Genomic DNA, 60,410 nt, shown 5'->3' with positions numbered 1-60,410 from the left:
CGTGTTTTTTAAATTGTAGTTGAATTAGTGCTTTTCTTTCAAAATAAAAGCTTTGTATTTTATTCTCACTTCTGAAACTGGGCTAATTAGCCAAAGTTATTCTGAATATTTGGGTACTATGTGCTTTCTCACCGCACTGTTTTTGGCACTATGTTCAGTGGCCTTGGCTATTCGGCTACTGCTTATCAGTTGCTGTGTTTGCTATGAGAAAATATTGACAAAGCACATGCATCTCCAGGAGATAAGATCTCAGAATGCCTGTTCTGAGGCTTTGGCAGTTTGGTAACATCAGATAAAACACAACATTTGAGGCTTTTGTACAGTATTGTTAGAAGAGATGTTTTTATGTTGGGATTAATAAATTTTACACGATGAACTATTTTTGCAGATGCAAAACGGTTGATTGGACGTAGATTTGATGATTCTGTTGTCCAGTCTGATATGAAACACTGGCCTTTCACTGTGGTGAATGATGCTGGCAGGCCGAAAGTCCAGGTGGAATACAAAGGAGAGACGAAGAGCTTCTACCCAGAAGAAATTTCTTCCATGGTCCTAACCAAAATGAAGGAAATTGCAGAAGCATATCTTGGGAAGGTATGATCTGGATCTTCAGCCAAGTGTAATAAATAGCTGTAGGCCATTAACTTCAGATATGCACAGCTCAATCCTTTTCCTTGCTTTTTTGCAGACTGTAACTAATGCTGTAGTCACTGTACCAGCCTATTTTAATGACTCCCAGCGCCAGGCCACAAAAGATGCTGGAACCATTGCAGGGCTCAATGTACTGCGAATTATCAACGAGCCAACAGCTGCTGCTATAGCCTATGGTCTGGATAAGAAGGTATGTTATGGAGTGACAGTTATCTGATGTGGAACTAGTAAACCTGCCAGGTTAATCTTAACAATGGAATTGTGTTATGGAAATCAATGTGTGTTGGTTTTTATTTTCCAGGTTGGTGCTGAAAGGAACGTTCTTATTTTTGACCTTGGAGGTGGCACCTTTGATGTGTCAATTCTGACTATTGAAGATGGCATCTTTGAGGTGAAATCCACTGCAGGTGACACTCACTTGGGTGGAGAAGATTTTGACAACCGTATGGTCAACCACTTCATTGCTGAATTCAAGCGCAAGCACAAGAAAGACATCAGTGAGAACAAGAGAGCAGTTCGTCGCCTTCGTACTGCGTGTGAACGTGCAAAGCGTACCCTGTCATCAAGCACACAAGCCAGTATTGAAATCGATTCTCTCTATGAGGGTATTGACTTCTACACATCCATCACCAGAGCTCGTTTCGAGGAGCTGAATGCTGACCTGTTCCGTGGCACCCTGGATCCTGTGGAGAAGGCTCTGCGGGATGCCAAGCTGGACAAGTCACAGATCCATGACATCGTGCTGGTTGGGGGCTCTACTCGCATCCCAAAGATTCAGAAACTGCTGCAAGACTTCTTCAATGGCAAAGAGTTGAACAAGAGCATCAATCCTGATGAAGCCGTGGCTTATGGTGCAGGTAATTACAGCTGACAAAATGTGTTCTCTGTATTAGGGTGGGTTTCTCAGCGAGCAGGGCGCTGTCTGAACTGGTTTCAAAGCAGTGCAGGTCTGGTCTCTCCCACTTGGGTTGGTACTGCTTTTGAAAGCAATGAAACTTGGACTTGCAATGATGAATCAGATTCCAAAGCCATTCGTAGTTTCCACCAGAAGTCTACTGATGATGGCCAAAACCTTCCTTGGATGTCTGAGCGAGCTGTGAGGCCAGCTGTAGCACGTGGTCCCTCTGGTACAAGGTTCTTAATGTTCTGTTCTTCTTTCACAGCTGTTCAAGCTGCAATTCTGTCTGGAGACAAGTCTGAAAACGTCCAGGATCTGCTACTGTTGGATGTGACTCCTCTGTCTCTGGGTATTGAGACTGCTGGAGGTGTCATGACGGTCCTGATCAAGCGCAATACCACCATTCCCACCAAGCAGACTCAGACGTTCACTACTTACTCTGACAACCAGCCTGGTGTGCTGATTCAGGTAGGTGTGCAGCACTCGGATGATCTGACGGGGCATTTCACAATGATGCGTTGTACAATCTGCCAATAGCTGATACCTGACGTAAATTTTATGCAAGAGGTCTTGCAATTAGTTACCACTAATGAATATCTGGTTGCAGTGATGAAAGTGATTCCTAAGCCATTCGTAGTTTCCACCAGAAGTCGAAAGACTTGTGTTGGTCCAAGTACCTTCCTTGGATGTCTGAGCGACCAAAGCGCTTCAGTCTAATGGTGGTCTGTGATAACTGTGCATAGTCAAGGCTGATGCATTTGTTCCTGCTTGTACTGTAGGTGTATGAAGGAGAACGTGCTATGACTAAGGACAACAACTTGCTGGGCAAGTTTGAGCTGACTGGCATTCCCCCTGCTCCCAGAGGTGTACCTCAGATTGAAGTAACCTTTGATATTGATGCCAATGGCATCCTGAATGTGTCTGCTGTGGATAAGAGCACTGGCAAGGAGAACAAGATCACGATAACAAACGACAAAGGTAAATAACCGTGTGGTTCTGAGGGTGGAACTCTGGGCAAGGTCGCTTAAGGAAACTGAAGTGTCCAATTTGGTTTTGTACTGAGACTAGGTAATGATATATGTCCTCTGGTATATGGACGTGAGCCTTGGCTTTTAGTGAAGTAATCCTTAAGCTTATCAAAGCCTGTGAAGTCATTTCAGATAAAAGCACTTGAAAATCCTGAGTCTTGCATTCGTATCTTAAGTTAGTCTAGATAAATGTGTAATTCTGTACATATATAGCAGGTTAGTAATGCTCCACTAAAAATGGTTGACCAGGAAGTTGTAACATGAAATGTTCTGTGTTCTGCAGGCCGGCTGAGCAAGGAAGACATCGAGCGGATGGTTCAGGAAGCAGAGAAATACAAGGCAGAAGATGAGAAGCAGCGTGACAAAGTGTCTTCTAAGAACTCGCTGGAGTCCTATGCATTCAATATGAAAGCTACTGTTGAAGATGAGAAGCTCCAGGGCAAGATTTCTGATGAGGACAAACAGAAAATCCTGGACAAATGCAATGAAATCATCAACTGGCTGGACAAGAATCAGGTATGGTGCACTCTGTGTTTGGTCAGTGTTGGTCTCCAGCACTTCTTCCAAGTTGAAAGCCAGCTCCGAAGGAGGGATTGTTACTGGTTGCAGTGATGAAAGTGATTCCTAAGCCATTCGTAGTTTCCACCAGAAGTCGAAAGACTTGTGTTGGTCCAAGTACCTTCCTTGGATGTCTGAGCGACCACAGTTAGCAAGCACAGAGCTTTCTCCTCTCCTAATTGAGACTAGTAAGCAGAAAAGTCTCATCCTCTGTACTGCTTCATGAGTAGGCTGGCTTTATTGGGCAAAGTAGAAGGATTTTTGTTTTCATGCAAGTCTAGTTCAGGTCTAACTCTGGTTGTGTTGGGCAGCCTTGTTGCTGAGGCTGACTGGCACTAGATGGCTTTGTTTAGCTTGCAGTGTTCAGGCTGTGTCTGTCCACTTGCGGCAACAGCAGATGCTGAGCTCTCTGTCTCTTTCAGACTGCTGAGAAGGAAGAGTTCGAGCACCAGCAGAAAGAGCTGGAGAAGGTGTGCAACCCCATCATCACCAAGCTGTACCAGAGCGCAGGTGGGATGCCTGGAGGAATGCCTGGGGGCTTCCCTGGTGGTGGAGCTCCTCCCTCTGGTGGAGCTTCTTCTGGACCAACCATCGAGGAGGTGGATTAAAGATGCTGGGAAATGCATTCCACTAGCAGTTAGTGTTGGAGGACCCCTGCCTGGGGGTTAGATTGAAGGACCCAAACCTGTAGGCACATCTGGATATATTGCCAGATTAAAACTCCATAACTGAGCTGCTGTAAAGAAAAAAAATAAATAAAAATAAAATTAATTTTCTGGGCATTTTAGATACTTGAACATGTGCACAGGAGGGGAGGTGAATACCATTGCACTTTACAGTACTGTAAACAAGTGGAAATGCAATTCATGTCTTAAAGAATAAAAACTATTTAATGGGCATCACAATGTTTCTCTGTTGGATTCTTTGTATGTAAGGACTGAGGTGTCAAAACACTGCATAGAATTCTGTTCTTTGGGTCACTTTATTATAACTGAGTGAAAGCCTTCTCTGGCTCCAACAGCAAAGGCCAAATGTAAGCAGCCAGCTTTCTGAAGGAACTGGTTGTGCAGTAAATTGTAAATTACAAATTAGTAATTAGCAAAGGTGCTAAGTTGGTGATGAGGCATGTGAGAGCATCTCTACAAGTAAGCATAAGCTAAACTTCAGCTTCAAAGGCTCTAGGATCCCTCAGTATTGTTTTTAAAGCAAACCTTAAATACCTTTATGCAGTTGATCATTAATGCCTGATAGCAACTTTTCAGTATCTGAAGGGGGACTATGAGAAAGGAGCAGACTTTGGCAGGGTCTGTTGTGAATGGAGGAGAGGGGGTGGGTTTGAAGAAAAAAATAGTGTGGATTTGAGGGAGGTGTGGTTTTATCATTGCAAGATGTAAGGCAGTGAGACAGGTTCCCCATGGAGGTGGTGTTTGCAGGGACAGGGAGCCCAAGTCAGGCTGGGTGGGACTGCCAACCCGAAGATCAAATTGCCCAAAGCCTGATCTAACCTGGCCTTGGGTTACCTCCAGCCTTGGTCCCCCAGCGTGAGACAGGCACGGAGCAGATGTAGAGAAGGGCCACAAAGAGAAGCAGAGGTGTGGAGCACCTACATGAAGGGGAAGTGAGGGAGCTGTGCTTATTAGGCTTGGGGGAGGCTCTGAGGCTTGTAACAGCCTTCCAGTGCTCGAGGGAAAGCAGGAAATAGGCTGGCTTTACTCATCTGATAGCGATAGAACAAGGGTGAAGTGTTTAAACTAGAAGAGGTGAGGTTTAGGTTAGATGTTAGGTGGAAATTCTTACTCAGAAGGTGGCGAGGCCCTGGCAGTGCTGCCCAGAGAGCTGCAGTGCCCCATCCTGGAGGTGTTGAGGTGTGGGGCACCCAGCCTGTAGCATGAGGGTTGGAACTGGGTGGGCTTTAAGGTCCCTTCCAACCCAGTCATTCAGTGATTGCTTGACTTCTTTGTGTTAGGATTTGCTTAGTGATTGCAGATCAACTCCTGAAACTGCATGAGCTTCAGAATGAACTGCTCTTAGAGCTAGCTATGGTAAACCCACAGTAGCAAACATGCTTTTAAATATGGAGGGAAAAGTAAGCATTTACCAGCTCTAGGGTTCTGTACCCTGTGCTCCCTGGGGGAAGGTGAATTATCAGGGATTGCTTATCATCCATTGCTGAGCTGGGAGGTGGCTTTGTGCTGCCTACGAGTCACATCAGTGGGGAAGGGTGACGCACAGGCGCTGTGATAGGAAAATACGGTACTTAGTTACAGACTGCTATGCACCCTTGTATTAGAACTGCAGAGTTTGGGGCTGCACCCATTAGAACTGATCATTTTTTAACCTGGTTCTTGAGTGACAGCATTTTCCTCTCTTCCCTGGTCAACTTCTTTCTCAGTATGGGGAAAAGACTGAGCTCCTACAGCAGTGCTTAACCAAAGGGGGGAAAACGAAGGGCTGACAGCTTCACATTCCCACTCTGCCTCTGTAGGGCGTGCTCTCTGTCCAGGTGGATTTTCAGGGCTGCTGAAATGCTATGAGCTAAGAGCAGCAGAAGGCATTTCTAAAGGGTGCAAGTCTTCACTGGGCATCTCAGCAGGTGTTTAAATCCTGCACTTGTACGCACGTTAGATTCGAATTAGGGTTTCTGGTAGGAAAAGGCTGTGAAGGAGGCTGACAGCCCTGTTAGGGGTCCCAACACGAATCAGCTGTGGGGGAGGCTGCAGCCTGCCGACCCCCAGTGTCCTGCTGAGCTCCTGCCACCAGGGGCCACTCTCTGCCTGTGTAATCTCTGACAATCACTCATTTTCCAGGATTTCAAACCAAATCCCCCAAAAGTGTTCTTATTTAAGAGGTCTCAGCAGCATCTTTTTAAGGCATTCATGTCCTATTAAAAGCGTGCAATGCTTTCATTTCTGTAACAGAGGCTAAATGAAATCGGTCTGGGGAAAGTTTTATCTTTGCAAATGGTGGATGAGTAAAACCAGCACTGCTTTACGGTCAGAGCAGGGATTTACAACGAGCAATGTTGTCTGCTTGGGGAACGCTCACACCAATGACATGTAACCACAGGTAGATGCACGCAGGAGACACGAGGCAGGGAGAGAAAAAGGGCTGTGGGTGAAACTTGGGGTCACACCAACACTTGGACCAAAGTATGGGCAGACTGCATTAACACAAAGAGAGGCCAACCTGGGAACTTTTAGCACTCACAATAACAAGCTTAAGAACAAAGCTGCCCAAAGATTTTTTTTGTCTGCAAGATAGGGGAACTGTTTTTAGGTTAACGTATGGATAAACGAAGGAAACGCCACACAGGGCAATAAAGGCTATTTTTTCCCTTTTCTGTACAGGGTTTCTTAGGTGAATACTGAGGGATGGGTTTGAAGCCCTCCCAGGTGCAGCTGAGGAGCAGCAGAGCACCTGCAGGGCTGCTGCCTCGGGTGTGGGAGCTGAGGGAAGGAAAGCAGTGAGCTACATAGCTTTAATTTCTGCATTTCGTGAGAATTTGTGCTTCTTCAGAAGTGACAGCTTTATTTGCTGTATCAGTGAGGAAAATCTGTTGCTGTAGGTGAGAACAGAGGCAGCCGGAGCGTCTGTCGGTCACTGCAGGGCTCTGTGGAAGGCAGATCCCATGCTCACGTTCCAGCTTTCCTATCTAGAAAGTCTGGCAGCAGAGCTCCTATGGCAACAGCTGGATGTGTGCCCCTCAGCTCCTGTGCTCTGCAACACAGTGATTTCTCCTGGTAAGGTCAGAGCAGTTATTCCCCTGCCTTAAGGTCTGTGCCACGTGAGCCACCTCCTGTGATTGCTGCCTCATTGGAAAAGGCAAAATTAATTCCTGCTTTGCTCAGGGGGGGCTCAGGAAATGCTGGGTCTCATCTCCCTGGAAAGTCTGAAGGAACTGTTGTCTCCTAATGCTGCGAGGTTGCATTACACCCATGATGGTCTGTATCAAACTCTGGGCTCTGAGTGCTCTCTGCAAGCACCAGAGCACCTTTCAGCACACTTTGCTTTAATGCTGTAAAGGAATGGCCATTTGTTGTGCCTTTAGCACCGCAGTGCTGCTGGAACAGTGCTAAGTCTGTCTGCCTGGAACTGAAATGCTGAGGAAAGAGCTCTCCTACAGGTATGCAGGTTCTCAAATGCTTTAGAAAGAGACTTGCCAGTGCAGTAAAACGCAACTAAACTGACTCTTAGCACTAACCAGTGTTGGAGGCCTTAGAAAGCATAACAAACATTACAGTAAATGGACTGAGGGAAGTTTTTTGCTTGGTACTGCAGCAGTGGGGGCTGAATGTGGTTCTGCTGAGGAGAGGGAATCATAGAATCATAGAATCACCAAGGTTGGAAAAGACCTAAAAGCTCATCCAGTCCAACCGTTCACCTATTCCCAATAGCTCCCACTAAACCACGTCCCTCAACACAACATCCAGCCTTTCCTTGAACACCCCCAGGCTCGGTGACTCCACCACCTCCCTGGGCATCCATTGCAGTGCCTGACCACCCTTTCTGAAAAGTAATACTTCCTCATGTCCCCTGCACAGGGCAGGAGTTTGCTCCAGATTTGGGCTGCTGTGCTCTGAAAGCTGCTTGGACGCTGCTGAGGGCCTTCTGCATTCATTCCTTGGGGCAAATGAAATCTCTGCTCCTTGTCAAAGTGCTTAGCTGTTTGTGTAGGGGTTTGTTTTCTGAGATGCAGTGCTGTGGCTGCTTTGTAGAACAAGCAAGGAGGGCACTACTGTTTTTCCACTGAAAAATCTCCTATGTGTGGGGATTTTAACTCTTGAAAGCAACTGCACAGCAGCCAGCCTGAGATCTGGATCAAGGTACAGGCAAATCTGATGGGTAATCTCTGCCCCTTCGCTGGATATATTAATAACACTGCCTTTAATTAGAAAGAAATGGGTACTCGGCAGCCCTGCTGGCAGCTTTCCTCCTCCCCATGCACTTTCTCTGCTCTTCCTCCACCTTTCCACCTCACCATCACCATCCCTTTCCTGTTGACTTTCCAACAGCACCTAATTCTATTATTCGGAATGATTTCCCACCGGGCAGTAGTTTATTTCTGTCATCAAATCTCAGATGAAATCTTCAGACATGAAATATTTAGCCCGGTCCCAACAAATCGCACATAGTGTTAACGTGTCACAAGCTGCCTGGAGACAGCATTAGGCTGTAATTTGAAAGCGAGTGAAGTGATAATGCCATGCGCACTTCTTTTGTGAGCCTGCATTAATGTATCTCTTGCCAAGGCTGGCCATTGACAGCAAATCGACTCACACTAATAGTATGCAGGAGGGTGGCAAAATTGGGGGTGATGCAGAAAATAAAGCGTATTGACCAGCCAACTGCAGTGCCTCTGTAGCCTTTAATCTATTACTGCCCTTGATGGGGGTGTTTTAATGCAACTTTACCGTCAATCGCATTTATAGTCGCACGCTCTGCCTGCTGGGGAGCACTGTGAAAATGGCAGAACTTGGGTCATGCTGTTGCTTAGAGCTCATAGGTATCGATTGTGGCTGGGCTCAGGAGTTTGAGTTATAATTATTTCATTAAACCATTTAATGGTTATCAAATATGAACCCTTCTGCCGTTCCATTTAGCAAGTGCCGCGTGCTTTAAGTTTTATTGTTAATCCATGCTGATCTTATTTCTCTTAAATTGTCTGATGCTCCCAAGTGGTCCCCATCGCCCTGCCGAGGCTCTCGGCCATCGATCCCAGGAGAGCCGCACTCAGTGGCTGCTGCACGGCCCAGGCAGATGGAGCTGAGTGTGGGGCTGCAGTGAGCAAGCCTGGAGCATCACCCCAAATCACAGCCGGGCAGCCCAGGCCCCTCTCTGAGCTGGCTGTGTCGTGGTAGAGTCGTGCTTGCCCAGGGAGGTGGTGGAGTCTCCTTCTCTGGAGATGTTCAAGACCTGCCTGGATGCCTACCTGTGCAACCTGCTGTAGGGAACCTGCTTTGGCAGGGGGGTTGGACTCGATGATCTCTGGAGGTCCCTTCCAACCCCTACAATACAACCCCTACAATTCTGTGATTCTGTGATTCTGTGCTGTTTGGACAGGGCCTCAGTCTCCTACTTAATAGGGGATGAATTGTGCCTCAGTTTCCCCCTTTGCTTGAATGGACTTACCTGTTTTTCTTTTTTGCTCACTCATGTGAGGTTTGTGCAGATTCTGGGAACCAAAATCCTCCTGTTATTCAAAGTTCCTGTCTGTAACAGAAGGAGAATGTTCTCCTTCCAAAGCACTCCTGATTCTTTTAATGAGAGTGAGTACAATGCTGTTGTTTTCCTCACGTACCTGAAATGTGGCTGCATCGCACTTGTTCCCAAACACTTGAGGCAACCTTAACATCATGATGGGACAAACACAGCCCATTCCTGGCAGTGATATCCTCAGTTGTCTGTGCTGAAGGGAATTGGAAGTGGCTCAGGTTGCTGTGTTACTGCTGTAGGGCTGCAGGGCACCATAAGAACAGGCAGCTCTGGAGGAGGTTTGGTTCCTCCAAAAGCTCTGCAGGAACCACAAGAGCTGTAAAACTCCCAGAGATGCCATCACTGCTTTGGGTGCATCCTGTGCTCTCACACCCAAATGCCCTTATGGTTAAAGCATGGAAAAGCTGAGGGAAAGCTGCTCTATGGGGACAGGGAAGCATGGAGGCAATGTCTTGGTATGCATTTGTATTCCAGATCCATTGAGAGCCTGTGTTCGTTGGCACCTTGTCATTAAAACCTCTGGAAAAGCTATACCTTAATTTGAACAAACCGATTCCTTTTTTCTGCAGGCAGGAGATACAGTTCCTGCAGAGTCCTTTATCAGTATTCTGCGCTGCCTTCTGGCAGCTGCTCATTTTGTGTTGCCTCAACCTATGCTGACCTCATTTTCTATCACAGAGCAGTGAAGGATTTGGTAAAAATTAGTTATATTAGTAGCTCCCGATACAGCCAGTTTATTTGTGATATGACAAATATTTCAGCCATTAGGATCTTTCCGTCTCTTAGCAGCTTAAATGCACTCACTTATATTCCAAATCACTGCTTAATTTAAAAGCCTATTTGTTGAGATTGTTGCAGGCATGAAGGAAAATGCAGAATGCTCACCCCTGCAGATAGGACTGGAGCAGCACCGCGGCCGAGCTGGCGATTGGGTCCCCACTCTGTAACTTCACACCCAGCACAGTAATCACACAGCACCAGGCAGCAGCACAGCAATTCCACAGAGGAAGTAGGGATGTGAGATGCTGGGGGAGGCTGGGTGGCTTCTCCCTGCCATGGAGCTGTTTGCTGGCCCTGCCTCGGTTTCCCCGTTTGCCGCCATACGAGTTTATTTGGGGACAAACAGGCAGGAGGTGTTGTTTCGGTATGGGCAGGTGGTTCGTGTTTGCTGTGATCTGAGTATTTCTGAAAATCGAAGTCATGGTGATGCCTGATTTCTTCAGCCCTGTTTGCCTCTTCTTCATCCCAAGCTGAGGGAGGGAGGAGTTTGGGGCGCCCCATCAGCCAGGCTGATTCCTACAGTCAGAAGGCTTCATTTAGGGACTGCTCTCTTCTTGTTAGAGGTAACACTGGCAGGTAGCTCCAGGGTTGCTTTAGGAGACACCATTTTCCTTCCCAAGAGCCCAATTTGCTCTGCCCATCCATGTGTTCTCTGTGCCAGTGTCTCAGCTCTCCTCTGACTCACACCTCTCCCTAAAGGAGCAACACCTTCCTTTCTGGTGTCCCTGGGCCTGCAGAGCTGTAAGTGGAGCAGAGCTTTCTGTGCCTGGTGCCCCCCAGCTGCAGGAGCAGCTTTCTGCCCCTGTGATGCTGGTTCGCCAACAGATGTGCTCAAATTCACAGGCAGTAGCTGCTCAGATCTAGCAAAAGGGAGTGCCAACAGAGTCTGGGTTGGTTTTGTTAAGTATGAGTTTTCATGCAACCACTTTCACAGTGCCCCCCACCTAAAAGCTTCACCCTGATCCCATCAGGTGTATGGGCCATTTCCCTTGGACTTTTGGGAGGGGCAATCTGAGGCTGGAGCTCCCAGACAACGTGTGAGAAGGACCCACAGGTTGATGCGATTGCCTGCCTCACTCCACCAAAGGATCAATTCCTCACTCTGGGGCACCCAGAGTTTTGCAGGGCAGGTAGAGCACAAGCTTGTGAACTGCAGAGCAAAGAGAACTGGAGGAATTCACCAGCTCTTAAGATGCCATTGCAGGAGGTGCTGCTGCTCGGGAGGTTTTGCCCAGATTGCTGCTCCTATGGGCTCAGAGGCCATCGCCTCCTGCCAGCAGTTCTGCAGGGCAGGCTTTGTGGCTGTGAAGCAGAACCAAAAGGAGTCTATCAGCAAAATGCTGCAATCGCTGCTTCTGATCGTCTGCTGGGATGCGTGATATCTTCTCTGAAGGTGGGTTATCTCTAAGAATGTTTGCTACTTCTATAGCAGTTAACGGCAATGATTCTGACTGAAAATAATTACCCAAAGGCTATGCAGCCTTGAGAAACTCTCCTGCATATTTCACAATTAAGGAGCGATGATGGAAGTGTATTTAATAGCTAGAAAAACCCCGGCAAAGCAGGAGCAAACTGTAATTCCTGCTTAGTTTCACAGTTCAACTTGCAAGACTGTAGGAGTTCGAATGCTGATGGAAGTGGATCGATTTTCTCCTGTATTGAATGCATCCAAAAAAAAAAGAATCTCAACAAAAAGACCCAACCCACCTCCCATGATGCGAGTCCCATGGTTCCAATTAAAATCACCTGTTAACTTTAAAAGGTCTCTTTTTAAAAGGGGTTTCAAAGATTTTCATTTAATTGATTCAATGTAAAATGCCCTTTACAATTACCACTACAAACTACTCGTTTCCCACTGAGTAAGACCCAATTTGAGATGTTTATCAAGACTTTGCACTCTTTCCACTCTTCATACTGAGTTCTTAAGTTCCTTATTGACAGCCTGCATCTGTCAGCGATGGATATTTTTAGTTTGTTGCAAGAAAGCTTTTAAAAGGTTGGAATGGCTTGATTTTGTCTCGGTGGTCTCAAGCAATAAATCAGCTCTGAATGGCCTCGTGGGCAGTGCTGGCTGCCCTTTATTTCAGAACAGCAAAATGACAAGATTTAACACGTTTCTCTTTTTCCTCCTCTTAGTATCTCCACGAAGGCAGTGCTGTTTAGTGCAGAGATTACACCCTTCCTTATGGGGGGCTGTTTCATTTCCTTACGATGAACTTCACCACTCATAAACACTGTGGCATCGATTGGCTTCTCCTGAAGTCTCCACAGCTTAGTAACATAAATAAGGCTGAAAGAGCACAGAAATGACCCAGGAGGAAGAGAAAACGGTGGGGGAAAAGAGAAATGTCAGGGTAAGGGATGCAGAAATAGCAGCCCACCTCGCCGGGAAGTTTGAGGCAGCAAAGGAGCCTTACCCAGGAGAAGGCAGATCTGTCTGGGGGCAGCACTTGGGGCAACCCGAGAAGCGGAGTCACTCCGGAGCTCAGCGCAGCCCCAGCGCTACAGCCCTGCACCTTTCGCTGCGGGGCCGCCAGATGGAGCCCGGCCCGGCTGTGCCCCGCACACCGCATCTCTTCTGGGCTGGTGTTTGCTTGAGGAGGGCTGCTTCTCTGTTTGCTGTTCTCTTGTCAAAGAAAAGGAGCTGAAAGATCGCGTTGTCAGCTGCAGGGCAAACGCCACCGCAATGGTGATAGAGCTTTGAGGCAGGGCAGGCTGTAAGCAGGAGAAAAGTTGGAAAAGTGGCACCAGCCCTGCTGTGAGATGAGATGCTGTGCCCGTGTCCAGCTCACCCCACTGCAGTTCCTTTGGAGGATGCTGATGGCTTTGTGGCTCTCTTGGGTGCTCTCTTCCTTGACCCATCATGTTCATTCCCAGCCCAAGGATGAAGGGATGCAAGGGAGGACCTGGAGCAGCTGTAAGCTGAGCTTTTCCTTTCCTCCAGGTGGGCTGCGCTGGTTGATGTGGGCTCAGCACAGGCAGCAGGGGCTGGGGTGAGGAAGGGATGCTGTGGGAAATTCCTCAGCCTTGGAGCAGGCCAGGCAGGTGGGGAAACTGAGGCAGGAGGAGCTCTGCCTGTGGCTGCTTCAGGAATGCATCAACCTCAGGCCTGGGTCTGATTCTGCTCTGCCTCCTCAAACCCCTTTTGTTGGCATTGCTCAGAAGTTAATGCTGCACTTTCTCTTTATTAAAGTACACTTAGAGTCACTTTGTGTGCTAACACCCAGCCCAACTCACTAACCTGGCTTTGCTGTTAATAGGGTAGCCTCATAAATTACCCTAATTACAGTTTCACAAACAGAGAGTTTGTTTCCACACTTTCAATGAAAAATCTGGCCGGGCCAGAGAGATGTTAGCTTGCAGCCCCCGATGCAGACATGATGCTTACAAACCACAACAGGTTAAGGAGTCCAACACAAAGGTGATAAATATGGTGTAATTATGGGTTATTGTAGGAGCTTAATTAGGGTAGCTGTAATTAGCCTGTTTTTCCCTATCTTCATTTAGCAGCTAACAAAATCATACAGAAAATATTTTAATTTAAAAGGCCTCCTCAGCATAGAGTTACTAGAAGAGACTTAATTGCTCATTGATAACTATGAGGTGGAGAAATCACTCCTTTTGTGTCAGGAGCATTAAAAGGCGAGGATGTTAGCCAAAAAAAGTAATAATAATAACACCCAACAGATTTAACCATACGATACAGGCTTCAGTCCACACTAAAACCGAGGAGCCCTCACCTCTGGCTTGGTAAGGCTCCACTTGCCAGCTGGCACCTGAAGCTCTGGGCAGCTCTCCATCCCTCTCCTGGGCTCCAGGATCTCTGCAGTGGGGCTCTGAGTTGGGTTTTCCTCTTCCCTGAGGAGTTTTGAAGGAAGAAGAGAGAAACTTGGCAAGTTTCTGGCCATGGGTTTAGCAGCACGCAGGCATAAAAAGCAGTGGTTTTTAATTTGGGTGTTCAGGGTGCAATTAAGTCCTTCTGCTGTTTGTGTTTGAAATCTTGGTGCTGTTGGAACCTCCTAAAGGCCTTAAGAGCCCTGGCATGAGCAGCAGGCTGGCGGGAGAGTGAAAAGCTCCCTCGTGTGGGATCTGCAGCCTCTAACCAAGCAAAAAACACAGCATTACTGAGTTTCCTTCTGCTTAAACAAAATAACCAGCTCCCTGACTGCTGCTGGTTGGTAAAGGGTCATGGCTCACATTCAACATAGCAGGGTTTTGGGTTGGTACTGTTTTGAAAGAAGCCCCTCCTGCTAGCTTCTCTGTGGATTAGGTTGCTCATTTACTGGCTTGAAAACATTTTTCTGTTCACAAGCTGAACAGATGAGACTCGAAGATTCTTCTCTTTCTTGTTCACTTAGGGGTGAAAAATTGCCAACAAGAATTCAATTAGCATCATATCTGCTTAGCCTGGGCTGCACTGAGGATCTTCCTATCCCCATACTTTCGCCGCATCATCTTCACAATAGCAGCATCTGCTTTATTATGAGTTGCCTAATTGATTCTGACATGGCCAGTTATTATATGGTAACAATGTCCTCCAGGGTGAATAGTTGCAGGGAAAAGGAGGGGTGGTAACAAAGATGTTTTTCTTCTGTTTCTCGGTCCTCTTTTCAGAGTTAAAAGCTGGGGCTGACCTTGTTCACAGAAAGGCCTCTAACTTTTGGACCTAACTTACTTGCAAATGCAGGTGACAGATTTCCCTTGAAAAAGTATATGTATTTTATATATATATATATATATATATATATATATATATATATATTTAAACATTTATTTGAAAATGCATATTCAAGAATATCAGGAAGGCTTCCAATTGTTTGGAAAGGGATTGACATCGAGATAAAAACAAAATTTTCCTTTTTCATTTGTGGCAATCATGGAAGGGTTGGTAATGAAAGGCAGCAGGTTCATGAGCTGTATGTTGGTAATGAAAGGCAGCAGGTTCAGCAGCTGTAGCTCAGCTGGTACAGTTTGAAAACCTGAGTGCTCTTGGAAGCTCCTGAATCTTTTCTCAATAGCCACTGGCTCTTAAAGGGGGTGTGAGGTCAGAAGTAAGATGTTACTCTTCCATAGGAGTTGTAAAAATATCCTGGCTTTTCCTTCTAAGAAAACAGGGGTGCATTTAGGTGTGCAAAGCTTCTTATTGGGCTGGCATTGCTGCCTAGTTATGGAGCGCCTGTAAATCATGTTTGCTATGGGAGAGGGAACCAGAAGAAGTCAGGTGGCAGTCAGAGCTGTCAGGGGCAGGGAGGTGGTGAGATGAGCTCTGTAGCTGGCTGCCAGCCTGTCTTCATGCAGTGTTGTCTGCAAGGCTGGAGCATAATTTGGCTCCTAGCACTGAACAGTTTTACGAACTGGCTTGACTTCATTTGACTTTTCTGTGTGTAATATCAGCAGAAGCACTCTTGTTCTTGGTGTTTGTGGCTCTGAAAGCCTGTGTTGTGCTGGGTAACAGCAGACACATCCACAGGCCCTGTTTGCATTTCAGGCCATACCTGTCTATGCCCTGTGTTATTTCATATCGGTGCAAAGCAACAGGCAATGCACTGTGCCCTTATTTTTACTGCTGTAGAAAAGGGAGAAATCTTCCTGCTCCACATGCCTCCTTCTGCTTGCTGTTTCTCCTGTGTGATGCTGTAAGGGTCTCTATACTTTGTAAGCACCACCCAGGAAAAAAAAAGTGTCAGACAAGGAGAGAACTCATAGCAATGGAATGGCAGTTTCTTGCTGGGAAACACGATGTGTGTCGGTTATAGAAGCAGGTTGTTCCTGGAAGGCTGGTTCCTTACTGATGTGTGCCTGTGTTTCCTGTCTGCCATCACAGCAGCAGGTCCTCGCTCCAGAGCAGCATCCCTCATGGCCCTGCAATGGCTGTGGGTGAGCAGAGCCAATGCCAGACGGCTGCAGGCTGACGGCGAGGCCCAGCACAGCTCCAACTGCTTTCTGTCTCCATTGCTTCCCCAGGCTCACTGTGGGGCTGCACGTGGAGGCACTGAGAATTAACAGGGGCTCCAACCTCTCCAAGTTCACTTTGCTGACCTCCAGGCAATGACCTGTTACCGTGCACTGAATCTCCTGCACTAAGCTGCGTTCGGAGCCAAACCCTGAGCTGACACCGCAAAGCAGTGACACCACAACACCCAAAGCTGCAGCAGGATTTATCATGGCCCAAATCTGGGCCAGAATGCCCATCGAGGGCTGGCCTAGAGGCTCTTCACCACTGCTGGGGGTGAAAAGCAGAGGGAAGAAGCCAGCCTTGCTGTGTCTGCCCAACAGCAGAGCCAGGCGCAGCAGCGCCGCACGTCCCTCCAAGCCTTACTGACTGATGAGGGGGCATGAATAAAACTTGTTACCCTAATTGAAACAAATACTCCAATAAAAATCAAGGCTTCTGCCATCAACGATGTGCACACGGGTAACTCGGCCTCATGTCCTTTTCGGCTTGGATGGCAACAACCTCACAACGACGGCAGCTAAATTAGAGAAGATGGCTTTCCGTAATTTCTCCAAACAATCACTTAATGGGAGCGGTATAATTCCATGAAATAGGTGAATGGAGTACTGATCCATTTTATGGAACCATCAATAAAGTAAACCTTGCCTGCTTTTAAGATTAAACTGGGAAGAAAAAAAAAAACCACAAAAAAAAACTCCTACAAGCAGAGAAGGGAGAAAGAAAGAGTATTTATCTTTACACATAAAATTTATGTGCTAGTAAAGTGCAGGCAGTGACAGGAATTTCAATTATTTAATCAAAAAGAAAATGAAAGTGGCTTTAAGTGTTGTGATTTGAGCCAGTGAAATCTAATGTGGGCTCACATTGAATATGAGGAAAATGGGAAGAAAATTAAAGCTGCTCCTACTTAAATCATGTGGTTACAAATGGTAAATTAGTTTCTCGATGTTTTCATTTAAGTGTTTAAGTGGAAGGTTTTATTCTTAATGTAGTGTTGTGACACAGAATAAAAACCTTATCCATTTCTATAGCTTTTTTTCTTCCCCTCTCCGTGCTGCTGCCTTAGAAGGCAAAAGGGGAAAAAGCTGTAGCAATATTAGACTGCTTTTGTTAAAATTGGGAGGCAATATGCTTTCACCACAAGCTCATTAAGGTAATAGATGAATAATGTCTATTAAAAATGCACTAGGCTAAATGAATTTAATGTGTGTTGGGAGGGAAATTGCATTTGCCAGAGGATACAAACTGGAAAATTCTCCTTTTTGTACTTATTTTGAAACTCAAGCGCTGATCTCAGTTGGACAGAAATGCACAGAGATGCACACACAGCAGTGCACACACACAGCTCTTATTTGGGACCCTGTTAGGAAGACGTGCGTGCTTCCAACCTGCCGAAATGCCCCTCAGCTCTGAGGACGTTTTGTGTGAGATGCTGTTTCCCATAATCGTGCTGCTGTTTTCCTCCATTCAAGCTTATGGCTCTTGACCTGTTGGACTTTAAAGTTTAATTTTCCATGTATCATAACAAATGGTGAACTGGTTGGCCAAGGTGGCTGCATGCTGATGAATCCCCTTCAAGTCAACAGAAAACAAAAGCAGATTTTGGCAGAGAATGAATGCTTTGCATCTGTGCTGAGAATTTCTAACGTTAGCTTTGGAGAGTAGATGGTGTGTGTAAGACATAGGAGAGCCCATAACTCGTTATTCAAAACACCAAATGGGTGGAAGTTAAATCGACAACAAATCAAATTAATGCATCCTGATGTAAGCAGTCGTAGCACAGTTCTGTTTGTGCAGTTTTCCATTGCATTTCTCTTCTTAAAAAAAGGTCCTAACTCTGTTATTTAAGGATTTGTTCTTTTGCAAAATAGGAAAACCTTGAAAAACTCGTGGCATCCAAGCTGTGTGTTATCAGGAATGAGTTTAACCCCCCTTTGGGATTCTTCAGCATATGTGCAAGAAGCAAAACTGATCTCAGGACCCGGTGACATTTGTCAGAAAGCAACTGTTCCTCCTATAGGAGTACCTGTATGCTTTAAGGGCTGATGGAGGGGGATGCTCCAACACTGCCAGCATTCAGGAGACCCTGAGGTCAGCACTGAGGGCTGTGCTGGGTTAGGGAATGGAGCCCATGCAGCGCTAGCAATGTCACTCACCTCCATTCCACCACCTGGTTTGGAGACATTTTGGAAAAGTCTGTGTTAGAACTGCTGATTGTCCAACTAATCTGACTGAGCCTGGCTATTAAAACATCAGTGTGTTAAACTGAGAGAGGAGACACAGACGGGGATGTGCAACTCTTTTCTTTTAGAGGGAAATCATATTAAAATACCACAATGAGGAAGAGCTGAACTGAATCCAATGTTGCTAAACAAAATAAATGGAACACATTTTTGAAGTGTGGGAAAATGATGCAACTATTCACTTAGTAATGTATTACAAGACATCCATTTGCATCACTACTTGTTCTGGGTGATCAGGAGCATTTTAGTGTTTCCAGCTGAAAATAAGATCGACAAACATGGAAAGCATTTTTAACGTCAGGCAATGTTCTGTTCCATCCATCACCATTGGAATACTTCACCCTTGGAAACACAGAAAATGCCATTTCAAATGTAATTTTCGGTTTTAAAGCATTATTTGAAGATGCATTTGCAGGACGCTGGCTGGATTCTATCTTTTCTCCCCCAGACCTGTCATCCACTTCTGGAGTGCTTAAAATAAAGTGCACAGATACAGAGTAAGCTGAAACAGTCAAGAAGCAATATAATACAAAAATGTGGTGAGTAAAGTGTGTTACTCAGATCTCTCTAAAGTACATTTCTCCTTTATTCCGAAGGCCACAGCACGGACAGCTCTGACTAATGCAAGTAATGGAACCAATCTCTTCCTTTGAACATCAAAAAGGTTATCTTTTTTGTAAACCAGGTCCAACTAGTTTTGCAATCTGGTTGGAGCAAACATGAAAGAAAAAGGTTTAATTATCTTGCAAAGTGAAACGATTTCTTTTCTTTTAGTGAAATGATCTGCTGAGGCAGCATCAGTTTGTGGCCGTTACACAGTCTGTGGGTTACACACGCAGTGTGAGAGGTGTGTGTAGGATGTGGGGCTTGTCTGCATCTTGTTTATCCTGATGAACCGATACAACAGCAGGAAAAAAAAGCCATTATGCTGGGACTTGATCGAAATGATCTGCAAGATCTGCTGCCTAGAAGAGCTGGATCTTGCAAATGAAGTCTGCAAAAGCTTGGTGCTGCATGCAGATGCAGATTTTCATGGAGCTAGGCAGGATATAAAGACATAGGAGTGGAGATGCTTGCTGGAGATGTAGAGAAGAGAGAAAACTGCTTGTCCACTCTGTTTCCATGCAAGTATTTGCCATCTGCAGATCAAGATGGATCAAACATTGTTTTAAGAGTTAGACAACCGGTCTTTTTATCCCACCAGCTGTTGGGATGGAATGTGTTCCATGAGTGCCACAGGAGCTCCTGGATGAGGCTCTGGTGTGTGTGTGATTCAGGAGGTGTGTGCCAGGCTCCCTCTGACCTCACCATGCACCATTCGCGTGCTTCTTATTTGTAAGGCTTCAGAATGAGACGCTTTGCAGTTGGAAGTTGAAGAGTGGAATTGAAAAGCATTCAAGTATTTGCATCATTTCGCTTTATGTGCTGTTCCTTGCAGTTACTCCTGACTTACACAGGTCTGACGTCAGCCTCAGGATGACGTCCTTAAACAATTGCTTTAAGTAGAAAAAGCATTTGAGGTTTTTGTGAGGAACTTGGAGCTACAGAAACAGTATGGCAAATAATCATAGGAAAAAAACCATGAAGAACAGTGGGAACCTTTTTCTTTCATGTTACAAAGGGAGTAAAATAAAGGTTGAATGGAGAAGAAAGGGAAAAGAAGGATGAGGGTAAAAACAAGAAAGTGCACAGTTCATACACCATGAAATGAGAGAAACAAGGAGGGCTCTGAACCTTTAGTGCAAAAAAGTGAATCAAAACGTGGAGTTGTGCCCATGATTGTCACACAGCTGGAATGAAAGAAAACGAATGAGCATGAATGTGCTGAAGGCAACAGCGAAGCAGCAGCAACAGCGTCGAGAATGGATTGTTTAGAGAGCACAGGATTAGCTGAGATCCCAAAGTGCAGATGGTGCTGGATGAAATAATCACCTCGGTCTCGAGGGAGCGAGTGATGCCCGTGGGTTGGCCACACGATGAGGGAGAATTGCTGTGTAACCAAATGAAGAGAACACTAATTGAGAGCAGGTCCCAGGGAAACGTCCAAGCCTCTCTCCCAATTTCTGGCCAATAAAAGGAAAAGAGAAAGGGGGGGGGGGGGGGGGAAGAAACAAAAAGAAGAAAGAAAAGAATGGTCTTGCTGCGTTTTGGAGCAGTACAGATACGCAGCTGAAGTTGCATACGAGTTTGAGATAATTAAACAGGTTGCACAGATTCCAGCTCTTAGTAAGGGTCACAATTTTGGGCAAAGTGCTCAGATCTCTTCTGTCAATATTAATGTTTTCCTTCTCTTTATGGACGCTCTCTACATTCAGAAAATAGTCAGGTCCATCAGATGAGGCAGATTTTCAGAGTAAAGGCAAAATTCTGGATTTGGGAGCAGAATCCCTGAGCCCGTGCATTAATATTTGGGTTTGGGAGCTGCGTATGGGAGTCACGACCTGTAATTTAATGTCTAAAACAATTTCTTCCCGTGAGTGGCGTCATTTCTCTTCTTGTCCCTGCAATTCTGGGAGTTACTGGGGGTGACAGAAGCCTCAGCTGCTTCTCATCACTGTCACCTTGCACCAGCAGCCCTGTGCTGCTTTCCTAAAGCTGCAGCCCTGAAATCACCACGATGTTGGAGAGCTGCAGAGGAGAGCAGGCTGGGATGAAGGTGGGCTCTGTGTGGCTGCAGCCACATTGTCCCAAGGCCCGTGCAGAGGCTCTCAGGATGGGGAGGAACACCTTCCATTAAGCCACGCTTTGTGTTCAAAGCCCTCTCTGCATGTTATGTCTGTAGTTGCTCAAACTGAGCTCTTCAGACCTCTTCCCTGCAGCCAGGCTCCTGTTCTGAGCATATCAAGGCAGCCTGTTTTTAATTTAACCTTTCCTTTTTGAGTGGATTTGTCTTGAAAGTCATGAAAAGGCCGGGCTCCCAAGCTGCTCTGCCTCTTCAAGAGCTGCAGGAAGGTAAGTGTGTGTTTTTTTAAGCTGCACCAAATTTATCCCTAATGCAGCTTACCAAAATAAAGCCAACATCAGCGCTGCTACGGCAGCCTTTCCAATGACCCCTTAGGTCAAATAAATGTATGTTTCCTATGCAAAATTTCCCCACGACACCTTCAAATGATCTGAAGAGTTCAAATAATGGCAATTGACATTTGTGTAGGCACAGCCCTTGAGTGCAACATAATAAATCATGTGTGTTTGTATACATGTACTGGGGAGTGGAAGGGGGGGGGAGTATGTGTATCACCCACCACTGGAATGGCTTGAAACTCTTTAACCCTGCAGAAATAGTTTTATTTGATTGCAGAAACAACAAACCAGCTCCACAGCAGCACGGCTATTTGCTCTCGCAGAGCTGTGCCTCTGGAGGAGATGTGAATTATTTCAGGTTGCAGGCTGGGATGCTGCACACACCTCACGGTGCTTGGGGGGATGTGAGGATGCAGCACTGAGAAGCAGCTCTGGTCTGTACCCCCATGGAAAGGGAAGCAGGCAGTGAGCAAAGCAGGACTAAATGGGATTCTGGGGCTGCTCCCAGGGCTGGGGGTGTTGGTCTGGGAAAACCCTGCTGTGGGGAACTGTAAAAATGGATCCAAGTGGGGAAAAAACAGGAGCAAAGAGGCCACCTTGCCACCAGTGGCTGCTGAGGGTGTGAGGTGCCCGGCATGTACATCTGGCATAGAAAATCACAGAAGAGTTAATGTGAAAATCCCAGATGGTTGAGAATGCAGTGCAGAGAGGTTCTGTTCTGTGGGATCACTTTCTCTGGGGAGCTTTCCCACAGACAGAGCATTCCTGCCTCTGCTTTTGGTTTTGGAGTTAGGCCCAGAGGGAGGTGAAATCTGAGACCCGATCTGGCCCAAGTACCACACTTTAATCTTCCAGATCTTCTTTAGAAATAATAATAAATCCACACAAACATCACTGATGAGCAAAGCCCCAGCCATTGCAGAGAAGCAATCCCAGCTTATGAAACGGGCAGGCAAGCAGCTTACCCACCCCTGGCTGTGCTCCCTGCACCAACTTGGCCATGTGGCCCCTTTCCATCCTGCTACTAATGTATTTCCTTACTCATTTGCTCCTCAGAGAAACTTGTCAACCAGTTGTATTTTCAACTCTCCAGCTGAAACCCGGGCCTGATGTGAGGATTGGCAATGGAAGGGATGCTGCAGCACAATTTTGATTTTATCTCCCCACCCCGTGGTGGGAGGAGTTCAGCTTTCAGCTCAGCCCCCTCCCGGCACTGTTGCAGGCACCTATATATGTGTGTGTGTATATGCATATAAATGTGCATAAATATCTCACAAGTGTGTGATGAGAGCACTGTGCCTTCCGTGCACACATAGCACAACGTGTGCGTGTGGTTGGTGCGCGCACTGCCTGCCTGCACTGACCTTAAAGCAGAAATCCCACCTATAGGTGCAGCATGCAGCACGCAGACCCTCCGGCAGCCCCACGTGTGAGCTTTGACTAAACGCATCCAACCGATGCTGCATCCATACAGAATCACAGAACGATTCCGTTTACAAGGGACATTTAAATCAGATCCAGCTCAATTTTAACTGCTTTCACGGCATTCTAAGCGCTGTTTTCTTAAAGAAAAGCAGTGGGTCGGGGCCGGGGGCCGCCCGCACCCCGCACTGCCGTCCCTGCGCCCAGCCCCGCATCCTCGCACTTCCACCCAGCGGCCGCGGAGCGGAGACGGCAGAGCTGGAAAAGTCGGGCGCTCCGAACTGCAGCCTCGTTGTCACCCGACGGTCGCCTTTTCTATTCTTTTAAAGGTTTTTCTGGCTTTTTTTCTTTTTTCTTTTTTAGATTTTTTTTTCCCCCTCATCTATTTACCGTTTACCAGCTCATCCATATGGAAGACGTGGCTTACACTTCCTGGAGAACTGTACTTTTAGGACTAATTGATTCTGGTAATTAATTTGTTCTACCTGCTGGATCAGATGGAAACGCTGTCCGTGTGCCCAAGGATTAGCACTTGCCTTTCTAACATCTTTCTTAATTATCTAATAGCATGGGTTGTGCGAATTCTGGCTCTATTAGAACACTTTTACTATTAACGGTAGTGATTGGAATTGTGATGACAACTCGATTTCAACAAATTAGAGCTTAAAATCAGGAGATGAAGGAGAAGTGCCTTCTTTTAATTTCCCCGAGTTTAACATCAATAATTAGAGCAATTTTCTGAGATGCGAAGCGAAATTATCTCGGCTATGATGTGGTGTATCACCCTCATTTTAGCAAATTGACTCCGGGGAAATGAATGTTACAGATTAGGGGGGGTGGGGGGGAACACAAACAGAGGAAAGACCGAGGGGGGGTTGGGGGGGGGGGGTTGGATGTTGGCAGAACACGGAGTGGGGAATGGATGGGAACAAAACCCGCTGGGGTAACAAGTGGAACAACACACGTTGTGTGCGTGGGGACCGGTTAGGAGCGGAGCAGGGCACAGGTCGGGAAAGCGCAACTCATTTCTTATTATTTTTTTTTTTTTCCCCTTAAGTTTTGGCGCTTCAAGACAAACGGAGAACAAAACCAAAAGCTTTCGGAAGCCGCCCCCGGCCCGGCGCTGGGGAAGGGGCTGATGAGGGTGGGGGAAAACTGCTCGGAAGCGGAGCCGTTCCGCGTTTCCTCCGCGCCGCCCCCGCCCGCCCGTTTCGCCATTGGCTCTCGGAGCGCTGCCGGCCCCGCGCCTCAAAGCCGCGCATCGCCCCGCGCATCCCGCAGCTCCGCGTCCCCCGGCTCTCCCCGTTTTCCCTTCTGTCTGGGAGAATCGGGTTGTTTTTTTTTTTTTTAATGTCCCTTCTTATTGTTAATATCGCTTTGTTATTATTATTATTTATTAGCGCTCTTATTTATCGTTCCTCTTATTTCCCTTTCCATCTCCTCTCCCGGGACGCGCAGCCGGCCGTCCTTTCTCCTCCGGCCCCCAGCCCCGCTCTCTCCGTTCCCCGCAATCCGACGCGGGGCTCTCCGAGATGAACCTCAACTTCACCTCGCCGGTTCACCCGGTCCCCGCGCCCCGACCCACCTCCTTCTTCATCGAGGACATCCTGCTGCACAAGCCCAAGCCCCTGCGGGAGGTTCCAGCCGAGCACTTCGCCGGCTCCTTGGCCTCCCGCGTCCCGCTCTTGGACTATGGCTACCCCCTGATGCACGCCCCGACGCTGCTGGCTCCACACCCGCACCCGGCCCTGCACAAACCGGAGCACCATCACCACCACCACCCCTACTTCCTCACCACCTCGGGTAAGTGCGGGGCTTTGCGGGTGCAGCCCGAGATGGAGAAAGGCTCCTCAGCCTCGCGCAGGGTGTGGGTTTGCGTTTTGGAGCTTCGGGTCCCTGCCTTGCCGAGCCCTCGGCTTCGTCAGAGGGGATCGGAGATCTCAACCAGCCGAGATTTTGAGCCCAGCGACCCCAGGCTTTCCCTCTCCCCTTCTGCCCGTTTATTTCGTTTTGAACTCTTTTTATATTATGGTTCTGGAATGGGACCGGGTTTCACTTTTCCACGTCCATCAGCAGCGCTGGGGCCGTGCCGGACCGTCCCGGGGCGGGGGGAGACACCGCGCCCGTCCGTCCCCACGAACCCTTCCCAGGGCCGCTTCCTTCAAAGTTGCTCCTCGGGAGGCCGAAGTTTCTCTTCGTGTGGCCGCTCTCCCACTGCCTTCACTTCCCTCGGCTTTTCTCCCGTCTCTTGGGTGCATTTCGTTGGCTTTAATTGCTCTGAGGGTGATCGCTCCGTTTCCCCAGCACCTGCTGGGGAGGGTTCGGATGGGGTGTTTTCAGAGAAAAAAAAAAAAAAAAAAAAAAAAAAGTGAATAAAATAGAAATAAAGCAAAATAAAAAGAAAACAAAATAAAAACAAAGATTTCGAAAACGGAAAAAAAAAAAAACCCAAAACAAAAAAACCCAAAACGACCCATATATATCCAGGGGGGCAACGGCACGGGGAAAGCTCACGCAGAGCCGCTGCTGCCCGGCTCCGGTTGGCCGCAGCCCGGCTCCCCGCCGTGTGTCCCCGCAGGAGTGCCGGTGCCGGCTCTGTTCCCGCACCACGCTCACGCCGAGCTGCCCGGCAAGCACTGCCGCCGTCGCAAAGCCCGCACCGTCTTCTCCGACTCGCAGCTCTCCGGTTTGGAGAAACGCTTCGAGATCCAGCGTTATCTCTCCACGCCAGAACGGGTGGAGTTGGCCACGGCGCTCAGCCTCTCCGAGACGCAGGTACGGGGCCGCCGGGCTCCGTGCAGCCTCCTCCTCTTTGCTATACCTTTTTCTTTCCCGATTTTTCTTTTCTTCTTCTTCTTCTTTTTTTTTTTTTTTTTTTTTTTTTTTTGTTTTTTTTTTTTGTTTTACATTTTTCTTGATTTTTTTTTCTTCTCTTTTCTTTTCTTTTTTTTTTTTCTTTCTCCTCCAGGTGAAAACCTGGTTCCAGAACCGGCGGATGAAACACAAAAAACAGCTGCGGAAAAGCCAGGACGACCCAAAACACGAGGAGAACCGCGAGCAAAGCTCCCCCGAGCCGGACCTTCCTGAGCCGGCCGCAGCTGAGCCCCGAAAAATCCCCCCCGGCTCCTTCCTGCTGCAGGACCCCGAGGACGAGGTGGACATCCTGGAGGACGGGGATATCCTCGCCGCCCCGCACCGCCTTTAGGAGCTCTTAGGGCAGCGTTGAGCATCCCTACAGCTCTCCCCCAAGCCCGCGTTCTGCCGGGGTGCTAAGGTTTGGTGTCGGTACGGAGGGAAACAAAATCCCCCGGGTTCCTTTCGCCCCTTTGGCTTCATCCCAGCATCACCCCAAGCCTGAACTTTGCTTGGAAATCCAGCGAGGGAGAGCCAAACAAAAACAAATAGAACCAAACCAACCAACGAGCAGTTTCCTGTAAGTTCTCCCTTCCCTTTGAAACATCGGACTTTTCTCTATTCCCCGAAGTCCCCTCGGTTTTCAATAAAGGTGTTCCGTGTCTGGGTGGTGTGGTTACTGAACGGGTGCGCTGAGAGCGGCCGATGGGGCGGGGGGCATCGCTCAGCTGATTCCCATCTGGGAAAGGGGAGCAGCAGGAATAACCCCAGCCCTGCAGGGCTGCACGGAGAGAATCGCCCCGGCTGTTTGCAGCCGCGATTCCTCCGCAGCTCCAGGTGAGGGAAACCTGCAGGCTTCCCCTGCACGACTTTCGCTCTCGTTTGCTCTCCTCTTGCAACAGCCTCTGAGCTCCGCGCTGCAGCCGCCATCCGCGCTCGTTTCTCCTTTCCCTTTCTGCCGGGAAACGGGTTTAATTCCCAGGTAACTGAAGATTTATTCTTTCATTTTCCCTCGGATGAGTTGCGCCGGGGCACAGTGGGGGCTCCGCGTGTGCCGGGCTGCCCTCAGCACAGCCCTGGGGCAGAGGTTCTCTCTTCACTACTCCTTATTTTTTTATCTTTAATCTCTTAACGAGAAAGAGATGCGGGCTTTTTTTTTTTTGTGCCGCCGGCACTTCATGCGGTATTTTGGATCACAGGCCGTGCGGGTTTGTGCAGGGAAACTGTGACCCTGGTTAATACATGGAATAGAGGCTGACACACCTGCGTGCTTCCTTCCTCCCCGTGAATTTCCCTTGGTGGTTTTTCCATGTAAAATAATAAAGGAGGGGGAAAAATAACACTCAGCTTTCGGGATGGATAATAGCTAGGTGTCTTTTGCCTTGTATTTAGAAATAATTCAGATGGCTGTTTTTATCTATCTGCAAATGCACTGCGGTGCCACGCATCTCCGTCACACTTCAAAGAATGCAGCAGCTCCACCTGAGCGCTTTCCCCCCGCAGCCCTTAAAGCTTCGGATTCGGATGTGTTTATCCATCAAATGCTTGGAGATGAGCGATGGAAACACCTTCAGTTTAGTGGGAAAGAATTTAGGACGAGAGGGGTGAAAGAAATCCTCCGAAATTGCATCTGAATGGAAAAAAAGAGAAAAAAACCTGTTTCTGTACATTTGCGTGCGGTTCGTGGTGCAAAGAACAGTTCGTTAGCTGCTGTTGCTGCTCAATGAAGACACTGACAGCCATGGGAAAGGCATATAAAAATATTCGGATGGGGCAAGAACGCAAATTAAAAAGGCAGAGGGAGTTTCGGGGCACGCACAAGCGAAGGCAGCTTTGTCCTTTGGGTATTCGCACCAGTGCACCCAGCGCCCCAAAGTCGCTGCTTATCTCCTTTGCAGGGTCGGGGCGCGCGTTTCTCAACGTGCTCAGGCTGATGAAATGAAAACGTCCTCATCTCGAACCCTCCTCTTTCTTCCCCGCTATAACTAACGTTATAACCGCGCCTTGAAATCAAATCGCGTTTAAAACCAAAGCCGCTCCTTGCTAATAACCTCAGCCGCAAATCCGTACAAAACACGAACCGGCCGAGCCCGGGGAAATCGCCGTCCCGTGCGGGATGCGCACCGAGACCTGCAGATAATGGGGCGTTTGGGTACAAAAACGGGCTGAGATCGAGGCAGAGAAAGGAAAGGGTCAGAGCGAAGCAGCTCCTTGCAGACTGGCTGCAGCACTGCGATGGGATGCGGCATCTGAACGGCGTGGGTGAGAGTTTGGGAAGAGGTCACGGTGCGCTCGGGGAGGGGAGGCGGTCCTGGGAAGAAGGCAGCGCTGCGGAGCCGCCGTGTGTTCCTGTTGCTGAGGTTTGCTCCCAGGATCAGTGAAAAGAGGTTGTGCTCCTGTCCTATTCAGTGAGCACTGCGGGTTTTGCCCTGCCATGCCTTTGTGCCCCCCGAGGGTAGGAAGGAGGCTGTTTGGAAGTGGCTTTTTTTCTTTCTTTTTTTCTTTCACACATTACATTCTTGCTTGGGAAATGCCGGGTGGAAAGGCTTGCAGGAAATAATCGATCTTGGTGGTTCTCCTGTATTGCAAGATATTGACTGCTGTCTTGATTTTTAACACAGGATTCTTCTGTGTGTTTGTTTCTTAAATGAAATTGTTCCCTGTTAATCTAATTTACACTAAAGTGCTTAATGCTTGTGGTTGTTGTCATTAAACACAATGTAGATTGATCTATAAAATCTCCCCATTAACGTTTGTTTTATGTTCAACATTTCTCCCTCTGCTGCTTGTAACTTCTAAGGGAAGCTTTCCCAAGCCAGTTTTTTTCAGTCCATGTTCTGATCACACACATAATCAGGTATGTGGGCTGGATGGAGAATTATTTACCAAATCTTGCTGTGAAGCACAGGTGGTCTCAGTCACTCAGTGTATCAAAACCTGTGGCAGCACCCAGCGAGCGACCCAGGCACAGTGAGAGCAGTGTGAATTCCTTTTTACAACCTCCCCTCCTTCCTTCTCTCTGCTGGGCAATGTGCAGCATGATTTCTTTCCATTGGCAACACGAAGCTTCTGCAGGTGGTCCAGAAGAGGGCTGGGGGGGGGGGGGGGGTGAGCAGGATGCTGACCACAGCACTGCGAGCACAAAGCATTGCAGCCTCTTGAACTGATGGCGAGTTTGCTCCTCCTCTCCAGTCGCAGTAACAAACAGCATCACCCTAATTAACTGCAGGTTCCTGCTGGGATGGTCTTACTCAGCTTAGAGGTGGCTTATTTCTGTCTTGGATTTGTCTTGTTTCTGTACCATAATAAGCTTAGATGAAGCACCTGTAGCTCCACTGCTGCAACTGCTGTGGGGTGACAACAGCTGCCGATGTGCTCCGTGTTGCTGCAGCAGTAGCAATGTGTCGCACCTGGTGGGAAAGGCAGGTGGATATAGAGAGTATGATTAAGAGAGGGAAGGGTGAGCTCAGCAAGAACTGCAGTGTCCTTTCAGTCTGCAGGGTCTTTCAAGGCAGAAGTTGGTTTTAATTCTCTGATAGATGTTTCCAGGAGCAAATGCAGGCTGTCCAAATTCTGTGCTCCCCTTTGTTTGGCTTTTGCTGAGACAGCTCACCCGGCTCTCCTGAAGACTCCATGTTCTCCACCGTTGTGCAGCACAGTGGCTTTGCTGTCACTGCTGCAACAAGCCCTGAATTGCTCCTAGTGACACACAAAGCAGCTCCATGGTGTTACCTGCAGCTGCCCCATTACACGAAGCTCTTGCTGAGCTGCTGGATGCTTCTTTAGCACCTCCTCTGTCCAGGTTTTTGGCTCAGCATCACTTCTGCTCAAAGCAGGCTCTTGTGTAAGGCAGGCTGCTTTACCTCACCCTTGCCAGCTGTCACCAGAGGAGATTCCCTGTGTTCACCCATCACTGTGACTTTGTGCTTCTAGAGCTGTTCCTCCCACCATGGGGGCAGCCACCAAAACCAGTCCTTTCTTCACACCCCTGCCTCTTCTTGTGCACCTCCCAGCCTCCTTGTAAAGCCTGGAGCTCCCCTGAGCCCTTGCAGGGCCTCCCATAATTCAGAGAAGAGGGGGAACAAGGGAATCCAGAATTGCCTTTTATTGCAACCTTCATCTCAGAGTGATGTGTTTCGGAGAACAGACCCAAAAGCTCAGAAAGCTCAGACTTTTGTTTTCAGAAGGCTGACAGGTGATGCTACCCAGGGGTCTCTCATTTGGTATAGATATCACGAAAGCTTTGAATGATTCCACCCGTCAGAACTACCCAGTTTGCCTTCTTGACTTGAGGTGGAGTCAAATAATTGTTTTCTACACTTTCCCAATCTAAAACATTAAGGGATGGTGGCAAGTAGAAGAGGCCTGCCAAGTGAATGTTGAGAATTTCCACTGTATGGTGAACACAAATACACTTCTGCCCCTGTAAAGGCAGCCTGTGCTCGTGGTGAACAACACCAGGCTTTGCAAATAGCTGTGCTGCAGCCATGGGGCTACAGCAGGCAGGTTCTGCTCCAACTAAGTCTCTCTCTGAATACTTAATGCAAAATTCAAAGCCTATTTCTTATTTAAATTCCTCGCCTTCCTAATTTGAAAGACATTAAGTTTTGGCCTTTGCTTTTAAGCAGATGGATGCTCATCATTTACTTGTATGGTCTCTTTTTGTGCCACCATATCTGTTAGGTGCAGGAAGAATTTGCATTAGTATTGAGGTAGATCAAAAGATTTTCTTTGCACGTATGCTGCAAATAATGTCTTTTCCTGGAGGAAAAAAATACAGTGCTTTCCAAATGGTTTGTGAGATGATCATGATCAGACTTTAAAAAATATATACATATGTGTACACATGTATATATACACATATATATATATATATATATATCCCCCAAAAAAGCAGCATCATATAAATATGAACAGGTTTAGTATTTAAATATTTCTTCAAAGTTTGCTGTTTTATTTAAGAAAACAAAACCAAAACCCACACCACCTACCCACAAAGGTCATCCTAATTTATGGGAGCTCTAAGAGGTAGTGAGATGACAGACAGGGAGGAAGGTGATCAATTAAGACATTAAGCATTTTGCACCACATGGACGCATCTGCATGTCAGCCGAATAATAAGGCCATCAGCTCATTTTCAGGGAGCTGTTGCCTACTTCAACTCAATCCTCAGATCAAAGAGAAAATGTCTGCTTGCATTTTCTAATCAGAAAAGGGATGCTAATTTAGGTTCCTTAATGTGTGGTGGTAAGAGACTTCTTCAATTAACTGAATTCTATAGCTCAGAAAATAAAAAAAGGGGGATACAAAGGGAGTCAGGCTGGAAAGGCAGAAGTTCTCATTAAACCAAAGGTCCAATATTCATTACCTCCAGCATCTGGGGCTAAACACTAAACATGGAGATCATCAAAGGGGGTTTAATGGGTTAAATTGAGAATATAATCTAATTAAAATATTAGATACGGGTAAATAGCTCTTTGATATTCATCTGAAGGTTTCATTAAAATAGGTACTCGAGGTTTGTATTAAGGGGGGGATTATCACTTTTAAGCAGAAACAACACACTGAGGTTCTCTAACCAGAAATGATTCCAAGTGTTACTATTTAGTTAAAAAATGAAAGTAGAAAAGTAGGGAATGCATGGAACCAAGCAGCCTAGCTGGGTGGATTGTACCTCAGCACACAGGTGCCATCGAGGGGGGCCAAGTGCTGAAGATCCCAAAGGAGAGAAGGAAGTAGGCTGGGAAGGAAGAGGACAGTCCTGTCCCACAAGCTGCAAGGCAAATGTCCACAGCTGGACTTTGATATGCAAAACACTCCCTTCAACCTGACCTGCATTTCCCATATTCAAGGTGCTTCTTCTGCCAAGTTTCCCCCAAAGATGATGTACAACACAAATTTCTGCCTGCAAAGTCGAATCATAGAATTGCTCAGGTTGGAGAAGGCCTTCGAGTCCAAGCATAATTCAGAAAAGCACCTCAGCAAGGGAAAAAACCAGAAAACAGATGAGCACACTTAAAATGCTACCTATGTTACCATTTACTTCTTCAATATTTAGTAGAACTGATTCTAAAACTTTAAACTGAGGAAACTTCAAGCAATTTATATTTGAATGGAACGGCAAATCAGTGTGTGAATGTTATAGCTCATAATTAAACAGGTCCAATATTTTTGCCTTGCAGATATCCCTATCATTTTGAGATAATTATAAGATATGAAGGGTTCTGAAAGCAGCTACAACTTGCTTCTCCTTCTCGTGTCTGCTCTGTAAAGTTTCCAAAGGTGTAACTGGAGGTAAACTGTCTCTTTTTAAAGTTGATAGCAGAGCTCTTTCCTCTTTCACCTCTTCATCTGATTGCCTTGCTGTGAAAGGCTTCGGTTTAGGAATCTTCTTTGCATATTCCAGTGCCTAAAAACATGAAGATTGGGGAAAATGTGATTAAGAGAAAAGCTGTCCAACATTTCAAGAAAATGTGGTTGTTTCTTTGTTGAGTCAAATTAGAAGTTCCCCTAATTCCTGATCTTTTATTTTTGGCAGTGTTCCGCATCAGTTGTCTCAGCAGCAACTGCAAGAAGCCTCTGCTATAGGCAAAGTAATGCACCACAAGATTTGCTTCCTGACATTTACCACTGGAGGCTATCTTACATAAAGAAACATACTGGTTTTCCATTAAAAACATAAAGCAGCACTAGTCCAGTTGCTAAACATCACTTCTAATCTCATTAAGCTCTTGTTCTCAGCCATACATTGCAGGGTGTCCCATGGGTTAATGTGCCAAGGACAGAAACTGAGCATTCAAATGACAAATGTTAAGAAACCGATGTACTGAAAGGCCACAAATGATGAAAGAAGTGTTGGAATAAAGTCTTCTGAAGGAATCCAAAGCCCTTTTGACGTGTAGAGAGTGCAGTTTCACCTCTTTGTGGTTTACATGGTCTGAAAATGAATGCATGGAACTGAAGAATTCAACTGATAGTAAAATGAAAAACTTCTTTCTATGTGACAGTTGTCATTCGTCACCTCAGAGAAATATCTGCTCTGTTTTCAGCCCCTACCAGGGAGCTGCTGCAGACTGATCTGATAGAATACACACGATTTTCACAGCTTTATTACTTTCTGCAAGAGGGAGAAGGGACTCCCTTTGTTTGTTTGTGTATGCTATTGTCACACAGTCAGCTGTTGCACATTTAGGTTACTTCTGGAGGACAGTGAAGGCTAAAGTAATGTTGTATGGGCTTGAAAAATGAGGCCAATTACTGTAGCTATGCAACTGAAGTGCAAAGAGTTCTGATTGAGACTGACAGGCAGGTGGATAATAGACTAATAAGTGGATATCTGTGGTCCATCAGGAGAGTGCACTCAGCAGTAGCATGGCCTCTACCACTGATGTGAAGTTAAGAGTGTGCCGTGCTGGATAGTGTTCCTGTAGGGGTCTTGCTCTCCTTCATTTTTCATGCCTGCCTTTCTTTTTCTGTGTGTAAAGTCCAGAATCGTTCCCTGTGGACATTTGACAAGAACTCTGCCCTTACCTTCTGTCTTGACACTGATGATATGACCTGGGGCTTCGTAGGTAACCTCTGAACCAAAGCAATGTTTTTCATGTTGTGCTCCTTAATTCGCTGTGCATATTCCTTTTGTTGCTTTAACTTCTCCTTCTGACAAAAGAAACAAAGTGTATGATAAACATGGAGCCATCAGTGAAATACCTTTTTCCACTGGAGTCTTCTGTTTGTATCCCTGTTGCTATTTAAGCTGGCTGAGGTATTGATCATCCCTCAGCAGAACACAACAGGAAACCCTGATGAGTTTTTCAGTCATTCTTCACTTTTAAGAGCTTTTTCTTGGACAGTATTGAGGATAGAGCTCAACTGAAATGCAACATCTTTAGTCTAAATGCTTCAATGCATCAGTTCTGTTCTAAAATGGTTCTGCTAATATCTTCAGCTTTTGCAGAGACTTTCAAAACCTTGATTGGCTTTTGAGGCCCCGAATGACATTCATTTACTTAACTGATACTCTGTCTCTTTATGTTCCAGCAATTCATTATGCTCAAATTCAGCATTGTGTTCTACCTTGCCCCAGTTATCAGCCAATGTCAATGATTTCCTTTCATTGCAATAATACCACATCAGCACACCAGGCTCCACAAGCGTTATGGAGCTGTTAAGGACACACTGTGTCCCAGGCTCAGTCCATTCCAATCTGGGATCTCTAATCTCTCTCATTTATGGGAAGGCTGAGGAAATCATAGGAAATGACCCCAGAAGGACGATCATGTTATCATACTTGCTTCCTGCTGTCCTACAAGCTTTCTCTAGAAAAGGTCAAATAAAGCAACTGTTATCAGATTAATAGCCTCAAAGCATGGAGGATAGAGCTTGCAGCTCTTCAGATACATAGCTGCTAGCACAGGAAAACAGGTCAAATGATACCAACTGACACTTGCACCAAACCCTGTTTTCATTTCAACAGGGTAATAATGCCTGGCACTAGCTTAACAGTAAGTCAAGTTCACCCAGCTGTTTTCTTTTCATGTTTGCACTACTTATATCTTCTTTGACTTCCACTTTCAAGGTTAGGAAACACTGTCTATTACATTGGGAATGTCAGTGCAGCTCAGCCATGTGAGTATACGATGTCCAGCTACTCCTGTTGAACTAATGTCTGTTTCAGAGGGCTGAAAGGACCCACATTACAGTTATCTTTCCTTCCATTTGATATCTCTCTTTATGATCTTAAGCTAGAGCTAGAGTCACGCACACAGAGACAAACTCAAACTGTTTCTCAGTGAAAGCTTCTCTGTCGTTCTCCCCAGCCAAAGTTCACTTTGCTCAACTGAAAAGCAGAGTGTTAAGATGGGGGCCACTTACTTTTTCCTTGATTGCTTCATAGTCAGGTCCAAGGCCTCCAAGCTTTACATCGAGATTGATACAGGCTTTTGAGCTATATGGCTGCAAAACACACCTCAGTGACAGATTTTCCTTTATATATATACACATTGTTCCATTGATATAAAGCATAATTGAAACCAGTCTTGTAGTGGACACCAAACTCAACAGCAAGATTCAACTTGCAGTCACAATGTTACCTCTGCCATGTCTCATTTCAAGAATTCTAAGTGATCAAAACGACTGAGGTAACTGTGGAAATCAAATTATTCTGCGTTTCCTTTGAATCTGGGTGGGTAATTACCAATCATCCAAATTACAAAGCAATGCTTTCTCAGTCAAAAATGACATTTTGTGAGCTTTAAATGGGTGAAAGTGACCCATCTGACAGTTATCAGAACGAAATTGCAAAGAAACTTTTATAAGAGAAGCAGATAAAAATGCCTGACTTTGGTGGCAAAAAAAAAATTAGGCATCTATTATAGTAACCTTTCCTTGTTCTCAAACTGCAATGTAAAATTCTTGCTTGGCTGTTAAAAAATATATGTCTTGCAGCACAGGAAGTTCTACAAATGCACAGGGAAGACAAGTGATGCCATTTGAACCCTTTGAGACTTTATTACAGAGAATTTTTCAAGCTCTCTTTTGAGAAGGCTTGGTTAATTTTTTTAAGATTGAATGTATGTTAAGAAATTGTCAGGGAAAACTCATGATGGTCAGTCACACAGCAATGCAGAAAGAGTAAGAAATATCAGCATGTGAAAAAAATGTGCACACGTTCAAGTTAAACTCAACTGCAAAGAAACTAAACCCAAGCATTTAAACTTCTATTTGATGTGATGCTCGTATCAGCTGTTCCTTCTCTTCTGTGGTATGCCAACCTTTCACTTGAGGTGCTGTGAAGAGCTAATCATTTAGAGGTGAGTGAGCACTCTGTATTTTCAAAGCCAAAATGTGCATGCAATGAGTACGACTGCATTTGTTTATTACAAAAAAGCTCTGTGAGGCAGAGAGTTGTATTCTTGTGGCATTCCTCACACACAAAGTGTGAGAAAGCTACTGAAAATACAGGACCAAAACAATGTTTTGAACTCAGGGGATCAGAAAGGGAAGGAAATCTGCTCTTCAGTTCTGATTGTAGTCCAACTAATTCTTCTTAGAGGCATTCAAGCAGCAATACATGAATTGCCTGCTAGATGAAGCACATGAGTAATTACTCCAGCTTAGTTTGTCTGCCTTGAAATGTGGAGCTAACTTCTTAAACATTTAATTTGTCATGGATGCACAGGAATACCCCTATGCTGCTCCACTGCATCTGTGTAACTGGTTACAGTATGAAATCTGAACACGCAGGAAAAACAAAAGGAAGCAGGTTTTAATAAGGACCACAGTGGGATTGTCAGCAGACCTGTAATAATGTTTATGCTGTTAGCCTTACAAATCCTCTAAGTTTGGTCTTGTTCAGTTTGATTCCCTTGGAAACCAAGAGATTTGTGTTGGATAGCAAATGAGCATGACCAGGATAATGGTTTGTTCAGATCTGAAGCCTGGCTACCTGCTGCTTTATACAAACAGCTTTATTCTAAATCATTTTATCACTGGTTACCCAAAAGGACAAACACTGTTCTGTGTGTTCTTAGAGATAATCAAGTCTCAAAGTAATGGAGGGAGAGGTGGTGAACTACCTCGCTCTCTAGATTAGCATGATTTGGTCAGAAAAAAACACCAGTAAATGTCTTCATCTTCAGTGTCTGTTCCTACTTTTATTCCTTCTATCTTTATCCCTTCTACCTTTATTTTTAATGCTCTAAGCAAGCCATTGTACATTCATGTGTTTTCTCTCTGTAAGAATGAAAAAGTTCTCATTTCTCCTTCCCTTTTTTATTTTTAGAGAAAATCTTTAGATTACCAAGAAAAATAAAATATTAATCAGAGGAGAAAGTAGGAATGTACAGTTCTCTACATCTATTTGCTTACCTTCTTGCAGACTTTATGCTGTTTTTGCTTTTCTATTTGCATGAGATAGCCTTCAGAGTTGCTTCGACTTATTTTCACTTGATTTCCTTCACCTCTCTCTGGATCTACTTCTGAATCACTTTCTATGAGGGGTATTAGAGGTGGAAGTGGGCTGAACAAGTGCAAGTCATCAGCTTCTCTCAAACAAGACATTTCTTTGTGCTGTCGCTCCATGGTTTGTGGTAGCTGGAAGGCTGTACAAAAGGCTGCTGGTGAACTGTGAACAGAAGCTTGGGAAGGCCTCAAAAAAAGAAAAAAACATTATTTGTATACAGCAAATAGTATAATAAGTCATCTGTACGAAGAATGATCCTTGCTCACAGAAGCTAATGGGAACAAGAAAATGGACATGTGGGAATCTCACAGTGACTGACTTTGCTTGCATCCAAGTTCATAGAAACTGAGTCACATGAAGAGAAAAAAATCAGATGGGGAAATGTTCAGCCTTATGTAAAGCTAGCTTAAGTCAACAAAACCTGCCTTTAGAGGGCTTTGGATCATGCCTGCTGAGTATTGAAATAATTAATGCTTTGTCTGTCTGAAATTCTACATAGCTGATTTTAGGTTTTCAAGCTCTTTACCATGTCAGCACTGTCCAGTCTTTGTTTCCAGAACTTGTGCACAAAAATGATTAACTCCTACAGCAATCACCAAACTCTTAAAAATCAGCCAAAATGTGTCTGTCTATTCACGATGGCAAATAGGGACAACTTTCAAAACTTGTGTGACAGGCCAGAACTGGTGCTAGAATGACTCTACAGGGCAAGTTTTGATATAACTCTATGCAGGTAGTGCTAGACTTGAGTTTATGCACGGTATTCTTTGCCATCTGCTTTTCAAACTTCCCTCCTTAGCTTTTAGGGAAAAATGTTCAACTGTGGAAAATTCTGTGTGTAAGAGAGCATGAAGTCTAGAACTTCATACCCATAGAGAATCAACAGTTAGAATGAATCTGAAGTTAGTAGTAATCTATAGAGGTAGGTTTGAACCAAAGAATTTCATCTTTTGGACCTTAAAAAAACAAACAAACAAACAATTTTCTTTATCCAAGTGTTATCAGGACGTAGTTTCAGCACACATACTTACCATAAACTACTGGTGGCATAAATTTGTCTTTTGCAATCCTGAAGCAATACTTGATCCTTTGCCATTTCTTGATAGTTAGCATTAAAAGTAGATGAACTCTTCTTTTGATTTAAATGTGCTTGAGCACTGGCACTGCCATCTCTTGGGAAAAATGGCACAGTGGCGTGGTTGTATAAATGTTGCTGGCCATGTGCAAGTCCTTTTGGACGTTCATGCTGGCAATTCTTGTTGTTCTTGCTAGTACATGCTGAGAAATTAATTAAGCAAGTATCTGAATTTGCTGCTGTATAGGTGTCAGGGCCAACAGAAGGATTTGGGCACTTCTGCAGTGCATTGCTGTTGTCTTGTTCCACTGCCTGCAGAGGAGCAGTCTGAAATTCTGACATCTGGTGTTGCCTGTAGTGCCAAGACTTTGGTTTTGGTGGTCTTCCTGCCTGCTGATGGTTATCACTCCTTGAACAAGCCCTTCCCTCGAGATTCTGGTTGGACTTTACTTTGTTGCTTTGGGACCACTTGTTCTGGTGATCCTAAAACAGGTTATCAAAAGTGGAGTTGATTTCAGTGGTTGCTCTTTTATATGTTTATTATGATTGACAACATGCAAGTGCACAGATAATTTGCCTGTTACAATGCCCACAGTCTCAACCTGAAAGGAGTTACAGCAATGTTGTGTAGGGCTGAATGAATACCTGGGCGAAAATTAATGTTGAAAATGAACTTTTAGCATAAGGTGACATGTTAAAGGGTAAACATCTGTTTCCTAAGGTCCGGAATGGTAGGACAACAGTTTCACTTTGTGGTATTTGTAACGTTTTGGATTAAGGAAACACATCCTGATGGAAGGACCCTTAAAGAGACCTGGGTATAATTATGTAACCCTGACTCAGTCATTATGCTTGTGGCTATAACAGGTGATGGGCTGGCCAGACTTAATCCAAAATTTAAAAGAAGTATGCACCTCTATTGTGAACAGCACAATAAATGTCATTCAGGTGCTGAGGGACGATGCGTAATGCCACTTTAAAGCACTGCTTAGTGGTCTGAGACAAGTTCTGAAGCAGAGCACTGAAAAAAAAAGGGTTCTTACAGATGCAGAACATAGCTGAGAAACGATGCTCTGGTGAATACTGAGTGAGAGAACTTTATCTGAAGGAGGTGCAAAACCAGGTGCTCTTAAATAGACAGACTACTATTTTGAACCCTGTAGACAAGAGGTAGCTCACTGTCAGCCTCCTGGGGAAAACGTTTCAGAAATCAAATCAGCTCTTGTCTTTTAAAGTAAATTGCACCAAATTTCATAAAGATGGCTATATACACCCTGTTAGATTGATCCACAGCAGAAACAAACTTATGTCAATGATTTAAATGATTTCACTTCTAAACCAAGCACTCCTCCCTGCCTTGTGTCTTGAAAAACATTATCTAAATGGTAAGAAAAAAATTGAGAATTTAAGCACACCAGGGCTACTGTATTCAGCTAAACCAACACTCTCTAAAACTGGGGTTTATTCACTGCTTTCCAATTACAGCATCCCGTGTTGCCCATTTTGAGGAAAGGCATGGCTTTCCTTCTAGGTAATACACAAATCCATTCTCAGTCCATTTAATCTTTGTCAGCACTACAATCCTCCATTTCATCCTCCTGTCTCTCTAGGGTTCTTTTGTTAGCAACACTTGCAACTACTGCATAACGTATGCACTCAGAATAACTACTTAATGGTAGGTATTAAATCCACATACAGAGAAGCATGTTTTGGTGAAAGCTTTAGCACTGGGGAATCCTGACTCCTGGTGCCAAGATGATGATTTGTTAACTCGACCTCTGCTGCAATGATTAGCGCTCTGCCTTACTGTGCCAACGGTGGAAAGCATGAGCTACTGCCAAAATGAGACCAGGCCAATGTTTTCCCATTTAAATGGAATGAGGAGCCCTGTGAAATGCCTCTCATTCTGAAACTTCAAATTTAAAGCACGTCTCTTAATACAAACAGCAGCATAAAATCGTGTTTGCTCTTTATAAAAATTCAGCTTCAACTCTTAGGCGAACAGTGAGGAATTTGAACAGTCTGCTGAACTACTTCAAATTTAATGCAAGGACATTCACTAGGTTTGCTAACAATAATTCCAGTTAGTTTGAATTTCTGGTTCTGAAATCCTTGTTTTTTTCCCCACCGGTGATGACAACCTGGTCTCTTCACTGCTCCAAAGGCTATCCTGCCGTATTGGTTTGAAAGGCCAGTGTGAAATAGATCTATATGCTTCTGTGTATGCAGTAGGTTATTGCAGCTTCTACTTGTAATTTTACTCTTTATGGCCACCCCTTGATGTTTGCTGGGTGTTTATGGGACAAATAATGCAACAGCAGTTGAGTTCTAGCTCAGAATCCTCCCAACCGAGGAAATACAACAATATGCAGAGTAAGCAACATCCTTGTCACGATGTGCAGATTACACCTAAGAATTTAGTGTAATTAATTTGTACTCTCAAAGTAATGAGCTTACAGCTTGAAACAGTCAAACTTGCATGTTTTGGCAAATACATTTCTGAATTGAAATACAATTACTGTGTTCTATCAAAAAGGAACCTTGAGCCGCTGTGAATTCAGGTACCATTTGTCTTCGGGGTGCATTTTCATGTTTGGGTATGGCAAGGCACTCTGAACTGGCTCCTCATCAATAGTTTCAATATCTGCAACCTAAAAAAAATAGAATGTTTAAGGCCACATGCTAACATAGCCTAGTCAGAATAAAGGGTCTAAAAGTTTTGGAGGTGGATGAGAAACAACTTGACTCGTAGTGAAGCTCAAATAGTAAAGTTAGGTGTTATATAATAGATAACAAGAAAATGAAGGTTAAAAAAAAAAACAAACAAAAAGCAAGGGAAAAAAAATACACCATTAACAGTTGTAGGATAGCAGGGAGTATTCCTATACTTTTGGAGAGAAGAGAGGGAAAGAAAATTGCATTTTAGGAGTTGAGACACTGGGAGAACTAGAAAAAGGCAGGCGGGGTCTATTGCTGAGCTTTCAGATGAACTTGCTGCCCCAAATGTCTATGCAGATTCTTTTAGCTGTCACTAGATAAGTTAACAAATTGAAAGTTACCACACAGGTCTCCTGAACCGGGGATAGATGCAGCTTGGCAGTCAGCAAGAGGTTTTTGGTGGAACCGACTGCCTCACTGTACTGATGGTTTACTGGGCAGGTAAAGCATACTTCTACATTATCTCTTTGAAAGAGGAACAGGACATAACCTCTGCCAGCATTTTTTGTGAACTATTCTATTAATACCAATCAAATTGAGAAAATGATCAAATGAAATTGCATTTTGAGCATCATAAGCTGTGTAATGCCTATTCTGTTAAATTGAGGCCCATAATTGCTTCTCTACTGAAAAGATACAACAAAGACAGCAATCATGGCATGTCATTATCCCAGACTAGAAAACCGGCCTTTGCAGTGAGGACTTCAAAGGCTTGTGGTTCTCGAATTGCATTTGGCTGCTATTGTTGTAGCGCAGGCAATCTTGATTAGGTGTTTACACTGAGGTAAGGCGCAGTGCACAGAGAGTCTGAGTGCCTTGGTCTAGAGCCATTAAAAAATTGTACATTATGTTCCTTGCTTTGAAGTAAGGGGCTTGTAGGTAGGAAAGCAACTCATATTGAGTACAGCTGAGCTAGATTTGGCTGCTACTTCTCTCTGTCTGCCTCTCTCTCTCTCTCTCTTTCTCTCCCTCCCTGAAATTTATCATCAGGCAACACTGCAAAGAACTTGATGCTTTATAAAATGCTGTATAAATTAGGAAATATACGGATCAACAGACATTTATAGTATGTGTTGGTACATACAGCCTGCTGTCTGTATGCACAGAGGTAACATTGGTAAATTCTGCAAGAACAAGGCTGCAAATATTTTACGTGAAACTACATCAATTGAATAAACTTGTATGCAGTGCACTTATTTCAAGTGTCCACAACCATCATTTCCACAGTGCCTGATACCTAACAGCAGTTACACCAGTAAAAAAGCTTCAGAGTCCTTAAAAGCTCAACATAATCCAGTATAGGATAAAACTGCACTCAGAATGTGTTCCACGTTTCCAGAAGGCTGCACATGGTTTATTGGCTTCTCTTTGCAGAGAATAAAAATGCTGGTTTTGCATTTCTAATAGTTTTCCAGGTGAGGTGTCTGGCCTAATTGAGAAGACTTAATTGCTGAGTTGAGAATCACGAGCCTTGAGACAACGGACCAGCAACAAGATGCTCCTACCAGGCCTTCATGCACTCCTCCAACAAGATGAAGGAATGGATGCCCTGATTAAGAACAAGAAAGGTAAGTATTCCTTCCTGTGCGTTTAATCAATGAATATACAGATGTTATAATTAAAAAATATACAGGAAAGTTAGGCTAAGTGAGATTATTGCAACAGGAAGGTAAGAAATGGAAAATGCTTACCAATGTTGTAGGCTGACGGCTACCTCAGCAAGGTCATTTTGGCATTCAGTCCTGATTTTAGCAGTGCTGGGTTTGTTGTTGTTGTTGTTTTTTCCTACTACAAATCCTTCAGAAAGCATCTATGCTACAAAGTCCTGATCCCTGGCTCCAATACTTACATATGAATCATTTTAAGAATCCCCTATATAGTAAACATAATCATATCAATGCAACTTTAATTAGCAGCCATCTATGCTAATTATTTTTACCATCAAGTAAATTATAACTGAAAAAAACAAGTGCTTTTAACAGCTCTGAGAGAAAAGAGCGTGTCCACTGCTGCTTTCATTGTAATACAGTCGGCAGATGCCCTCTAGTGTTGTGTCAACCACTCATTAGCCACAAAAAAAAAACAACGTATCATAAGTTTCTAGCTTTGCAAGTGAATGATTTTCTGCCCTGTAACTCATAGAGTGATTCAGTGACTTCCATACTGTCATTATGCATAATGTGCAGCAAGTAAAAGCAACAGACTCTTGTATAATTGTTCATTAGGAACTGTTATTACATTTCCACTTAATCCTTAATGCAGTGTTTGACATTTCACAGTCAATCATAAGAAGGCCAAGCCCTTGCAACCCAATTACAACATATTACAAGTGCTTACTGATTGATTCCAAATAGCAGGTTTGGTCTGGGTGAGAAAGCAAGTAGGGTAATGGGTTGCCTGACCACTCAAATTCACATCTTTTCTGGATACTCCTAAATGTGTGACACTAAATAACAGTGCTAAGCCCTTGAAAGCAGTGTATTACCAAATTCATGTCAGCCAAGCTGAGGAAAATCTGATGCTCCTAAAAATAAGGTATGATGTAGAATCTATGGGAAAGAAGACAGCATTTCTTTCAGGAATATTGAAAGGTTGCCTCCATGACGATGCAGATGCTTCGTGGCCAGGAATATATGTAGCACCACTAGGTGAATCAGATTCTCATAGGAAATTGTTAAGTTCTAAGTTGCATGATAGCCTCATGCAAACCTGTACGACCATATACATACTCTATTTCAACAGCAGACTTTGGTTTATAGCAGTTAGAACTTGCCAAAGTTACCTACCTGCTCTTGAATAACTTCTTGCTTTTTGCCATGTAACTGAAGATAGGATTTGTTCTTGTCTGTACGCAATCCTAAAGTCCTCTTGTTTTTTTCCACAAAGTCTTTTTTTGCTCTTTGAGGTCGATCTTCTGGAATCCGAAGAGAAAAAGCACTGCTGTATGTACTAAGACTATCTTTGAAATAATAGCCATCTGAAGATTCATTCCCTCTGGTATGTAACCTAAAAGGTTCACTGGAGACGAAGGCATTTGGCTCATGAAAGCTCAGTAATTCTGTACCAAACTCAGACAATGACTCCTGAAACTTTGCCTCGTGTTGATTCTTTTCTCCTGAGGAGACACTGGAATGGAGGTAAAAGGAATCTTGGGGAAGGTCCACACTGCCTCCTTCAGCAACGTGGTGTGTTTTTTCTACTTCAGAAAATTCCACGGCTTCTTTTGTGTTCTTCCAGTTAGGATTGTACTTTAGGCTGAAATATTTGTCTGCAGGCTGCTGTTCCCTATTTAAAACAGAAATATAAAATTATCCATGTATAAATTGCATACATTCTACATTTCTCAGTGTACAATTTGAACCTGCAAGTGTTCTACAAACACAACCAACCACATCAGTTCAGTGCATGCAGTGGGGCCAACTGTGGGACCAGGACCAGGACAGTTTTATAAAACATGTTTGAGTATAAAATTTAGGCAGGACCTCCTTTTCATCTTTAATTTCCATTATCAGTGAATGATTAATCGGCCTAACATTCAGATCACTGTGGTAAACAACCTTGATCCTAAATCTGGCACGGATATTATAAGCACTAGCAGCATCAGCTAAAAGATAAAACAACTGCATCTTGTTGTTTCCATTCAGATGATGTCACCTACAAAACAGAGACTGCTTTGAAAAACAAAAATGATGTACATGCCAAGATTCCACTCTCAAATCTCAGCAGAACCAACGACTGCCTAAGCTGAATTCTCTTAACTGCAGCATAGCCAATCATATTAACGCTCCCACAAATCGTTTATTCCTTCTTTCTTAACTGGTTAAGTATATATCAATATTTCAAGAGGCTTCTAAGTAATAAAAAAATCTTTTTCTCTAGCAGTGCTTTTCATTTCAGGTAAGCATGATGGTATCCTGTATACTGGAAATGATTTACACCAGTGAAATTATTATTATTTGTAGTTGCCATACACTGCAGGTAAACAAAAATAGGTGGCTATATTTTGAAATGAATATAGAACTATTTGGTATAATTGTAATGATTCAAATAGCAGAGTATAATGCTAGAGAGTTCTATTGTGCTGAAATGTGTGCACAGCAGCTCAACAGGATTATGCAGGCCAGGTCACCGCACGGGAACAAAATGAGTGTGAAGAGCTCCTTCATCTCTAATCATCTGCAGACAAGAAGTGCACCTTTTATTCCTCCCCCCAACTTGATATAAAGGTTAGATGGACTCTGTACTCATCAACAAAAGTGTGGTACGTAGACAACAGATGCAGCATTTCCTCTTCAAATTCCGAGGTTAGTAATGGATGTAGAGAGGGGGGTTCATATGCATATGCTGTGATATTTGCTCTGGTTAATGGACTGTATTTGAGTACTTGCTAGGCTAAGTTCAAACAAAATAAAATCAAATTTCCATTTAATGAAGAGCCCCACATTCAGCATAGTATTCAGTCAAAAAAATTACTAAAAATTAGAGCATGTTTCTAGTACAATTAACATCATTTGCACTCACAATAAAATGTTCAGTAACTGGCCATTTTGCCTGTTGAGGACGTGAATAAAAGCATGCTATTAATCATTTAGTCTTCATTTGTTTGCCACTTTATTTTAAGTAGACAATTAAATTGAAACTGCACATTATTATTACTTGAGGTTTAATTTAATCCCCATAAACTTGAGAATTATTCCCAATTTACAGTGTTAAACCTTTCATGCATAAGACAGCAAATTTGATTTTATTTATGTAGCAAGTTAATGCTTTCCTAAAGAATGCTTAATGATGGTAACACTTAATTTTAGATTTATGCAGTTTTAAGAACAAAACTGTTTTATCAACCTATCAGCTTTTTCCTTTTCATTTTGTTACAGACAGTGACCTAGTTTGCTCAGCATGGATTTTTTTGCAGGAAATGAAAGGAGGATGTGTTTTCGCTGTGTTTTCTTTTCTTTCTCCCCAATCCTCTCTCCCATGTTCTCAAAAATGCCACACAAACCATTTGCCACTTCCTACCTTCCTGCTTGCCTGTTTTAGACAGAAATGAAAGGGTTTGCAGTATAAACATCTGTATGCAGTCTGTGAGGGATGTTTTCTCTCCATCTTAACCTCCTGCACTGGTGTTTTAGCCAACGTGATCGACAGCTGAGAAATGGGTATAATGATTATGAATGTGGATAAGACACAACAGTAGTTGTGCATATTACTTGGTCCTTGGGTGTCCATAATAGCACTTTGGTGATCTAAGTTGGTTTTGAAGAGGCAGTGTGTATCCCGAGGCTTTAAGGGGTTAGAACAACCACGCTCATCTACTGAAAACCTATGCCTTACCTTCCATCGCTCTCTTTCTTTCGTACTCTGTGTGTATACTGCACTGTGACATACTTAGCTCCTTCTTGCTCCTCTGAAATCACCTTCTCCAAGCTATCTTCTTCCTCTAAGCTGTCATTCTCCAGCTGCCCAGCACTCAGTCCTACCAGCTCGTCATTAGCACGAATCCATTGCTGGAGTTCTAACTGATACTGCCTTTCCAGAACAAGGCTTTCACAGTCGGAGTCCTGACAGTCACGCAGCTCTGAGCCAATGCTCCCTTCACTTGCAGGTGGCCTTTTCCAACTTGCAGAATGAAAGCTTGGTTGCGTGAGCTCACTCTGAGGGAAGCATTCATTACTCACGTGGAAAGTGTATGGAGAGGAAACTGTAACGTATTCCGTATCGGAGGCATTCATGCTGTGCTGGACACTGATGGTCTGCACCAACCCTGTGTTTGGAAAACAGGAAAGTGAACCAAAGAGGCCATACAGTCGGTGAAGATGTTTGTGCTAGTTAGGAGTTGGGGCAGTGATCTACAGTTAAAACATTTATCCTCACCCATGGCACGGGTGCTCCTTTAAGCGGTTAATACCAAGGAATGCGTGACTTTGTAATGAAATTTGCCTTAGAGTGATGTATTACTGGTAACAAAGCTAATCATGCACGAAACAGATCATGGAAAAGAAAGCAGAGCTAAAACAAAGCAAAACAAAGGCAAAGAGCCATCTGACAGCTGCAGAGCGGTACAAGAAGCGGTGCGTGCTCCCTTTACCCAACTCCTTAGGCTGGTGCAATGCAGTGAAAAGCACACGAACTCTTCTGGTTAATTTCCTTCCATTATGAGTGCATTAAAGCCTTCCTAAATCATCTGCAACCCTGGACCGGATACCGGAGTTAAGGGTGGGATGAGAGCAGCCCGTCTCCACGCTGCCCCCCCTCGCGGTCGCAGTGGGCTGGGCCGCGCCGTCGCTATGGTTACGGCGGAGGACGCGGCGCGGCAGCTACCAAGTGCTGGGCGGGGGGGGTGGGCAGCGCGGGAAATAAAATGAGCGTGCCCGGGGTGCGGACCCCAGGCTGGGGGAGCGAGAAGTCAGATCGTTCCCTGCAGTGAAATAAAAACACGTGAAAAGCCGACAGGTAGGCTGTGGTAAAATCAGGTTGGTTTATTAGAACGACGGTTGCCGCCCTGCTGAGGTGAAACGGTACCGCGGACGTTATCGAAGAGCGATGTGGCAGCGCGGGATTCGATTGCAGCGCGCGGGCGCGGGAACGCGGGGCGCTGAGGGGCGCTGAGGGGCGCAGCCGAAGGGCGGGCTGTGCTTCCTCCCTGTGCACAGATTGCCGTTTTTTCAGGACGTTTCATACGTGCAAAGCAAACATTTGATGTTGGTGCTTGTTCCTGGCCTGGGCTCTGCACGGTGAGCTGCCAGGTAGATCTGTGTTTGTATACAAAATGCTTCCCCTCCCCAGGTCCAAAATTACAGAATCATAGAATGGCCTGGGTTGAAAAGGACCACAATGATCATTTAATTCCAACCCCCTGCTATGTGCAGGGTCACCAACCAGCAGACCAGGCTGCCCAGATCCATATCCAGCCTGGCCTTGAATGCCTGCAGGGATGGGGCATCCACAACCTCCTGAAATGAAGTAATGTTTTCATTTTTTGCACATAAAAATGAAATATTTCTAGCAGTCGATTCAAGGGCATTTACTTAATTCGATATCCAAGACCAGTTTGCAGAATAAAGTCTGGCGAGGAATGACCATCCCTAATGAGAGGAATAAACACAACTTTCTCCTGTAGAACATTCCCTTTATTTCTGGAGCCTGGTTGTGCCTTACAGAACCACAGCACGAGGCTCCTGCAGAAGAAGAGCTTCCTGCTGACATCACTGTGTTGGTCTGCAGAGGGAATGTCCTGCTGCTTCTCACACCTTTCCCACCACACGCAAGTGCATTCACCCCTGGGTTGCAGAGTCCCACCGTGTGGTTCCTCTTCTCCTTTGTCATTTCAAGATTTCCATAGAAGACAGCCATGTTGTTTTTAAACGCCTCTGACATCAGGATGTTTGGGTAAATACAGCTGGGTGCCCAGGTTTGGTTGTCAGAATGAGATGTTGTTAGAAGTACCGATTGGTTTCCATCACCCAAAGTTTCCTGGTCAGTCCTGTGCTTACAGGGGAGGTGGCAGAAGTGCTGACTCTCTGCATATCCTGTGTCCCTTGGGACTAATTGCATATTCCCTTGCGAGGACCTTAATAGCAATTAGGGTGGATTGAGGACCTATATTTCTGGCAGTGATTGATTATCATGAAATCATAAAGGTTGGAAAGGATCATTAAAATCACATAGTCCAGCTGTGAATTAAATCCTTTGAGGACTGAGCTAAGTCGGTCTTCATATGTATGAACAGACATGTAGGAGCACTGTCCCTATCTACCAATCTTCAGACGAAAACAATCCAAATTGCCTTTGGGATTTCAGGCAACTGTTTGTATGTCTGCTCCCTGAAATCATACTGATTTGTGAATGCTGAAACATAAGTGCCAGAAAACAGTGGTGTTTCTGTACATTTTATAGGCTTGCCAGGAGGATCCCTTTGCTATACATCTGTTTCTTTTCCACATGCAAACTGTTCCTCAGGTATTGTAGTGTTTTTCTCGCTTGGATTCTTCTGTGTTGCTTCCACATATCCTTCTGTTACATACTGCATGTTGGACTTCTGATTGACAACTGAAAGACAAACACATATTTATTACTGATTTTATAAAGGGGGAAGCACCTGCATGAAATATATATTAATGATAGTGTTATAGAATGATGAAACACCCAGGATATTCAGGACTGTTTAACAATAGTTGAATTAAGTACCACTGATGATGTTTTGAACAGCATTCCATCACATTAAATTTAGATAAAACCACTGGGATTATCTGGTCAAAACTATTCAATAAAAAGGCAATAATTTGAATTTTGTACAGCTCTGTGTCACCCTTGCTGAAGCTGCAAGCTCTGTAGTAGGCCTCAGGATAGGAAAGGCTTAATTTTGCAATATTCCAGTTCACAGTGTGCAATTTGGAAGTGTCTCTGTGCAGTAAGGTGGGCAGCAATCTGCTTCTGCAGTAGTCAGCAGCAACACTTTATCTGGTAGAGATCAACTTATGTTGGTTTGAAACTTTTTACCTTGTCTGCTCTTCTCATGGCCTGGGCTTTCTTCGTTAGATCTGGATTTATAACTCTCCAAAGTCTGGTCTGAAGTATCATTTTCTGTGCAAAAATCAAATATGATTAAGATTTTCCCATGACTCTTCCTCACTCTCTTCCTTGAATCTAAAAATCCTGGTCTTTTGAGGGCAGAAAATGAAGATGCAGTAATTCTGGTCAGTCACGAGGGATGTGCTTAAGAAAAGAAAATGTAGTTGAGTCATGTAGGGTGAAGCTTGATGTGAGGCCATTGATTACATGGGAATCCTCAGCAGCTGTTTGCAACAAGTCACAGCTACTGTCTGTAGACAGATGTTTAAGACAGGGGAGCTGTGTCTTATCTCAGCTGTTCAGCCCCTCTGAAATAAAGCAGTTACTCAAACAGTGCCATCACTCACCTCTCTTCCAAACTCCATGAGCTTTCTTCAGCTTCCATGTAAAAAGCACTACAATGATGAGCAGCACGACAATGAGAACTGCCACCAGGAGTGGCAGCAGGAAATCCTTCTCCTTCTTACTCATGCCTTCAGATTTCACATCTTGCTCTGTAAAAGAGGCAGATGTATGCTTGGGTTGTTGCTTCTTGAGAGTTTCTAGTTATTAAAACAAGAATGATGTATCCTGGACCAGGCTGGATCGGCATGGTGGGAGAGCAGAATACACCTTGTTGGGCTCAGTTTTAAGACACAAGCTCAGTTGTTTTTCTAGTTGTATGAAAAACTAATTGAAGTCAGCAGACTTAGCCCTAGCACAACAAATGGTAACATTCAGCTTTTTTCTAGATGGTAAAAATGGTTGCATTTCTGTGGTCTCTCCCCAAAACTGCAAGTCAGTATTACTTTAGTGCACTGATGCTAGCTTTGGAGGTCAGGAAGAATCAGCTGGGTGTTAGGAAGCTTGCTGCATGTTTGGAAGCTGTCTCTGAAGAGTATTTAGGAGTTCTTACCAGAGGTGCTGTTGGAAATCAGAGTTACGTTTTTACTTGGGAAGGAGGTTTCTGTCCTGAAAAGTTGCTCTGTGACTGTGGCATTGAGTGCTGTTTCAGTGCCTGGACAGATGAAAAGGAGAATGGTATTTCTAAGAAGGGCTAAGGGATGCTTGAAAATCCTATGTTTTTCCAACAGGTTTGAAGTCCAGAACACCTGATAATGTAGCAGAAGGAGACTTCTGGTGCTCTTAACTCAAAAACTCCATGCTCACTTCCTTAACACAGTATTTCTTTTTAATATAAATACTACATAAGCTTTATGAACAGAAAATCCTCATAGTATCTTACTCAATAATTCTCACAGACAAATTAAAAGGAGGGTGAGCTTTGACTTCATTATTTTTTTGAACTTTTCCTCTCCCTAACTTTGCTTTGCCTGCTTGCAAATACAAGAATAGGCAGCTATTTTTTTCCTTAAAGCAGATATTTTCTTGTATTCCTATCTAAGATTAACTTTTGCTGTCTTTGTAGCTTTCAGAAGTGTGATCACCCAGCGTGAGAGAATGGCTGCCCTGGGGACATCAGCACAGCATCTGTGCTGTGATGTAACGTACTGTTAGGGAAGTGGTGAGCAGAGGTACCAGACAGCTCTCCTGCTGCAGCTGATGTCGTTGCTCCGGGCCCTGCAGAAACAAGAGAGGTGGGTTCTGACTTCCTTACACATGTAGGCAATATCTTTTGGTATCATTAACTTTGATTTGTGGAACTGAAACGGTAACGCGTGCTGTGTCTGCCAGAGCTTTACATTCATTTCCTTCCTTACCAGGTACATAAGTACACTGTGCTGTAAGATTCATGCTCCCTCTTACTACTCATAGAATTGTTTATCAACAGGATGCAGCTAGGCTGTGAAGTTTGTAACCACTGACATAGCACTTTTAAACAAATACAAAGAGTTCTTTCTAAAACAGTTGACTTTTCACTGCTTGCTCTGTAACACTAAGCAGATGTGGGTGCTGCTTTGGAGGGTTTGAGTCGAGCAACTTCTGTGGTACAGCTCTTCGTTCTCCTCCTAGAAACAGTTCTCCTGTAGAATAGCTTGTTTTCAGCCGTCTATATGCACTGATAATCTTTGTTGCACAGTGCCACCTAGTGCAACCATGGAGAGAAATCTCAGCTCTCACCGTGCCTTTCTGACACTCCAGGAGAGGCAATCTGGCTGCTGCCAACGGGAATGTAATTGTGCTGCATCTGATGGGAGAGAGCTCGCCTGCTTTTACGGCTGTGAAATGGAGGGCTTCCCTCACAAGCAAGAAATGCTGCTTTTCTGAGTCATATGTTTGTGTGTAAGATGGCTTATAGTGCTGTTCTCTAGTGTTTCTGCATTGGTTTGATAAATGAGTGCAGCTAAGTCTAAACTGACAAGTAAATGTGAGAGCTGGTTGGAGGTTTTACTGGGCTGTCGTCGATGCTGTGCTGCTAAATAATGCTAAATGGATTCTCTGGTACTGCAAAAGGGATAGTTGGTTTTTCAGATCCTGGAGGAAAACCCCTCAAACACATGATAAAAATCAGAAGTCACGCTTTGCCACTGAGCCCAGTCCATGGAAATGAAACCTGCTGTGGTATTCTTTGTGCTCTGGGCTGCTTGAGTCCCCTATCTTGAGCTGTGGTTAGATTTATGGTCCTTCCTTTCCACCTTTGGTTCCCCTGCCTTCTGAATATATTTAACACCATAAAATGTGTAAAAAATGAAAGTAAAACTCATACCATTATGTTGTGGGTAGGTTGGAGGGAAGTCTGTATTGCTGTTCAGATCTGACTCTGCTGTGGTCACTGGGGAAAAAACCAAAGTTCTTAATGCTGTGCAAAATATTCCTCAGTGCTAACAGCAACTTTTGCAGTCCAACCTCTACACAGAGACACTGCACAGTATTTCTTTGTGATAGATCTTATGGTTATCTGATCTGTGTAAAAAAAGGCCAAGCAGTTGGTGCCTACCTGTAGGCTGCACATACTCAGAGACGTATGTATCCACCTCTAGTGTAGTTGAGTCAGGGGTTGTGTTTGTCACTGAAAAACAACAGTGGGCTTTTAGGTATGTAGAAAAAGAAAAATAACTCACATAAAACCTTAGTTTGGAGCTCCACTTTTGCCCCAGTAGGCAAAACAAATTCCACACACGAGGTGGTAGACCACGTGTTTCAGTTTTGCATGACTTTCTCTACCTGAGTGCTCAAATGCAATAATTACTGTTCAAAGAGTGCTGTAGCACCTGTCCTGGCAACATCCTCAAACTGGAAAGGCACTGTCAGCTTCCCTCCTCTCAGTGCTTTGTGGTGAACGAGGCAGCTGGCTGTTGAGTTGGGTCCATATGCCAGGACTGTGAGGGTGCTGGTTGTGGTCCATTTCTTCCCGTTGGCTTCTAACTTGTGCCTGGTGTCACCTACACAGCCATGTGAAAAAACAACATTGAAGTGCTTTCTAGTCAAGAGCAATTTAATGAAAAACCTTCCAGGCACAATCTGCATTACTTCACTCTGTTAAAATAGTGCATGATTACTATGCACAAGTGGTTATTCTGTGGGGAAATTTCCCTGCTGCTGGGCTCATGCAGTCTATAGGACTGCAATGGGATGTCCCAACACCCAGCAGCACTTCTTCCCCTTACTGGACAGAATAAATCACCTACTTGTGGCTGTGGCCCTGATGCATAAGGACCTGCTGATTTGCAGCATGGTTGAGGTCTAAAAAAGACCCTCCCTCTGTTGGGAGAGGTGAAACACAAAGATAAATCACCATGGCATAATGAATTAAAGAGAGCTATGTGACATGTCTGGCATAGATCTCAGTCCTCCAGGTGTACTGACTTCTACTCATTTATATTGTACGGGATGATAAAGATGTATTTCATGTGACACAGAGACAAGTTTGAATTGCTCTGGTGGACTTTTTTTTTCAGATGTTTACCTTAAATGCCCACAGTGGTACAACAATGTTGACTGTCTGCTTCTATGATAGAGGATCTCTGGACAAAAAGCCTAATGCTTTCTCTTTATCTGTACTGTGGTAACTTCTTTATTTCTTAAATGAAAGAAATTCTTTCTTTCCAAATTAGCCTCTATGGATAATTTGTTGTATCACATGGACACAATGACTGGTATTTCTCAGCCCTCTTTTCTATCCCCCATAGGGTCAGATGAGAATTCAGAAGGATTTCAGAGTGTTTTTGCTAGAAAGGAAATAATCTTTAATTGTCAGCAACAGCTCAGAAATTACAGCTGGTTTGCCCCTGCTGTGCCCTGGTGGAACTGAGGCGCTGCCAGTAATTAAAATTTATTAGCTATTTTCTGATTAGTATAAATATTTGCAGTGAGTGATTCAAGCTGAGCACAGGATGGAGTTGGGTGTGGGGAGAAAAGAGTTTCTGCTCAAAGAAAAGTCACCTGCAAAAAGGGAAAAGCACATGCAGAAAGCTTGAGACACCCCGAATTAGAAGAGTTATTTTTCCATTCAAACATGAATTTGCATCAGCCACAAACAAGCTGGATGGTGAATCAGCACTTCTTCATGCAAATATCCCTTCATCTGAAACCACCTCTAAGTTAAACCAATCAAACAAACACAGTATAGCTCTTTGATGTTTAATTTCCCAGCTGCTTGCAGGACATGAGGCTGAAGGCCAGGTAGTTCTCACTGGTCTGATAGGTCCTAATGTCTTACTGGTGTTTGTGTTACAAGTCTCAAGATGCAAGTAGGACATGAAGGTAAGTGTAGGCTTTTATTGAACTAAATGGAAAGATGCTTAGTTGGCTGTGTATGTTGTGGAGGTTATCTGGTGTCTGTGTGGTGTGTTGGGCTGTTATAGGTTCTAGATTTCAACAGCTTTTCTTTCTTTTTTTTCCCCCCTCTCTCTAGTCTTGATTTCTAGCTTTATTCAGGCCAGCAGGCTTTTCTGTTTCTAATTTGAACTCTGTTCTGTGGGGAAAATCTTTTATGCTAAACTATGAAAATATTGCTTAATGATAGAAAATACAAATGAGTTTGTTAACATGCAAAAGAAAATACATTTGTACCTAGAGGTGTTTTCCTCACAGGTTGGTAGTGAGGTGCATTTCCTCTCCAGTGTGCAACAGTTACAGCTAATAAGGTAATAGCTATTGGATCACAGCCTTCAAAGCAGCTGTTTCTATTGTACACAAGTTAAATTGAGCTACCTATTATCCACTACTCTCATCTGTGTTCACCTAGATGTGTGCAGGTCTGTAGCTGTTGTAGGGGGCTGTGAGCTGTGTGTTTTTTGAGCTCTGTTTTTGCTTCTGCTAGTGACTTACCTGCCTCTGAACAGGTTAATGAGAAAAGAGCAGCTGATGTGGGTGTGAGCTGCTCAGCACGGCTGAGGAAAGCCTGTACCAGTCACAAAATGGAAGCAGTTATAATGGTTTTATTATCTGACTTTGTGTTTGGGCTTTGCAAATTGTGCCTTCGGAGTTTTGGTTTCATTTCATGTCAGTGGAATTTCACTCTGGATTCTCAGTGGATTTTGGTGCCAAGTTCTGCCATTCTTGCACTGAATACAAGCACATCAGGTGAGCCTTCTCCCCTGCACAGACTCCAGTATTTGGTGCTGACTTTCCTCCTAACCTGTACCACCAAGGCCTGAGTTGTATAAAATGAAGAGGATGAGCAGGAGTCTCATCTGGTGATGCGTTTCCCCCTTCAGTACTTTTAAATGTGAACACTTGGATAAGTAAGACTAATAAATAAGGCTGATAAATAGAAATTGTTATATTGCCTTAGCACTTACCGGGAAGCTGTATTCCATTATCCAACAGCCAGGTAACCTGGGGCTGTGGTTTACACCCTTGGGTATAGCAAGATAATGTAATGCTTCCTTCTGCGTCTCGGGATACTTGCAGTACAGGCTTAGAAGGAGCAGCTGCAGGAGGAAGGTTTAGAATCAGTTGCAGTAAGTACTTCTGTTTGGTTTTATGAGCAGCTGCATGTGCAGTGTTATTTGGGAGGGCTGAGCTGAGACTGGGACTGTGCTCAGTACTGTACAATTGTATGCAAAAAGGCAATCCTGGAGTTGAGGAGCTGGCTTTGTTATTCCATTCCTGTAGAATAGAGCAGGAAGAGAACTCACCTAACACCTCAACAGTTGTCATCTTGCTTTTGAACTGTGTGCTGTAGTAGAAGCATTTATATATGCCTTCATCATGCACCGTTACGTTAGAGAGTCTGACAGACAGTTCATCCTCTGAATAACGGGTAAGTTTGTACCTCGGATCTTTTAAGGCTGTAAGGAAAATAAAACTCAGCATGTTATGTGTGGTGGCACATACAAGGGTAATCAAAGCAGTGATGAGTGAGATTGGATTTGTCTACTGCATTTTTTTGTTTGTTTGCTCCTCAGCATTTGACATAACTGAGCAGTTCTAGCGTGAAGCGTTCCTAGCTGGTGCTGCACTAGCACAGAGACAGCAGTTAAATGATGAAGGTGAAGGGTACAAGCCCTGCCAATAGGGAAAACAGCATAAATATATATATATATATATATGTATATTTCACTTTTAAAACCTATTGTGATGTTCATTTTGGCAAGTGAAAGGTGAACCGCTCTCCATCCTTTAGAGCTGCCTCCTAGCCATTGCACAGCCAGGGAGTCTTAGTCCTACATTGTCAGGTCTTATGGTAACTGGGGTCTTGAAATCTTCAGACAGATAAATACAAGCAAACATTGGGGTGAGGACACAGTATATAGTCAGAACAATATGGCTCATGAATAAAGAACAAAGAGCAAAGATGCGTGACAAACTTTCCCTTCCTCATTCCCTATTTCTCAAGACTTACTCTTGCTTTGAAAAAATCACTTCCCCTCTTTGGGTGTATATTATGGTGTGTAAATGAACATCACGGTCAGCCTATACTTCTTCATTAATGGTTTATTAATTGACTGTTTCTCTTGCTCTATCCTTACTTAATTAGCTAGTTGAAACTGTCTATGAGACGACTGCGCTCTGCTGTGCAGTCCCATTTTTCTGTCTAGGTTTTCTTGCCTTTGCTTTGTTCCTCCTATGGGAGTCTTGGGGACAAGCCAGCAAGTCATGTGGGATACTGAAACTGGGGATGGGAATCAGTCATTAGAGATAAAAAGATCTCAAAAACTATCTTTATGTTTAAAGGTTTAGATGAGGTCTTTTGAAAATACAGAGCTGGGAGAATATCACAGCTGTGCTGTAATTCATGGTAGTGGTGAAATATAAAATGTAAGGATTGTAGACAACGAGAGCGGAAGAAACTGCTTCACAAAGTGGGTTTTGGGGAACCAGTGGGACAAAAGTTCACAGTGGTGATTCTGAATAAAAACTGAAAATGTCCATGCATAACTTGGTTCCTCTCTAAAGAAGGACTATTTTGTTTGTAAGAGGACTTTGCAAATTCTTTGCAAACTCCTATCTTTGTGGATGTTGTATCATGCATCTTGCTGAGGGATGGTCAAGGATATTGATGCTATGGGCAGAATCATCAGGTTTAAGACAGATACTGTTTTGTCTGCTTGAGCTACACTCTAATGCTATAGGTACTCACAGATCAGTTCCTTCCCTGACCTTGCTAAATTGCTGTGTCAGCTCAGCAAAACTTCAAGCAGAGAAAGGTGAGAGAGAGGGAATGGAAGGGAAGCCAGCAGTAGTATTTCTGGCTCTGTCAACACGTGCTAGAAACCATTGCTTATTTTCTAAACATTTCCCCTTGATACACTAAATGCAGCACTGTTGATGAGAAGAGGAGCGCCCAGAGCTTTCAGGCAGGTCTGCTCCTGTCTGTCTGAGGCAGCAGTGGGTGTTGTGCTAATCTGTTGGTGCTGGTGGTGAACGCAGTTCATTGCTAAAAGCTCTGCTGCCAGACCACTCTTGTGGGGGTTTCCATTTCATTGGCGTCTGCCAGAAAGGGGCTGGATGTCAAACCACCCCCAGCAGCGGCTGGGTGAGTCAGAGCCGCTCTGTGCCGGGGCTGGAAAACCCACTGCTGGCTGACCCTTCTGCTCTGCATGGAAACTTCTGCACTGGGGTTTCACACTTACCCCAACGATTGTCAAGGAAAATGGTAAACCCACGGGGGTTTAGCCACTGCCTGATGGCTCTGCTGTCACCGCTGAGGGTACAGCGGAGGTTCAGGTCCTCTCCTTCCTGTAGGGTTATGGTTTCACTGCCAGCTCCTGGAAAATCCCCTGCCACAGAGAGGGGGGAAAAGAAGACCCATTATAATGTGATGTGAAGTAAGGTGTCCATGTTTTACATGAAGCAATAAGTCAGCTTTCCTTTTCTCAAGTGCGTAAAGGTGAGGAAACTTGTCTGTACGATTGTACTGATTGAATTAATTCACAATCCTCAGATAGGTCACCACAATCACTAGGTAGGACCTGTACCAGCAGTCTATTGCCTCTGTCTGCCAGCAGAGCGAGATGTAGTTGCTACATGCTATTCCACATGAGTCAATGAAGAATTGATAGCACACCCCATAATGCATGTGTGCTCCCCATATGAATCAGTTTTTGCATTCCTTATTCTTTTCTGGAGCTGTTGAACCTAATTGGCAAGCGGGTGAACTGAGTGGGAGCTGTGAATGGTTGACAGCTCCGAGAACGAGGCTTTTTTTCTGCAGGAAAGGTAATGCTGCAGCTGCTTTGAAGGCAGGATGCACAAACCTGGTCTGGCATGGGTTACTGAAATGAAATTTCACTCACTCCTCCCAGTTCATTTTAGAGAGGAGCTCTGGAATGTGTTTTTCTCAGCTTATTCACAGATACATAATACACTTTGAAAATATTTGATGACCCGGAATGAATTGCTTTCTCCAGAGATAGCATGCCCTGGAGAAATGGCTGAGATTGGTGCCCTGGTCAGAGTTAAGAAAATAGGCAGTAAGATGGTTTTATTTTTCATTCCTGTTTTAATCTTATTTGTCAGGTAGCTGTCTGCTGTGAGTTCCTACTGCACACACGAGCACTGTGGTCTGGGGAAATGAATCCTCCTGGGCTTCAGGAAAGCTTTTCACTTTCTTAAAAACATTTTAAAATGTAACAACTATGAAGCCATTTTAGGGCATTCTTATTGGACCTGATCTTTGATGCTGAAAGCAGTTTCTCAGGTTGTTTCGCAGGGTGCGTGCAAGCAGTGAGAGTTTGCAAAAGGGAGATGGCCTTGCAGGGGTTCCATTTGTGAAGGCCTGTGTCACCAGCAGCGTGCTGGTAAAGGAACACAAAGGGCCTCGTGTGTGGTTTTCCACAGTGCTTTTCTATATTTTGCACAGTGGCTGCGTAGTGGCTCTTTCCTGTCGCTAGCAGCAATGTGGGGTCTTTCAAGTTGCACCTTTTGAGGTTAGAGAACAAGAAAAAATGGGGGAGGTTGCTTGCTCTTATTTAAAGAAGAAATGAGCAACCCCCAGAATGGAGCATGCATGTAATTTCCATTTGAGACTATGGCTTCATGCAGACCATGGCTCCCACATCAAATTTCTCTCCCCTTATGGAGCAGTTTGCATGTCTTCAAGCCACTACGCTCTCTGCAGTGCAGTCACTGCGGGGCAGGGGATGCTCCTGTGCCAGATCCAAAAGCCAGGTTTTTATGCCATGTGGATCCCAGTTGTCTTGAGTACCTGGAAAAATGTCTGCCATCAGGTGTGGCAATGCATCCATCCACCTTAGCAAGACAAGCCAGCAGTTTCTTGCTAGAAATTGCACAGTGCATCAGAGTGCAATGGTATGTGCCTCTGCTGTTATTTTAACCAGCAGAAAATACATGCACTGTTGCAGATGAACACTAACTCAATCATTTCAGTTATCTTTAACACTGTCGCCTATAGGGACATCCTGTTCAACCAGTTATTTCTGACCTGTGGCTGCTGATGTATGAATGGGAGTCTGAGCTTCTTCTTGAGGTGCTGTGACAGACAGCTGAGAGCAGCGAGCGGGGCTCAGCGGGTGCAAAGCTGTCATACAGCAGGCTCTGGAAGTGCTGGGGAAGAGGGGCTGTGCACCCAGAAAGAGGGTGCTGCTGGTTTGCAGCAAGCTGAAAGGGCATGGCAAGAACTATTTCAGCTGGAGTGTGACTGGCAGATTCTCAAGGCTCAAGTTCTGTTAACCACAATCAATGGTAATAAAATATTCCGAGTGTGCTGTGTTTAAAAAATGCTTTGTTGCTGTTTAGACAGACTGGATGTGGCCTCTGTAATAATGTCTTTGTGTGTGAGATTATTACTGTAGTATCAGCAATAGCACTGCTACAGTTTCTGCTTTAGCATTTAAGAAGGGAGAGACTATTAGGTGAGCGCCAGAGTTGTCATCCAGAGAATCCTGAGCTGTAGAAAGCTGTTTTGCCTCTTTCCTCACTGAAATCTTGAAATCTTTCCATATTTGACATGGTCAAACGTGAACCTCATGCACTCTCCCATGTATGAAAGAGATGAGAAAGGTAGGGATAAGATGCATCCTTGAGTTAGAGTGAAGAGGCTGAGCATTTAAAGTGCTATACCTTTTCAGAGTACTTTGTGAGTGCTTTCTAAATTACTCTGACTTATTATGTTAGCCTCTTTTTATAAAAATATGTGAGCAAGTGCATGTACAAATATACAAGCAATGGAAAGTAAGCTGTAATCTGCTGCTCATGTTTAAGGGAGACTCCTTCAATTTCCTATCCTGAGCATGCTACCAGCTGCTGGGGAGATGAGTTGGTCTCACTGATCCTGGGTTTAGGAATGAACTGAAGCTCAGCACCCTGTCTGCTCCACAGCTTTGGAAGCTGGGTGACAACACAACACTGTCAGTATGAAAACAACAGCAGCAAAGCTGTGTTGTGTGCAGTGCTCTACATATGGCTCTGTAGATGGAGTTCTCCAGGCTGGGTCCCTTAAGAAGAAAGAAAGGTAGAAGTGCATTGCTTACCTTGCAGCAGGAGCAGAGCTGTGACATGCAGCACAGTGGTGAAAGTCATGTTGTGGTGGTGGCGTGGACTGTCTGCAGACTTCCTCTCCCTGTCGGGTCCCTTTTCAGCACAGTGGGAGCAGATTTACCATGACTTCATCTCTGCCGGGATCTCTGCCTCCTCTCCTTTTTTTCTGCAGTTCCTTTTTCATGTTTCCTATGTGCTGATGACTGCTGAGAAACCAGTGACCTCATGGGTCCCTAAGTGAAACCGGTGGGTGACAGGAGTGGGGGCACTTCACTCTGCACAATTCAGCTCCATCTCATCAGCACCCATGCAGGGGAGAGGGGAGGAGCTGTGGCTTAGGGTGAAGATTGAAAGAAACACTGGCCTGGGTTAACCTGCTGCAGCTATCCTGTAGGGACACTGTGCAGGGCTTAACTCCAGTGGATGGGCAGGCCCCCAGCAAGGCAGAGCATCTTTGGTGGGTACTGCTGTAGTGCAACCATTGCAGGGTTGCTTGAAAACTCAGTTTGAATCTCTGGAAAAACAGTCTTGCTCTGCTTGCAGGAATGCTGACAAACAAGCAAGGTCATTTGCTGTGTGGTTTGTGGCTCCATGAGGAGCAAAGAGCATCGGTGAAGTGCCAGCAGGACACATGGA

At 44.7% G+C, this 60,410-nt stretch overlaps 4 protein-coding genes across 5 annotated transcripts in view; 2 read left to right on the top strand and 2 right to left on the bottom strand.

Moving 5' to 3' along the window:
- HSPA8 (heat shock protein family A (Hsp70) member 8) overlaps nucleotides 1–4,027 on the top strand; it is a gene marked incomplete at its 5' end in the record, with an annotated part of 4,305 nt that extends 278 nt beyond the window's left edge. Inside the window, 7 exons of one of the 2 annotated variants that reach the window (XM_079545752.1) lie at nucleotides 389–594; nucleotides 689–841; nucleotides 953–1,508; nucleotides 1,815–2,017; nucleotides 2,329–2,527; nucleotides 2,861–3,093; nucleotides 3,558–4,027. In XM_079545752.1, coding sequence (XP_079401878.1) covers nucleotides 389–594; nucleotides 689–841; nucleotides 953–1,508; nucleotides 1,815–2,017; nucleotides 2,329–2,527; nucleotides 2,861–3,093; nucleotides 3,558–3,743 — 1,736 coding nt within the window. In that variant the 3' untranslated portion in view covers nucleotides 3,744–4,027. The remainder of the gene's footprint in view (nucleotides 1–388; nucleotides 595–688; nucleotides 842–952; nucleotides 1,509–1,814; nucleotides 2,018–2,328; nucleotides 2,528–2,860; nucleotides 3,094–3,557) is intronic. The other variant, XM_079545753.1, reaches the window with a different exon arrangement.
- Nucleotides 4,028–24,302: 20,275 nt separating this feature from the next.
- BSX (brain specific homeobox) lies at nucleotides 24,303–25,975 on the top strand (the record flags this gene model as incomplete). Its single annotated transcript, XM_079545749.1, has 3 exons — nucleotides 24,303–24,573; nucleotides 25,349–25,545; nucleotides 25,739–25,975. The coding sequence occupies 3 exons, from the start codon at nucleotides 24,303–24,305 to the stop codon at nucleotides 25,973–25,975; spliced, it is 705 nt and encodes a 234-aa protein (XP_079401875.1).
- A 5,853-nt stretch (nucleotides 25,976–31,828) lies between these two features.
- JHY (junctional cadherin complex regulator) lies at nucleotides 31,829–46,254 on the bottom strand (the record flags this gene model as incomplete). The annotated part of the gene is made up of 9 exons (XM_079545872.1): nucleotides 31,829–32,032; nucleotides 33,154–33,279; nucleotides 34,495–34,575; nucleotides 36,490–36,769; nucleotides 37,615–38,141; nucleotides 40,199–40,309; nucleotides 43,163–43,661; nucleotides 45,711–46,140; nucleotides 46,251–46,254. 9 exons carry the CDS (start codon nucleotides 46,252–46,254, stop codon nucleotides 31,829–31,831), a joined length of 2,262 nt encoding a protein of 753 aa, XP_079401998.1.
- Nucleotides 46,255–48,294: 2,040 nt separating this feature from the next.
- Nucleotides 48,295–59,816, bottom strand: CRTAM (cytotoxic and regulatory T cell molecule; the record flags this gene model as incomplete). The annotated part of the gene is made up of 12 exons (XM_079545782.1): nucleotides 48,295–48,425; nucleotides 48,876–48,959; nucleotides 49,295–49,441; nucleotides 49,843–49,944; nucleotides 50,439–50,507; nucleotides 51,595–51,660; nucleotides 51,826–51,897; nucleotides 52,100–52,270; nucleotides 54,632–54,763; nucleotides 54,971–55,123; nucleotides 56,909–57,055; nucleotides 59,768–59,816. The coding sequence occupies 12 exons, from the start codon at nucleotides 59,814–59,816 to the stop codon at nucleotides 48,295–48,297; spliced, it is 1,323 nt and encodes a 440-aa protein (XP_079401908.1).
- Nucleotides 59,817–60,410: the final 594 nt, after the last annotated feature.

The sequence above is a fragment of the Tetrao urogallus genome, assembly GCF_951394365.1.
Source record: "Tetrao urogallus genome assembly, chromosome: 22".
NCBI classification, from domain to species: domain Eukaryota; kingdom Metazoa; phylum Chordata; class Aves; order Galliformes; family Phasianidae; genus Tetrao; species Tetrao urogallus.
The sequence above is the reverse complement of the archived record's forward strand: the minus strand, read 5'-3'. Positions and strand labels throughout refer to the sequence as shown.